Source organism: Hevea brasiliensis, chromosome 9 (assembly GCF_030052815.1).
Source record: "Hevea brasiliensis isolate MT/VB/25A 57/8 chromosome 9, ASM3005281v1, whole genome shotgun sequence".
Taxonomy (NCBI): domain Eukaryota; kingdom Viridiplantae; phylum Streptophyta; class Magnoliopsida; order Malpighiales; family Euphorbiaceae; genus Hevea; species Hevea brasiliensis.
The window spans coordinates 95,322,862-95,383,809 of record NC_079501.1 but is presented as its reverse complement, the minus strand read 5'-3'; the positions used below and the strand labels follow the sequence as shown (position 1 = coordinate 95,383,809).

At 34.0% G+C, this 60,948-nt stretch overlaps 2 protein-coding genes across 8 annotated transcripts; one reads left to right on the top strand and one right to left on the bottom strand.

Moving 5' to 3' along the window:
* Positions 1-4,972: 4,972 nt before the first annotated feature.
* On the top strand, positions 4,973-10,166 carry LOC110643224 (uncharacterized). Of its 6 annotated transcripts, XM_058154018.1 has the most exons (12): positions 4,973-5,200; positions 5,812-5,989; positions 6,181-6,197; positions 6,275-6,566; positions 6,656-6,739; positions 6,837-7,166; positions 7,485-7,623; positions 7,752-7,914; positions 8,544-8,672; positions 9,047-9,241; positions 9,478-9,600; positions 9,806-10,166. In XM_058154018.1, exons 2-12 carry the CDS (start codon positions 5,950-5,952, stop codon positions 9,914-9,916), a joined length of 1,623 nt encoding a protein of 540 aa, XP_058010001.1. In that variant the 5' UTR covers positions 4,973-5,200; positions 5,812-5,949; the 3' UTR covers positions 9,917-10,166. The 6 variants fall into 6 exon arrangements, with proteins under 6 accessions (XP_058010001.1, XP_021651252.2, XP_021651242.2 ...); XM_021795560.2 differs by lacking the exon at positions 5,812-5,989 and having other exon boundaries at positions 4,976-5,200; positions 6,278-6,566; XM_021795550.2 differs by lacking the exon at positions 5,812-5,989 and having other exon boundaries at positions 4,976-5,200.
* A 96-nt stretch (positions 10,167-10,262) lies between these two features.
* On the bottom strand, positions 10,263-14,904 carry LOC110643251 (probable WRKY transcription factor 3). 2 transcript variants are annotated; one of them, XM_021795578.2, is made up of 5 exons: positions 14,290-14,904; positions 11,766-12,466; positions 11,526-11,684; positions 10,722-10,873; positions 10,263-10,519 (listed from the first exon to the last, which is right to left on the bottom strand). In XM_021795578.2, the coding sequence occupies exons 1-5, from the start codon at positions 14,752-14,754 to the stop codon at positions 10,419-10,421; spliced, it is 1,578 nt and encodes a 525-aa protein (XP_021651270.2). In that variant the 5' UTR covers positions 14,755-14,904; the 3' UTR covers positions 10,263-10,418. The 2 variants fall into 2 exon arrangements, with proteins under 2 accessions (XP_021651270.2, XP_021651262.2); XM_021795570.2 differs by having other exon boundaries at positions 10,263-10,873.
* Positions 14,905-60,948: the final 46,044 nt, after the last annotated feature.

The following is a 60,948-nucleotide window of genomic DNA, read 5'->3' as shown; positions in this document are numbered from 1 at the left end:
ATTGATTCATCAAAATCTATGTAATTGATTATATGAATGGATGACAGGCTCTAGCGAAATAGGACAAACTACGACTTCCATGAAGATTGACCAAGTTTTGAGGCTGCTTCGTAATCCTAAATGAAATCAACACTGCCCAGAGTTATTTAAATACAAAGTACGGATCCCAATAAATTGAATTTATACAAAATATAGAAGAGATTTTAGCCAGATTCAGAATCGAATTGATTTAGTTTGAAATGAAAATTAATCAAATATAAATTGGATTGAATTGAATGGTTTGATTTCAAATTAATTTTTTTAAATAAAAAATTTATATTGAATTAAATTAAAGTAAAAATAATTAAAATCAAATCATAAAAATTATTGTTAAAAAATATTTTTTAAAACATATTGATTAGAGTGTATTAAAAAATAAATTAAAATTAAATTTAATAAATTTTATTTACAAAAAGTTAAAATAGTAAATTTTTTAAATTATTTTTTAAATTTTGTCACAATTGGATTTTGCTTAGTGATTGAGGAAACTATTTTTATAAAAATGTATTAATAATTAACTAAATTAACTTTTATTTTATTTAATTATTTATTGTAAAAATATTTATTATTGATCCCTTAAATATAATAAATAAGTTTTTTTTTTAAATTTAAATGTAATAAATAAAAATAAATAGAGAAAATATTATATTTAGAAAAGTGGTTTTTTACAAGGGCAATTATAACCGCATACCAAACAGAACATAACGAATGGCAATGCATATGAGCCTGCGACGTGCATGTGGCACTTTACGCTTTCCAATTGGCAATAAATTGAATTTAATGCATTGTCATTTGGCATGGCAACTAAAACTTGGAAAACTTTCCATCGATTTGGGTGATGAGTTTGACCCTTACATCAATTAACACACGCCTCCCTATATATATATATATATATATAGTCTCTACACTCTTTGTCATCTACTAATTAATGTTCATTTTGCCCAAGACTATGTCCAAACACAAGCAATTTAACTATCCAATTGGTGTTTATTTTGTAATTAAGATTTTTATATGATAATTAAAAAATAATTAAATTATAATAAAATACTTTTTAATTTGAAGATGATATTTTTTTATCTCATTTAATTAAGGAAGATAAATCTAGAGTGATTGTATAATGTTTTTTTCCTCAATTAGATTGAGACGGAAAAGTAAAAAAAGTTATTTTTTTTAAATATTATTTTTAAATGTTATTGAGAAAATAATTTTAGAATTTAATAATTTTAAAGTTTTCCTGATGTACTAATAATTATTTAAAATAATTAAATTAAAAATTAATAATTATTTTAATTTCATTTATCATTTATCAGCTTTGAGATTAATTTATTAATTTCTCAACTTTAATTTATATTATAAAAATATTTAATTTTTAATTTAATACCACTCAAAGTTCTTTTGAGCAAATTCTCTTTGATACTACGATCAAAAGCTCATTAAAAAATGCCTAAGTGGAGAGATTGCTCTCTTCATGTGCCAAAGAGATAATTATTTTTTTTTATTGTGTTTAATCCACCTGACATATTTAGATTAATTTTTAATTGGAGTACCTAATGAAATATGGTCAGAGAGACTTTAAATAATATTAAATTGAAATTTGAGTATTTTTATTATATAAATTAAAATTAAAAAATTATAATAAAATAAGATTTAAAATTGAAAAATGATAGGTGAAATTAACCCATTAATAACTTGGAACTTTTCTATACGCATCAACTTGTAACTTTCTCAATGGTTCCAATCTATAGACATCAATCAATCAATCAATCCATAAAAGTTGAACTTTGTAATTATAAAGGACCAAAATGGGTGTTATAAGCACTCATTGCATACCTAATTCTGTTTACTCAATGAGTTTCATATTCAAGAAATTTTCTTTGCCTTGAGGGGGTTTGGTGAGATGATGAAGATAGATTAAACTTGACCTAGCCAAAAAGAAAGTGCCTTTATGGCCCCAACCACTTCCACACGCTTTCTCCCACCAATTCATCCTTTTATTACCACCATAAATAATAATAAACATAATTCTTGGACGCTTAATCACAAGCAAAATCCTTCTAATCATCGTTTTTAATATATATTTATATTTAGGTTTTGCTTGGGATCGAAATCCAACAGCTGCCTCCCATCTTTAGCACCTTTCATGTAAGTAGATGAAGCATAATAATCTTTCTTGTTGTTCTGGTTATATTATTTTATGCACATATGCAGCTTTATAAAGAGAGATTATTCAGTTACTCAATGCATATATATTTTCGCGAGAACTCACTTTATGTGAGTGAGAAAATATTAAATTTATGTGATTTCGTAATACCCTAGAATTAGGGATGATAAAAGTTTATGAACTTGATCCAACCGGCTTTGAACCTCATTAATTTTCTCCAATCTTGATTTGTACGGAATAGAGATGAGAAAATCTTCTTCCTGCTTTGAATCCCTGTAACCTTTCTTATATAGTAATATATTGTTATTTTTTATTAAAAAGTAATTTACTTCTCTATACTAACATATTTAAATATTATAATTTTAATAAAAAAATGAATATATTTAATTTATTATATATTAACAAATTAAAAAGAAAAAAATAAAAAATTAAAAAGAAATTTACTTTATCCCACTTTTTCGATGGAAAAGTCTATGCCTCAACTCTGAACTTTTATGAAATGAAGACGGAGGGAGTGATCTACGTTAGGAGTGAGCATTCGGTTCGAACCGAACTGAATTAAATTATAAAAATCGAATTTTAAATTTTAGAAATCGAACCGAAGTTAAATGAGTGAAAAATCGAATCAAACTGAACTGTTCTATTTTGATTCGGTTCGGTTTAAATTGATCGGTATTGATTTTTGAATATTTTTTTAATTTAGACTTAATTTTTAAGTTATTTGATCTAATTTTGGCTTTGATTTAAACCTAATAATCATTTATCAATAAAATTAAACAATTAATATATATAAAATTAAATATAATTCATAAATTTTTCATAAAAATAAATCAATTTAATAATCAATTTAGTTCGATTTAGTTTGATTTGAATATATAACTTACTATTCGGTTTAGTTCGGTTTAACTGATTTTTTTTCTCTTTAAAATCAAATCAAATCGAAATAATCGATATTTTTATAATGTAAAATCAAACCAAACTGATTGAATTTTAAAACTGAACTAATTGAATCAAATTAACTTGATTCAATTCAATTTATCAATTTAAACTAAATTCTGCTATCTCTAATCTCCGCCCCGCCATGTTTCTTTGTAGAAATTTTCAATCATTGACCCATTCATAGAAAATGGGTTATGCATAAACCTGGTGGGGAAAACTTTGGAATGAAGCATATGGAAATATATATATATATATATATATATATATATATATATATATATATATTTTAATGTTTTCTTTTTGTCCAATTGTCCTTCTAAAACATAAGGTTAATTATTTAATTAATTATTAATTACTAATTAATTGCTTTGTTTCATATGTCATTTTCACATATGCGCACGAACACTCATATAGAACTAAGAAATCTTACTTTGCCACTCTGACATGATAAAGACCTTTTATTTATATTTATATTTATATAAGTATAAATTATTTTATAAATTATAAATAATAAATCTCATATTTATTGAAGGAAATCTACCCTACCCCCTTTACCATCTTCTTAATTATTCCTAACTTATTAGAAATAATTAACAATATTATTAATATATGTAAGTGCAATAAATATAATATTTTTTTAATTAATTTATAATAAATTATCTCTTAGTATTTTATAAAAAACAAAAAAGGAAAAATATATAATAATACAAATGTATTTATATATTATGATTATATTTATTCTCTCTTTTAAGGTTGATATATATTTTTAACATAGTAAAAAAAAAATACTTTGATTATAATGCAAATTTTAGAAAAATATAATAATTTATTTATATAAAAAAAAGCAGAAAATTGAAAATCAAAGTTAAACCGCTAAAGGTCGGTTTTGGATCGGAGTCAATGCTTTTAATTCGTATAATTAATAGTCTTAAATTAGATTATAAATTTGATTTTGATACAATTTTAATTTAATCTAATTTAAATTAAGTTAATTGAATAATTGAATTTAAAAAAAAATTGAATTAAATAAAACTGAAATTGCTTAATTTAATTCTAGTCTAATTAAATAGGCCTAAATTATATAGGCAGAGCTTTAATATAGAGATATTTAATAGTAATATATATAAACTTTAATTATAATGTAAAATTTATAATCTTTAATTTTAATTTGAGTAACATAAAATTTTTTACTGCATTCATTAATTAGTTTCTAAATTATTGTTGCTAGCGTGTTACGTATTACGTTAAAAATTATATTTTTTTTTCTATTAATTTAATATTTATAAAAAAAATTAATGTTATCCTCTATCTACTTACAGCTTTGATGATTCAAATTGTATAAATTGATATTTTAGTAATTCATAATTTATTTATCTAAAATTAACAATTTAAAATATAAAAATTAATTATTAAAATAATAAAAAATATTATATTACTTAAATTAAAGATTAAGAGATTTTATATTATAAATTAAAATTTAAATATTTTTATTATTATGTACTCTGAGTTGAGATATTATATGTATAATTTACCCGTTCAAACTCCTGAAACGGTAATCCGATTTCAATATTGAATTAATCTGAGCTGATTCCAGTCTGACTCGCCCGAACCAGACCGTGGCCGGTCTAACCGGAGCAGCCGGACGTGCTCCGTCATTCAGCGACATTGCCCGCGAAATCTGGAGCAACAGACAAAGCGTGAAACAAAAAAAAAAAAAAACGAGGCAGAGGAGCAAAATTTGAAATAAAAAAAAACAGAGTCTAGAAATTAGGAGTGAAAATAGGATCCTAAGGAAGCGAAAACCTCAATTTGGTATACTGAATTGTCTTGTATGACATCATTTTTCTCTCTGCCATTTCTTTCTTTTCTTTTGTCTCTGTTTCTCTTTCTTCTTCTTCTTCTTCTTCTTCTTATTATTATTTCCTCTGTTTGTGGGATTTACAGCTTCTGCTGGTGGGCTGTTGTCTCACAGATAGAGAGAAAGGAATGGGGGAAATCCAAATTTACTGACTTGGGTTTAATTCTTTTTGCTGGGATTTCCCCCAACTTCCTTCTTCTCAGGTTCTTTCCTCTTCTTCTTCTTGTTTTCTTTTTCTTTTTCATGCTTTTGTTCTTTTCTTGTTTTTGCTTTTTTCCTTTCCTTTCTTTTCATGCCTCCGTTTCATGCATTGCCATAGTTCATTTCAATCAATGTTCTGTTATTACTTGTTTGTATCTGTAAAAGTTTCTTTTTTTGTTTCATGCTGTAGAAAATTTGCATTTTGGGTTTTTTCACATTACATTTCTTGATTTTTTTTTTGTTCTAGTTGATGACGATTCTGTCTGATAATCAAATGGGTCCTATATGGTGTTTTTTTTTTCCTCCCCTCAAATGTGTCGACAGTTAAACACATCACATTTTAACTAGGAGGAACTTGTGCCCTCTGATAGGGACTTAATATTTTTCATGTTCATCATTTGTTTAATACTTTTTCATGTTTATCATTTGTCTTTTTTTCTATCTTACATGATGTGGACTCATAGCAATCTTTTCTCCCCATTTATACCCTGATGATTCACTTGTTCTTTCTTCAATACAAAATCATTTGATCCTCTCTTATGCTTTTAGAGAGAGATTACATATTTTATAGCAAACCCAAATTGATTCATGATTTTGTTACCTTCCTGCTTAGACTTAGGCCTTAAATTGTTGATGCTGTTGTCAAATTGGAATCATCCTGGGCAAACGTTCAGCTCTATGATAATATGCTTATGAGAACTTGAAACCATTGGAAAAATATTGAAATTGGTGTGTGAACTTGGAGAAGAAAATGAAATGGTATTTTCTGCAGATGTTCTCATCACCTGAAGGCATGCAAACATGACTTTCTTCTTTTACAACTGTTTCAATTTGTGGTTGTTCTTGTTATTCTTTATATATTGTTCTGCCTTGAATATTTATGGTTAACTACTATAACTTTTGTGTTAAGAGGCTTGCTCTATTATGGAATTCTACTCAATCATCCGCTTTGATAGTTTTTTTTTTCTCCTGTATTCGGCAGGAAGGAAAATATTGCAGGTTCCTGTTCTCTCCTCAATCTTGTGTTCTTGGTGCCTTCTCTTTGAAAAAACCATTTACTAGTTTGGTGTTTATAGAAGGTTGTAGTCACAATGGGTGGATGCGTCTCAACAGCCAATAGAAGAACAAGATCATATAGGAAACACCTCCGCAAATCTGCCAAACGCCGTAGAAAGATTTCCACTTCTATTCCTGATGCACCTATCAAACGGTTTAGTGATTCTACAATAGGAGATTATACCCTTAGCGAGTATGTTCATCTTGATTTTGAGAAGGGTGCTGCAACTACCTGCAGAAGATCTGAAGCTTCTAACAAGACTTTCCATCATACACAGCTACAATGGAACCATAGCCAAATTGATGCAAAAGGTATGTTCTTTCCCTCTTTTTGACACTTTGGTGCAATACTAACTCCTTGAAAAATCATATCTCATTGCATAAGAATTCAATCATTTCAGGAATATGCCAAGAGGAAGTATGGTTTGATTCTGTCAGTATTATGGACTCAGATTCAGATGATGACTTCAGTAGTGTGCATGGAGGTAATACACTTGCATCTCATCACAACCAAGTGAAATTGAAATTCTGACTCTTCCATTGGTAGCCAACACTTTCTTTTTTTCTTCTTTGGTCTGCCAGATGGTTTTTCTTGTGTTGGTAGTACAATTGGGCAAAAACCAAGCACTCAATTGCTTCAGTATGGAACTGCATCACGCATCTTAGATACTGGAAGCAAGTATGAGGGGTTCTATGAAAGTTACCTGAAAATAGATGGAGGGGTTCCTAAAGGTGATGACATTGCTACGAAGACAAAGAAAGTTGTTGATGATCCTTATGGAAGTTTCAAAGGTCTTAAAGAGCTCACTTGTGACTCTGGAGAGAAAGTTCAAGAAAATAGAAGGAAATCAACAGTTATTATGGTTTCTTTAAAGAGGAAATCCTGTGATGGAGACGAAAAGACCCAATTCTGTGAGTATTCACAGTAATTGTTTTTAGTATGCTTAGAATTTAATTAGTTGAAAACGCTGCTTTTCAACTTTTGCAATATGGTTTATTTCTTACTAATAGTAGAAGTGCCACTACCACACATGAAACACAAAGCAATGCTAAGTACGTGATCATGAATTCTATTTTCCAAAGCCAAGTTTTGTTAATAGAACAGTTCATTCACTGATTTCTGTAAGTTGTGAATTGAATATAAACTGGTGAAAAATAAAATTGCCGTCTTGTTTGTAAATAATTTGAATATAAGTGCTGTTCTTTACTAATCATGACTCGATGCTTAAGCTGGTGCAGCTGGGAGATTGTTATATCGCCCGAGAGCAGGATTTCAAATTCCAAGTTCAAAAGGGGAGAAGCCTACTCCAGGATGTTGGGCTGAGGTTTCACCTTCGGTTTTTAAACTTCGGGGCGAGAATTATTTCAGGCATGTTATCACTCACCGTAGTCACAAGTCATTTCTGCATACTTAGTATGGGAATGTATTCTTTAGGTTTTTTGGTTTCCTTTCTATTTTTCTCATGGAGTTTGAACATCAAAAAACTAATAATGCAGAGATAAGCAGAAGTCCCCTGCTCCAAATTTCAGCCCCTATATACCAATGGGTGCTGATTTATTTGCATGCCCACGAAAGATAAATCATATTGCTCAACACCTTGAGCTTCCTTATGTGCAACCACATGAGAATGTGCCATCACTTCTAATTGTTAACATACAGGTTATCTCTCCCTTTCTTTCCTTAATATTCTAACATTCCCTTGAGTTTTTCTCCTCAGAGTTTGTCATTGGATAGAGAAAGCAGTTGTGTTCTTATCCAAATAGAAAGTGTGTTATACTGTTATGATGTGGTTTTGTATTTGGGATATAATTTTATTTTGGGCCGAATCCAAAAAGCTGATTGTAACTTTTTTTTTTTTCTCCATTTTCTCGTGTGGTGTTTATGAATGTAAACTTTACAGTTGAACAACATAAATCTCATGTTCTGTTTTTCTTCTTTTCTCTGATTGTGTGTGTGCCTTAAAGTTGTGCACCTGTCCTAACAGAGTCTTTAGCAGTTTCACTCAGTTCCACCTAAAACAAAAGCCATGCTTACCATTTATAAAAAGAGAAAGAAAATTGCATTTGCACTTGAGTGAATTTCTTGTTTTGTTTCTGGGAACTGTTTTACCAGAACTGTGATTTGGAGCAGAGTGAATTGTAGAACAGGTAACCTGATTTTTTTAAAAAACTAATGTTCACAGTGAAATAAAAGTGATGAAATTTGAAAGCTTTGATATTTGCATCCTATAAATTTTTAGGTCCTCAGTGGTGGATTTTATGTATTGATTCTGGGTGTTTCCATTGCAGCTTCCCACTTATCCTGTTGCCATGTTCCAAGGTGATTGTGATGGGGAAGGCATGAGCCTTGTATTATATTTTAAACTATCTGAGAATTTTGACAAGGAGACCTCTCCTCACTTTCAAGACTCCATCAAGGTATTTCCTGAACAACTATTCATACAACCTTTGTTCTGTGATCTTCAGTTACACAAAATGCATAATCTAGGCCATCTTTTAAAAAGAGGGGTCCTATAAAAAAATAACTAATTCTTTCACTGCTTTGGTGAAGAAAGCCGTAAATCCTAATTGCCTGAGATCCACTTGCTCATTTTACAGAATTTAGTTTTACTGAAAAGGTTGCGACTTGCTGGCACAAGTATTAAGCTCGAAGTTCTTTCTGAAAGAAGCAAAATGCATAGATCACTTGCTTGTTTCTTTGCTTTATTGTGATTGCAAAATGCAAAGAATATAATTTCTTTTTTCAATTTTTATATTATTTAGCTGATTACCAATGTTGCTTTCCACCTCAGAGACTGGTTGAGGATGATATGGAGAAGGTTAGAGGATTTGCAAAGGAGTCAACAGTTCCTTTCAGAGAAAGGCTAAAAATTCTGGTAGGGTTGGTTAATCCAGAGGATTTGCAGTTGAGTTCTACAGAAAGGAAGCTTATACAAGCTTATAATGATAAGCCAGTACTTTCGCGCCCTCAGCACGAATTCTATAGGGTAAAGAATAGTTTTTCTCAGTTCACATGTCACATTCCAGTGCTTAATTTTCATATTCATTCATTGAATAAATACAAGAATCAAGACAATGAAAAGGGATAGAGTTAACAGGTTGAACTAGATTGCCATTAGCCAGTGAATCCCTTTGAGTCTTGCAACATTTTTACTGTCTATTTTTCAACTCGAAGCCTTCTTCGCATTACTTATGTGGAGAATTTTATTTTCGTAACCTGCAGGGACCTAATTATTTGGAGATTGACCTAGATATACACCGTTTCAGCTACATATCTCGGAAAGGACTCGAAGCATTCCGAGAGCGTATGAAGGATGGGATAGCTAATGTGGGCTTAACTATTCAGGTATTGATCAACTAATGCTAACATAACTGATATAGAACAGCACTTTGTTCATCACTTGAATTAACAGAATTATACTCTTTCCTCTACTTTCTGCATGCAAGTTTTTCTGTTTTTCCTGGTTTATTGAATCAAACAGCTTCATTTACTAATTTTTCAAGCTAAGTGTCAGCAGCTGAACTGTTTTTTTCCATGACAATGATGACAGGCACAAAAGCCAGAGGAACTGCCAGAGCAAGCTCTGTGCTGTGTGCGTTTGAATAAGATTGATTTAGTTAATCATGGCCAAATACCTACCATTGTAACTAGGGATGACTGATTTTAATAGAGAAGCCCTCTGCAGCAGATAGTTCTGGCATACAAATCAATCAAGATTGAGGAGATGCATTTTGTAGAAACCAGACCATCATCACCAGTACTGATGGCAAAAATAGAAGAAAATTCTTTTTTTTTTTTTTAATTTTTTTGAATATAAAAGTGGATTCTTAATTTTATCCACGAAGAACTGTATTATTTTTCTTTATCATCATGATAATGAAGGTTGCAAGAACAGAGGATTGGAGATCAAATATGTAAGAGATAAATCTGGTTGTTTAAGCAGGCTTTTAAAACAAAACAATGGTTACATTGTTTTTTAACCACACAAAGCAAATGTCGACAGATGATAAGACTAGAAAAATATCTGCAATAAATTCAAATAAAACAATTGTGAACAACTATGCGCAACCTTACTTCCAGATAATGTACAAAAGAATGCACAGAACAGGATTTCAATAAAAATTACCTGCTAACTTGTTTACATACAACAATATGTCTTCTAACTAACTCAATCCATGAAAGTTATCCCCCGATTGACTTCTCTTTATCTTCTTTTCTTGTGAATATGGTAGTTGGTGCCATGGACCTTGATCAAACCAATGGCCTTGAAAAGCATGAAAAATAGATTTCAGCAAAGATATCTTACAGCGCCCATATTCTCCTGCTTTTTCATGAGGGAAATTATGTTATCTGCTCTTCTTTTAAACAAAGTCGTGCTATAGGTTGTTGATTATTGGTGCCAAGGTCTCTCCTGTTATCTAAGGCAAGCTTCTCTACATTATTTTGTTTCAGCTCCGATGACTTACTATTGGCTGTGCTGTGGCTACTCCCTTTAGTAGCAGGAACATCATGATTATGTTTGCCTTCATAAGTTGTTATAACTGCTCTTGGGTCTGTTGCAGCTCTCTCAATATGTTTACGGACTTTGCAGCCTGCGGTTGTGCATTTATAGTAGCTCCTGTAGATCATAGAAGGAAAACACATCTTAAATGTTAACATAAAAAATCTAAAGACAAGCAAAGCACAAATATTTGGACATAGAAACAGGGGATTGCACAAATAGATAAGCATTTTCCATACGACATGCAATAGCAACCTAGGTTATAAAGACAAACTAGGCATTGCAAGACAGGCATAAATATTTTCCATTAACATAATTGCAATAGCAACCAAAGTGTTCAAAATGGTACCAGCAGCATAAAGATGTCATCTTTCTCAAGGAAGACACGGCTTCATGACAGAAAACTGGTTATACTGGAGAAAGCCTCCAAAACAGGGATAGTAAATATCAAATAATTGTAAACGCAAGAAGTGCTAAATATTTAACCAGAAAAATAGATAGGAAACGCTAATAATGATGAAATGACAGAATGACATGCAAATATCAATGTCTTCTAAAAGCCAGAGAGAGAGAAAGCGAGAGGCATGCAACTTCTGTAGATCACAATGCATAAAAATATAAATGCTGCAAATGCCTATCAATTTCAATTATGTAGACTACCACAAGGAATTCTGACCCATACCAAATGATCATTGGAACCAAGGAATAGCGTTTATCCAATTTGTCATTACAGTAACAAGCCACAATCAAACAGGCTAAGGAAAGTCACCTTGGATAAGGATTGCCTTTGACAACTTTCTGCCCATACTTGCGCCATCTATAGCCATCATCCAAAAGATCAACTTCACTGGTAGTCTGCACAATGATTCTAGATTCTGTGACAGTCCTATGTGAAGAAGCTGGATCTGTTACCTTGACTTCTGTATTTCTTCACAACAAAGATTTTTTAGAAATGAAAAATAAACTAACACAAATATGACCATAGAAACATTTAGTCATACCAAAGTACCTTCTCTTGGGATCAGGTTCATCTTCATCATTTCCATCTACACCATTTTCAGCATCACCATCTTCCTCGCTGTCGCTTGCCCCAGATAAAAGTTCATGTGTGGCCTGGCTTGATTCCTGATCTTTTCTATCTTTTAATTTGTTCACATTTCCACTTTGAAATTGAGAAGCTAGTTCAAAATTATTCTGATTATTTGAATTTCCATTCAAGCTTCCAGCACCCTTTGCACGTTTATTGGGTTGGGGAGCTTGATGGTTGTGCTGCCCCTTGTAGATAATTTCAGTTACTTGACCATCAAGAGATCGCTCAACCTTTTTCTTGACAGGACAATTGGGATGTGTACATTTATAATAACTTCGTGGAAATTCACTGCCTTTCACCTGTTTCTGCCCATATTTTCGCCAATTGTAGCCATCATCAGTAGGTTTATCAACAACAAGTGAAGAAGCTTGGGATCTTTGATCAGAATGAGAGAAGTCTGAAGATTCATTAATGGAAGCACTAGGATCTGGGATTGAGGATAGCATCTTCTGGTCAGTAGTTGAATTAGTTGTGACAGATGAAAACTGTGTTGAAGATGTTTCCGGTGCTGATGGTAAAGAAGATGAATAGTGTGCTTGAATGTGCATATTAGAATGGGCTTGTGCAGCCTGGGCAGTAACCTGAGCTAGAGCCTGCTGGTGAGTCATTCCAATGTGTCCCTACAAACCTCATAAACCATTATAATAAGTAACTTATAATAGCATAGCCTTTCAACTATGTACAGAGACATTAAAATGCTAACAGCCTCAGACCTAACACATCTGTATGAGCTTAACCTTCATCTGATTCAAATACTAAGTGCAATATAAGAAGTATTTCTCAAGATGCTTATCTTGCTACTCTTTCATACTTTCATGACTCTACTATATTTGGACATTCAGTTCAAATTTTTATGCAGGGAAAAGGCAAACATTTGCCTTTATAAAACAAAATGGTGCTTGAGCATCAGTAGGATAGGCTGTTAAAGTAAAGAAATATGACCGTGCCAACGTTGAGAAAGACACAGCATTGCAATATTAAACTATAAATGAAACAAAAGAGGAGCTACAGGGTACAACACTTCCTACATAATGACAAACAAAAGATCTGAAACAAGAATAATGAGGAAAACAGTTATGCTCCACTGAAGTATAGGCACCTGATAGCTGATAACAAAATCATGTTGAGAGGAGTGAGGTAACAATCATCAAGGGGGGCAAAAAGGATGACTCGATTATGCATCACAGTCTAGATCATGTAACTAAGATTGCTAAAAGACAGTACTGCACCTTCGGTAGCATCGAAACGTAAAAATAACAACTATGATCCAAAATCAGTTATTCACATCTTTGCATAAACCAGGCATAGGGAAGATGGTGGTTTTCAGAATTATGCTAACAATAATATATTTTTTCTAATTCATTATCCAAGCTCAAATACATCAGCCCTTAACATCCTGGTTAAAAATGAAATTCTATAAATCAAGGCCCATTGCAAGACTGATGCCACTGGGATATGAAGATTGCCAAACTAAAATTATCAAGTGCTCCCATCTTATCACACTGATGAAGCCCTCAATAAACAAAAATGGTCCATAAATACTGGAGATTCGAATTTCTTTCTTTGAATAAACGAAAATTCTTAATAGGAATTGTCAAATCTTTTGCAAAAAGACAAGTAGCCATGGACTTCAATTATTGGTTCTGCGATTTGCAATCCATCATCTAGCGAGGTGACAGTTTCTCACCATTCCTGAAATCCCGACCACTTATCCATTTTCCAAGTCTAGGATAAACTAACACTAACTGATATCATTCCACAATTAATATTCGATTTTCAAACAATGATATATTTTTTGAATTCAATCAAGACACGCCTGATAATAATCCATGGGATAGTCCTCTCAAAGGTGAATATTAGATGAAAAGACTCAAACTCAACTCCATACCATCATAGTACGTATCATGTTGAAATTTTATAATTTTTTTGCTTAGCTCTCCATTTGTTTTGAGGAAAATAAATTATATATGGAAAATGTTTTCCATAAAAAAAAATTTTAAGAAATATTTTTCATTATTTGATTCCAATGTTGTATTTGTACATGTTTATGTCATGTGTTCTCACATAATATAAAAATTTAGAAAATAGAAAATAACTCCCAATAAAGAAAAAGTCATTTTCCTTTAGAATCACTTATTTTTTCTTTTACTTAGAATTTTTCTGAGTATGCAGAAAATATTTTCTCTCAAACAAACAGACCCTTGAACCCAAATCCAAATTCTCAAATCATTTCAAATGCAAACCTATTCAAAAGAAACTTATGATTTCTGAAAGATACATCACAGTGAAAAAAGAAAAGAAAGAGAATTAAATTGACAATCTATTTCTAACACCATGCAATGTTCAGCAAATAAAAATAAAGAATTTCGTAAAATAAACTAAAAATGAAAAGCTTCTCATAAATAACTCCGCGCAAACATTTCAATGCTCAAGAATGAACTACCTGAGGAGATAAGAGCCCGAAAGCTGGTGAATCAAGAAGAGCCATCGGACTCAGCCCCGGGGGCACAGTGAACATCGGCGACGGCGGAGAGATGGACAAACTAGTCGGCCTGCTGACGTCAGCAACGGAGGTTTTACTTTTATCCTCCGGAGGAAGAGGAGGAAAGGGAGGTTTGTTGTTGCTATTGGCAGCGGGAGAGACCATGGCGCCGGCGAGAAGCTGGGAGAAAGATTTAAAATCATCGGAATCGGAGAAGAAACTAGAGACGAGAGTCATAGGGCCCGGGCTGAAGCCCACACCGAGGCCAGACGTGAAGAGCGTTTCATTGAAGGAGCGAGGCGGAAGAGAGATGGTGGTAGGGCGGGCAGAAGAAGCAGCAAAGGAATTGGACGATGACGTAGGAGGAGGAGGAGGAGGAGAAGAAGAAACCGGCGGCGAGGGGTGGCGGGAACCATTATCAGCCATCAGACGAAGAAACTCGTTACAGTTATAAGTGAGCGATTAGCATGAAAAAGCTTTCCTTCTTTTCTTTTCTTCCTCTGTTCTCTTTGCCTTTTTGCTTTGGCGGATCTGAAATTCAGCAAAAAGTCCACGCTGCAGGTACCTGGTTTAAAACCAATTTTTCTTTTTGGCCTTTATCGTATCCAAAAATGTAAAATGACCATTCTGGGCACAGGGAGCAGTCACACGCTTCTGGAAGTGGGAAACTTTCGCTACCGAATTTAAATTTAATTATTATTTTATATTTTAATTAATGATTTATATTTTAAAATTTAATAATTTTATAAAATATTTAAATTTTTTTATTTAAAATATAATATATAACAATTTATAAATATTATTATAAAAAAATATATTTTATATTTAATTAATTATTTATATAAAAATATTTAAACAAAAGATACTTAATATAAAAAATTTAAATTTAACTTAATTTTTTTAAAAAAATAAAAAAATATTATGTAATTTTATATTTTAACATATAAGACATCATGGTTTAAATTTTGTTAAATTGATATTCTATATTTTTCTTCGTTAATAAATATAATTTAATCCGTTAATTATTATTAAATAATATTGATATGGTGAATGAATACATATATTTAATATAGTAAGTATAAGTATCACATTTATAATGTGTTATCATATTTAATAATAACTAATGATTTAGATTATATTTATTAACGAAAAAAAAATAAAGTATCAAATTAATAAAAATTAAATTATTATCCTTTATATATTAAAATGTGAAATCACAATATATTTTTTTATATTATATCAAATTGATAAAAATTAAATTATTATATATAAGTGTGAAATCACAATATATTTTTTTTATATTATAAGATTTATTTGACATTACTATTCAAAATACTATTAAAAAAATTATTTTTTTAAAATATATTAATTAGAAAGAATTAAAAATAATTTAAAATTAAATTTAATAAATTTTAATTATAAAAATATTAAAATAATAAAATAATTTTTTACAAATCTAAAATAATATTTTTATTAACAAAATAATTTTAAACCTTCAAAAGTAATACAAACCAGTCATTTAATTTTAATCCTTTTTAATAGAATTCAATCTCTGACTATACACTCCATTGCCATCCTTGCTTGATCTATGTGAAATCTTTCTTTTTTAATAAGATTCAAATTGGAATCAAACCGTCAAATTAAATTGCATATGTAAGGTTTAGAAATGATACAAATCCATAAGCCAGTGATCAGTTGGGCGGTTAAACCAACCTCCAGTTGAGTGCAGAGACGGGCGGCTGAGAAATGGGTAAAAGGGTCATTTAGGAAAAGCAAAAGGAGGAGAGGGAAGCACGTTTTGCCAAAATGGTGGAGAGTTGGCGTTGATGGTTGTACTTTTGTTTGTATTCAGTAACACAGATCATTCCCTGCGGCAAAGGCAAAGTGGCACTCCATGATTGATCCAATCAATCTTTCTCTATCAACTCATTTTAATTTAATACCGTTTCATTTTGCTTAATATTAAAATAATTTAATTTACAATATCTCAAACTTTTAAATTTTAAATATACATTAATAAAAAAATAAAGAAAAAAATTATAATTTATTTATTATTATTATAAAAATTATTGTTGAAAAGTTGATAAAAGATAGATAATTATTATATATAAATTTTATAAATATTTTTATAAAAAATTATTAAATTTTTATTTTTTTATAAAATTATTTAAAATTTAATTTTATTTCATAAAAAATTATTATATTAAAAAATTAAAAATTTTAAATTAATTATTGACTTATCAATTATTTTATAAATAAAATTATGTAATTAGTGATTATTGAGAAGAAATGAAAAAGAAAAAATAGTTTGATGGTAAATAAATAATTGAATGTATTTTATATATTTTATTTAAAAAAATTAATAAAATAAGATAAATTTATTTATAAAATAATTAATAATTTAATAAATTAATTTAGAAAATTTTAATTACTGTAATTTTTATAAAATTAAATTAAAAAAATTTAATATATCTTAATAAATTAATTTAATTTAAAAATAAATTTAATATATTTTAATTAAATTAATTTTAAAATTATATTTTTATTAAAATTATTATTTAATCTATCTATTTTAAAAAAACTAACAACCTAATTCTTCTATTTTTAAAAAATATATCCGGTAATTTTTTTATTTATTTTGTCACTACATTCAATTTAAATTAAATTTTTTATTATTTTACAGAAATTAAATAGAATTTAAATTAACAATTAAAATGATTAAATTTTATATATTAAATTAAATAGTTAAAATAATAAATTTTATATATTAAATTTAAAATAGTTAATTTTATTAAAATAAATAATTAAATAGTAAACTTTCTTATTTTATAATAATAATTAAAATGAAATTATATATATATATTTTTTAATTTGAACATCAATTTCAAGGGAGAGTGGGGAGATAATGCGGCGGCTGGCTAACAGTCGTGATCAAGGAGTGCGCACAACGACAAAGGTTAAAACACAAGTCACGAGTGACGCTGGACCGCTTTTTTCTAAATTTTGTCCAATCTCTTAGCTACACAAGAATACAATCTCAACTCTTGCAACTTGCATCATCAATTAGGACAAATGTAAAGATTAAACCCAATTCAATTTTGACATCTTCTTCTTCTCTTTTTTTAATTGAAAAAAAAATTATTAAATTTGTTAATTACTCTATCGTTCAATTTGAAAAAATCAATTATATATTATCATCTTTTGTTTAAATTATTTGACAGCAATCACTCAAGGACCAATATGGGATCACAAAGACCCTGATTTTGATTTGTTTTATATTTATGTTATTTTGTGTATTTATCGGATAAGATTATGAGATTAATTTTTTTTATAAAAAGATATTTTAAATGAAGCTATTATAAAATTGTCATGATTATCAATTCCTGACTATAATACACATAGGTCATATGCTTAAACTTGAATAAATATGTAATTGGAAATGTCTTTAATTATCAAATATTCTAATGATTTTTCTAATATCATATATGTTAGACTCAGTGCCTTGTATTTATAGTGTGTTGAATCTAGACAAGAAATATCATATATGTTAAATGTTACGTGTTAATAATTGGTAATTAGAAAAATAAGAGTAATCTTAGGTTTTATTTGTTTTACCAAAAATAATTTAAAAAAAAATATTTTTTATAAAAATACTTTTTATTATTTGATTATAATGTTAAATTAATAATATATGTTTATTTCATGTATATATAAGTATGTTCACATTTTAATAAAATTATTAAAATTTAGAAAATAAAAAACAACTTTCACTTCTAAAAAATGAAAGTCATTTTTCTAACAAATTACTTAATTTTTTCTTTGAACTGAAAAATATCTTCTATTTATCAGTTTTCTTGAACGTCTCAAACACTTGAAAATATAAAAAATATTTTTTTATAAAATAAATAAAGTATTAAATAATAAATTTATATATAATTTGAAATTATATTAAAAAGGGTAAATTATTCTTTCACCATTTTTGCTAGCGGTTAGCTTTTCCCTTTTCTCAAGTCGACAACGCTACCACCTCAGGAGACCACCGGCGACACTAACACAACTAGCAAAGGCGAACACCACCAGTTCAATTCCACCCCAACTCCATTCCCTTCCAAAAACCTTTAGAATCAGAACCCACATGAGTCTTTCCATAAATTTGGATCCTCTGTCATCCACTCGATATAAAGGTCTACATTTGCATTGGTTGGAATCTTGCAGCCGCTGAACTCAGTCTTCTCCATGGCTGCGTGTGGCAATGAAGTGGGCCGAAGAATGTATTCGTAAAGTTTCCTTGACCACAACGTTAAGATATGGCATTTTCTCTGCGTGTTAGCATAATTACAGTAATTAGTATGATTATAGGAGATTTGTGTAGCATAATTACAGTAATTAGAATGATTATAGGAGATTTATAGCATAATTATAGCAATTATTATTCTTGTCTAAATTAGCTCATATTCTCATGTATAAATAGATGTAATATCTCTGTAAATAATACACAGACAAAAATACATAATCCTTTCCTTCATTACTTGTATTCTTTCTTCTAATATGGTATCAGAGCCGTAAAGCTTTTATTTCTAGTTTTTGGGGTCTCTCTTCTCTCTCTACAACCTGTTCTTGTTCATTCTTTCATTCCTGTTATTATACCATTTTTTTTTCCTCATCTTGTTATCAATAGAGAAATCTGATATTTCAAAACCTATTGCAATTGCTCTTGCAACTGCTCGATCCTCACATCAGAAATCTGGCAATCAACTCTGTAAGAATTGTAATCAAATTGGTCATGCTTTTGCATATTGTCCTACTATAGAATGCAGATATTGTCATGATTACAGTCATATTCTTGCACATTGTCCCACATGCCCTCCAAGACCATAAGGAAGGCATTCTAAATTCAAGAATGTCTCAAAGCTTGGATCTTCCTCTGTCACTGCTGTTGCAGCTATTGAGGGTTCTACTGCCATCACCATGAGTGATCTTGAGGCACTATTCAAACAGGTTATCTCTTCTAATTCTCCTGCTACCATGTCTGCCACTCCGGGTAATTCTTATTGGCTTTTTGACTCTGCATGTTGTAATCATATGACCACTAATCTTAAATTCTTGTCTTCTGCAAAACCTGTATCTTCCTTACCACCAATCCATACTGCAAATGGTACTAAAATGAACATTACACATACTGGTCATGTGCCTACCTCAAATCTTCATCTCCCTGACACCTATTATATCCCTAATTTGGCACTCAATCTTATTTTTGTTAGTCAGTTGTGTGAAAAAGGATTAAATGTTATTTTTTCTCTCCATGGTGTCCAGGTACAGGATCCACAAACGGGACAGATTCTTGGGGGGGGTCGTAGAGTGGGTCGATTATTTGAGCTTGCATCTTTACATCTTCCTCAGAGATTTGTGTCTGTAGCTACAATCCCTAATTCCTCCATTCACCAATGGCATCTTCGTCTTGGTCATGCTTTTGCTAGTAAAATTCAGCCTTTAATTTCTCGTGGATTATTAGGATCTACTAAGTTTGAGTCATTTAATTGTTTAAATTGTCAGCTTGCAAAACAACCTGCATTATCTTTTTCTCATAATAATACTACTTCAGACACTCCTTTTGGTTTAATTTATTTTGACATTTGGGTCCTTCTCCTATTTCTTCAATGAATGGTTTTTGTTATTTTGTGATATTTATTGATGATTATTCTCGGTTTACTTGGATATATTTTTTTAAACATCAATCTGAGTTATCACAAATTTACATCACATTTGCAAAAATGATTAAAACTCAGTTCTCTTGTGACATTAAAATTCTCCGAACAGATAATGCTATGGAATATCGGGATTCTTCTTTACTTCAGTTTCTTAGTCAACAAGGCACCGTTGTTCAACGTTCTTGTCCTCACACCTCTCAATAGAATGGGCGAGCCGAATGCAAGCATCGCCATATTCTTTATTTTGTACGTACTCTTCTTCTTTCTGCCTCATGTCCAGAAAAATTTTGGGGAGAAGCAGCTCTTCATGCTGTTTATATTATTAACCGTCTTCCTACCTTAGTTCTTCATAATTTATCTCCTTTTGAAAAGTTGATTGGACAACCTCCTGACTATTCCATACTTAAACCTTTTGAATGTGTTTCTTTTGTTCTTTTACAACCTCATGAACATACCAAATTAGAACCCCATGCTCGTTTATGTTGTTTTCTTGGTTATGGCATTGAACACAAAGGGTATTGTTGTTGGGATCCTATTTCTAATAAGTTACGCATCTCTCGTCATGTTACTTTTTGGGACAATACTATGTTCTCTTCTCTTTCCAAATTTCATCACTCTGTCAATACTAACTCTTTATTTTTCACTGACTCCTCCAAAGAGCTGTTTCCAAGTTCTGATCCAGGTGATTGTGATGTGCTCAATATTAGCCCAACTACACCTGCCCCTGTTGAATCTGCACCAGTTGTTGATCTAGTACTTGCGCTTGCATCTCCTCCTAGCACTACTCTTCGTCGTTCCACCCGTGTAAGAGAAACTCCTCATTATCTTTCTGATTTTCACTGTTACTCTACTATTGCAACCCTTCATGAGCCTCGTTCTTATCATGAGGCAAGTACTGAACCTCTTTGGCAGCAAGCTATGACTGACAAACTTCAGGCTTTAGAGAAAACTCTTACTTGGGATTTAGTTGATCTTCCACCAAACAAGACCCCTATTGGTTGCAAATGGATTTACAAAATCAAGACCCATTCTGATGGAACTATTGAATGCTACAAAGCTCGCTTAGTAGCTAAAGGGTACACTCAAGAGTATGGTATCGACTATGAAGAAACTTTTGCTCCAGTGGCCCGATTAACATCTATTCGCAGTCTCTTAGCTATTGCTGCAGTTCGTAAATGGAAACTTTTTCAGATGGATGTCAAAAATGCTTTTCTTCATGGTGATTTAACAGAAGAGGTTTATATGCATCCTCCTCCTGGTTATCATTCTCCTCATAAGGTTTGCAAACTTCGACGAGCCTTATATGGATTAAAACAAGCTCCCAGGGCCTGGTTTGCCAAATTTAGTTCCACTCTTGCTCAACTTGGTTTTCTCTCTAGTCCACATGATTCTGCATTATTTACTCACTGAACTGACAGTGGTATTGTTATTCTGTTGCTTTATGTTGATGATATGATAATAACAGGAGATGATTCATCTGGTATTTTAGAGTTACAACATTATCTCAATCAGCATTTTGAAATGAAAGACCTGGGTTCTCTCAGTTATTTTTTGGGTCTTGAAGTTTCTCAAAATTCTGATGGCTATTATCTATCTCAAGCCAAGTATGCATCCGACTTACTTTCTCGGCAGCATCATCGATAGCAAAACAAAGATCAACCCCATTGGAGCTCAATTGCAAACTTACACCTCTTGATGGCACTCCTCTTGATGATCCTACTTTATATAGACAGCTTGTCGGGAGTCTTGTTTATCTCACAGTTACTCGACCTGATATTTCATATGTCGTTCATCCGTAAGCCGCTTTATGTCCGCTTCCTCGCTCAACTCATTTCTCTCGCAGATTTAATCCTTCGTTATATCAAAGGCACTCTTTTTCATGGTTTGCACTTTTCCGCTACCTCCTCCCTAGTATTATCTGGCTACTCTGATGCTGATTGGGCTGGTGATCTGACAGATCGTCACTCTACAAATGGTTATTATTTCTTATTGGGTAATTCTCTTATCTCTGGGCGTAGCAAAAAGCAAACTGTTGTTGCACGTTCTAGCATAGAATCTGAATATCGTGCTCTTGCTGATGCTACATCTGAATTACTTTGGTTACGGTGGTTATTAACTGATTTGGGTGTCACTCATTCTTCTGCCACAATGCTTCATTGCGATAATAGAAGTGCCATACAGATTTCTCATAATCATGTATTTCATGAGCGTACCAAACACATCGAAATTGATTGTCATTTTGTACGTCATCATGTTGCTCATGGCACCATATGTTTGATTCCTGTCTCCTCTGTCAGCCAAACCGCTGATATATTCACCAAAACGCATCCTCCCGCTCGCTTTCAGGATCTCTTAAGCAAACTCAAGGTGGTAGTTGACACATGTGCTACCACCTTGAGTTTGAGGGGGAGTGTTAGCATAATTACAATAATTAGCATGATTATAGGAGATTTGTGTAGCATAATTACAGCAATTAGCAAGATTATAGGAGATTTATAGCATAATTATAGCAATTATTATTCTTGTCTAAATTAGCTCATATTCTCATGTATAAATAGATGTAATATCTCTGTAAATAATACACAGACAAAAATACACAATCCTTTCCTTCATTACTTGTATTCTTTCTTCTAACAGTCTTTAGTGATTAGCCCATTTATGCCCATACTATCAAAAATTACTCTATCAAGAGAAGCTCATCGAAACACTCTTATACTAGTGTCAATAACAGCAACAAACACCTTAGACCCATTTTGTATAATGTAAAATATACTTTCTATTTCTCTCTTTTTTGTATAATGTAAAAATATGGTATAAATTATTGAATTTTAAAAATTAACAAAATAAATGTGTCAATTTTAATATAATTAAGAGAGCGTTGTGTACCGCGGAAGCATATAAAATGTAAAGAAATAAAATAAATACACAAAATACCAATATTTACGTGATTCACCCTCTTAGTATACGGCTACATCCACGGACATACCATCTTTCACTATCAACAATAATAAATCATTATTACAAGCTCAAAGCTATGCTACTAATAAATCCAATTACACTCAGGAGAACCCATACTACATAACTGCTTATAGTAAATATATTAGTTAGTCCCTCTCAGTCTCCTCTAGATATAATCCAATATATTTACTATTACAACACTACATCACAAAGGGTGCCTTCAACTATATGGGTAAGAGCCCTCTCACCAATGGAAAGAATCCATTCCAAAGCCTGGGCAAGTGTCCTTATTGATGAGCAAAGCTAAATCCTCAGCAATTAGCAAAACCTCTTTCTACAATGGAGACAGTCTCACTCTATGAGCTGAAAGCCAAATAATCTTTTTCATCATTCTCCTATTTATAGTGTTAATTCCCTCAATTTTAATTTGATTAGGAATCCCACTCAATTTAGGAATAACACTAAAATAAGAGTTTTAGAAATATTCCTCAATCCTATTGAGGAATATTTCTCTTACTCATATGGAATATTTCTCTTCAATCCTATGATATAAATGCATACTATTATTTTAATATTATAATTAAATAATAAAAATATTTTTATAAAAAAATTATTTGAGAAAATAATTTTTATAAAAATATTTTTCATATAAAAATTATTTTCTATGAAAGAAATGGAGTCTAATCAAGAGATCTTTTAAAAAATTAATAATTTTTTTTCTTATTGTCATTGATAGATTAATAATTTAATAATAAAAAGTTGTTATAGATATTATATTATATTATATTAAATTAATGAATAACTATTAAATATAAATAAAGAATTTTTTTCCATCTCCAAAGGAAGATTTGCATTACAAAGCCTCAAGGCCATCAGAGTACAAAATCGAAGCTATTATATGTATGGGGTTGAAACAAGCCAATATAAAGCTGAGCTAGACAATCAGTTACCTTATTGATAATTCTTTTAAATAGGGATGAATGATGTATTGAATGAATGTTTTATTGATGTATTATATTGGGCCCTAATAAATTTTTTTTGGCCCTAAATGTGACCCACCTACCATCCCTTGCTACTTTCGCGATCACCTACCTTTCCACTGCTGCAATGAGCCTTCTTCCTCCCTTGCTGATGTGTTACTGTTGTGGGTTTAATAGTTTCCTTTCTTCTTCCTTCATGGTTCTCAGTTAATTTTATACATGTCTTTCATTTGTTGAATTTGTGTTGTAGAATTTTGAAGGATGTTCATTGAAATTGTAGACTTTGTTTATGTATTTCTTGATTGAAATTTTGCAATTTATTGAAAAATTGTTAGACTCCAAGTCAAATTAAATTATAAAATTAAATAAAATAGGAAGTTTATAGTAGAATTTTAATTACAAAATTTAATAATTAGAGTTTCAAAAAAGACTAGGTTTTAGTTGCCTATATATATATATGATTAGTTGATTAGCCATTATATTGTAGAGAGCTAACGAAGTGAAGAGGTGCAACAAATTTCATGAGTTTTGTTTGAGTGACTTATAAGGATCAGAAAAATAATTAGTGATTGTATAATTATTTTTCCTTTATAATAGATTTGTTGATGGAGTAGGTTTACGCTAAACCACGTAAAATTTTGTGTGAATGTGATTTTCACAACAATTGGTGTCAGAGCTGTGGTTTGATATGTTAAAGATGGTGAGCACAGAATTTAAGGTGGAGTTGTTTGGTGGAAAAAATAATTTTAGTTTGTGATAAAGTACCGCAAAGGATGTCCTTGTATAACATAGATTAATTAAAGCATTGAATGAGAAGCAACTGGTGACCATGAAAAATGATGATTAGGAGGAGTTTCAATAAAGGACAGTGAATATGATTAGATTGACGTTAGCTCCTGATGTGAAGTATAATGTTTTGGAGGAGATTTTGCCAGTTGTTTTATGGAAAAAATTGAAGAGTTTGTACTTGTTAAAATCGCTTACAAATTATTTATACTTGAAGAAGGAGTTGTACCAACTCAAAATGGATGAAGGTACTGATGTTAGGGATCATCTTAATATTTTTAATAAATTAATTACATAATTGGCTAGTATTGGTGTGAAGGTAGGTGATTGAAGATAAATCCCTCTTGCTTCTAACTTCTTTCTCACAATCTTATAAAAGCTTAGTGACAGCTCTAATAGTTGGGAAGGAGACTTTGAAGGTAGAGGATGTCATAACTTACCCCTTCGTAAGGCAAAACATAATCCTATAGTTAACCCATTAAATACACTACAAGGGATTTTAAACCCTTTTCCTTTTAATTTAAAATGGCAGGTCATATTTCTTAATTATTAAAATCCTCAAATTGGAATTTATCTCAAAATCAAAATTATTGATTAATTTAAAATCTCTGCAATTTTTGTAAAAATTTCGGTAGAGTGCCGTCTATAATTTGGAGAAACAGTTCTTCCAAAAACCTGTAAAAGCACTCCCAATATATTTATCTCAAACCCAAACTCCAATATAGTTCAAATCAACTCAATTTCAACAACACAATTCAAACTCAATTCAATATCATTCCAAGCAATTTATAAAAACAAACCTCAACATAACTGAGCATTTCATAAATTGAAATAAGGGGTTTATATTACAACATTTTTTTTTACAAATCAAAATAATTTACAAATTTTATTATACAACTGCTCAAGACCAATTACAGTACATACATACAGTTCATATACATTAAAATAAAAATTTTACAAGGGGTATAATCTATATACTCGGCAAAATCCAAAAGTGCAGTCACTTCTAGCCGCAAGCAGCCTACTCTGTTGCTTTATCTGTATCCCTACCTGCGATAGCAATGAAAAGCCATCGCTGAGCCATTGTCTCAGTGGTGCACAATATTAAGAGAATGATAATTTAAACAATAAATAAATCACAAGTAAACCACTTGATGTGTGGATACATAAAATCATGCTTAATTTTAAAAGACATAAAATTTCTTAAAGAAATTAAATTTCATTTCATAATTCACTAAATAATAATTTTAACAAGTCACACACAGCTTAACCATGATACCAATGTCCAATTCGTCCCAATAGTCAACGGCTAATAAGGAATAACATAGCTAGCTAGCAAAATATATGATTACTCATCCTATTCGTCCTCAACTGGCACACACCTCAACACTTCAGTCAGAGAGGGAATTCAAAATCAATTCGTCCCACTAGATAAGCTAGTGAGGAATTCAATCCAATATTCATGATTGCTGTGGTTTCAAACCATTTTGCAACTTTTCCAAGCATTAAGTATCCATCAAATTGCATTCAAACTAATTTCCCAAGATTTAAACTAATAGCATACAAATTGTGTCATTCAAAATTGTTTTGGATATAAAGAAGGTCATAAATTTATTTCACATTTCAATCCAATCAAAATTTCAAGTGAAAATCAAAAGGAAGTAACTGTTGTGCACAAACTTTTTATGAGTCACCTCTTAGCCTTGACTCACTTTCTCTTTGTCCTTCCCAGTGTCTTTTTCTACTGAAACACACAATTTAAAGTGTTTCAGTACTCATTTAAATTATTTCTAATAAGAAATTTAAACAATTAAATTTTTGCAGACTTATTCTACCCACTACGATTTATAAATTCGGGTTCTTTACATTTTTATTTATGGAGGTACTATTCATTGCACTATTCAAGTCAAAATGTTGACTTTTTCACCTTTAATAGGTATGTTAGTCCTAAATGCACTCATATACCATATTTTGAGTGTCAAATTTGTTGGCATTGATTGCCACTCTAAATTCAAAGTTTCCTAGGAGAATTTGTAAATTTTCAGTTTTAGGTCACTCATTTTTACTGTTCCATTGGACTTTTTATAGTGGGAATTTGGCTAAATATCCATCATCAAAGTTGTTCTTTATTGTGTATAGTTTAATTTCTTTTTGAAATCACTCCATTTGAAGTTTTGTAGCTCCAGTTATGGCCATTTAACCATAACTGGTCGGATTAGTTACAACCCAGAAATTCTGGGCAATTTAGGGTTCTGGCAGATTTAAGGACCTAATTTTGGGTGGCAAATTGACTTGGTTCTAGTCAGAATTTGGGTTTGGTTTCTTCATAAAAGTTGTTTTACTATGTCATAGCTTTCTAATGCCACAAAAATCAAGTCATTTGGACCTTTCGACACCAAGTTATGACCCTTTGAATAAGTACTGTTTATATGGTCAATTTTGTACAGGGGCAGGGTGCCTAATCCGGATTTAATCTAATTTTACACTAGCTTATGGTCATTTTCAAGGCATGGTTTTTACATAAAAATTGTAGCTTTGGGTCTTAGTTTTCATCTCTAATTGGCCTCACACTAATTGGAGCAATAGAATTTGAATTTTGGTCCTTTAAGTGGACCATGGTCAGGCTGTCCAGATTAGGCAGCACCACATTCACCATTTCAACCCAATTCTAACCATTCAAACACACTCCATTTCATACCAATTGACCATTTTAGACCTCAATTAGGTCAATTGACAACAATTCCCCAAATCCCTAATTTTTTCTCGAATTTCTAATTGCCATTAACCCTAATTTTACTAGTTAGCACAATTAATTAAATCAAAGTGTACCATTCATATATACATACTCAATTGAACTTAAATACATAATTAATTGAAATGAAATACATCATTTCAACCCAAATTTCATGGCTGCCGAAATTCTCTATGCTTCCTTAACTTAGCATTTTTCAATTTTCTTTACATAGATCAATAAATTCCTACTCAATTTAATGTTCAAAGATGAATTTAAAAGAGATAATTAGGAAAATCTTCACTAACCTTAGGTGTAGCTTTTCCTCTCTTCAATTCTTCACCTATTCCTTGAATCTTTCTTCTCCAATCTTTTTATCAAAACTCAATTACAATATTTTAACTAAGAGATTTAGGGGATTTATGGTTTAATTTGGGGTTTAAAAAGCTTGATAATGAGCTTTCATGGAGGAAGAATGAAGAAAAGAGAGAGATGAGAGAGAGTGGACGGGTGGGAGAGAAGATGAAGACCAAATTTTGTTTCTTAAATTTTAATTGGTCATTTTATCAAACAATTATCCCATAATTTTCAAATTTTAAAAATTAAAATTTATTGCATCATGCTTGTGTAAGGATGATGTCATAAAACTTTTTATATTTGAATTTCTTTTCTTTTTGTTTTCTTTTCTTCTCACCACTTCTTCAATTTAAATCTATTTTTCAAAATATTAATTTCTTATATTTTATTGGACATTTATGCCATGAGTCACCTCTAAGGGTGAATTGACTAAATTGCCCCTTACCGGTCTGATCTGTTTTACCAGTAGCACTAGATTGCTCCCGGAACCCTGGTTTAATTTTTCGATCTGGTTTTTTATTCTTTTTTGGGGTTTTCATAATACCCTTAACTTCGCAATAATTCCTAGGCTTGCGGTGTCACAATGTCTCATACGAAATTAGGGTTTTGATGACTTCACAGTCACTTCCCGGTTAGGTCACCCATCGCTGTGGCCTTGGCTCATTCAACCCTTATACTTTGTTTTTCTCATTTCAAATTTTCCTTCATATAATTTCTATTAATTTTTATTTATAACTTTTCTAGGAGACTTAAATATAGTTCTAAGCCTCTTGACTGTCCGGACCGACACTGGTCACCGGAACAGTGAAATGTATAGAACTAATGAACATAGGGGTGTTACAATTCTCCCCCCCTTAAAATAAATTTCGTCTCGAAATTTTACCTGATATTAGTCTCTGAACAGCTGTGGGTGTTGTCTCTTCATGTCTTCTTCGCGCTCCCAAGTAGCCTCCTCGCCTGAATGATGGTTCCACAGCACCTTAACCAGTGGTATTTGCTTATTCCTCAGCTGCTTCACCTCATATGCCAGAATCTCTATGGGTTCTTCCTCATATGAGAGGTCTGGATTTATCTCAATCTCTTCAATAGATAGAATATGAGATGGGTCGGATCTATACCTCTTCAATATGGACACATGGAAGATATTATGTATCTTTTTTAGCTCTGGAGGTTATGCCAATCGATATGCCAGAGGAACCACTATTTCTAGAACCTTATACGGCCTAATAAAACGAGGACTTAGTTTTCCCTTTCTACCAAATCTTATAATTTTCTTCTAAGGGAAAACCTTGAAGAATACCTTATCACCCATTGGATATTCAATATCTCTTCTTTTTAAATCAACATAGGACTTCTGGCGATCTGATGCAGCCTTGAGTCTATCTCTAATAAGCTTAATCTTCTCTTCTGTCTGCTGAACAATTTTTAGGCCAATTAGTTTCCTTTCACCCATTTCATCCCAACATAGAGGAGTTCGGCAATTCGTGCCATATAGAGCTGTATATGGAGGCATCCTTATGCTTGACTAGTAGCTGTTGTTGTAAGCAAACTCAATCAAAGGCAAGTGTGTATCCCAACTACCTTTAAATTCAATCACACAAGCCCGTAGCATATCCTCCCAGATCGGAATTACCCTCTCAGAATAGCCATCTGTCTGTAGGTGGAATACCGTACTGAAGTTCAATCTAGTTCCTAGGGCTTTCTGCAAACTACCCCAGAATCTAGAAGTGAACCTTGGATCTCTATCTGACACAATTGACACCGGCACCCTATGTAATCTCACAATCTCATCAATGTATAGTTTAGCCATTCTGTTCCTCACTGGCAGAAAGTGAGTAGACTTGGTCAATCTGTCCACTATGACCCACACTGCATCAATATTCTTTTGGGTTCTTGGAAGTCCCATCACAAAATCCATCGTTATTCTTTTCCATTTCCACTCAGGTACTGGCAATGGATGTAACAGACCAGCTGGCACTTGATGCTCTGCCTTGACTTGCTAACAAGTTAGACATTTAGATACGTACTCAGCTATGTCCTTCTTCATACCATTCCACCAATAATGTTCTTTTACCCCTTTGTACATCTTAGTTCCACCAGGGTGCATAGCAAAAGGAGACTCATGTGCTTCCTTCATAATGATTTGTCTCAATTTCACATCATTAGGAACGCACATTCTACCCTGGTGTAGCAGTAAGCCATCATTATTCACAGAAAAGTCTAGTTTCTTGCCTTCTTGAGCTTTCTCCACCAATTTCACATACTTTTTAGCATTCTGTGTAGCCATCTTTATCTGATCAATCAACACTGGCTGTACATGCCATGCAGCTACCATTTGTCCCTCATCATAAATTTCCAAACTAGCATGCAGTGCTTTCAACTCATGTACCATAGACAAAGGAGAAATTCTCAAACTAGCCATGGTTTTACGGCTCAAAGCATCAGCGACCATATTTGCCTTCCCTGGTATATAGTCTATCAGATAATCGTAGTCTTTTATCAGCTCTAACCACCTCCTCTATCTCAAATTCAGCTCTTTCTGTGTGTCTAAATACTTCAAGCTCTAGTGATCTGTGTAGATGTAACACTTCTCCCTATACAAATAATGTCTCTAGATCTTCAGAGCAAATATAATAGTTGCAAGCTCCAAGTCATGTGTAGGGTAGTTTCTCTCATGAGGTTTCAGCTGACGAGATGCATAAGTAATGACGTTTCGGTCCAGCATTAGCACACAACCTAACCCATTATGAGATGCATCGCTATAAACAGTGTATTCTTTACCCGGGGTAGGTAAAGTCAGGACTGGAGCTTCAGTCAAACATCTCCTCAATTCATCAAAACTCTGCTGACATTTATCAGTCCACTAAAATTTCACATCTTTTCGAAGCAGCTTGGTCAGTGGAGATGCCAACATAGAAAATCCCTTAATAAAGCATCGATAGTATCACGCTAAACCTAGAAAACTATGAACTTCTGTAACATTTCTGGGTGACTTCCAATTAAGAATGGCTTCTATCTTGCTGGGATCGACCTTAATACCCTCTGCTGATACTATGTGCCCTAGGAAAGAAATCTCTTTCAGCCAAAATTCATATTTTGACAATTTGGCATACATCTATTTCTCTCTTAAGGTCTGCAGTACAATCCTCAGGTGCCTATCATGCTCTTCTGAATTCCTCGAATATACCAAGATGTCATCAATAAACACAACCACAAATTGGTCGAGGTATGGTATGAAGATAGTGTTTATCAGATCCATAAATGCAGCTGGAGCATTGGTTAACCCAAATGGCATAACCAGAAACTCATAATGGCCATATCGAGTTCTAACAGCAATTTTTGGAATACTCTGCTCTTGTACCCTCAACTGGTAATAGCCCGATCTCAAATCAATTTTGGAGAACACAACTGCACCCTTCAACTGATCAAACAAATTGTCTATATGGGGCAGTGGGTATCTGTTCTTTATTGTCACCTTATTCAACTGCTGGTAATCAATACACAGACGGAGAGTGCCATCTTTCTTCTTAACAAATAGCACTGGAGCTCCCCAAGGTTACACACTAGGGAGAATGAAGCCCTTATCAAGCAACTCTTGCAACTGCACCTTCAACTCCTTCAGTTTAGCAGGTGCCATTCTGTACGATGTAATGGAGATTGGGTCCACACCAGGCATAACATCAATTTCAAACTACACCTCTCTTTTCAGAGGTAATCCTGGCAACTCTTTAGGAAAGACATCCGGAAAGTTACATACTGTAGGAATGTCCCTCAATGCTGGACTCCCTACTTGGGTGTCTACCACATGGGCCAAATATGCTGCACAACCTTTTGGATCATTTTTCTGGCAAGTACAACAGAAATAAGGTTTGATGGTAGTAACTGCCTCTCCTCATGTATTACCATATCACCGTACTGACGGAGACCAAAAGTGACTATCTTCAGTCTACAATCAATCATTGCATGATGCCTAGCTAACCAATCCATGCCCAAGATAATATCATAATCTCTGAAGGGGATTTCTATCAAGTCAAATAAAAAGCTGTGTCCTTGGATCACCAAAGGACAATCCCTATACATTCTATTAACCCTAAGTGTAAGACCCCTATTTTCATAACCTGGTAAATTACACTGTTCCGGTGACCGGTGTCGGTTTGGACAATTAAAAGGATTAGAACTATGTTTAAGAAACCTGGAAAAGTCCTGAATAGAAATAAATAGTGAGTACCAAATAGTGAAGTATAAATAAGAAAAACAAAGCATAAAACCCTAAGTGTAAGACCCCTATTTTCATAACCTGGTAAATTACACTGTTCCGGTGACCGGTGTCGGTTCGGACAATTAAAAGGATTAGAACTATGTTTAAGAAACCTGAAAAAGTCCTGAATAGAAATAAATAGTGAGTACCAAATAGTGAAGTATAAATAAGAAAAACAAAGCATAAAAAGTTAAATGAGCTGATGGTCACAGCGATGGGTGACCTTCCCGGGAAGTGACTGCGAAGTCAGTCCTAACCCTACTTTTGAATGGAAAATTGTGACACCATGGTCCTAACGACTATTACGAACCTAGTGGAAAAGAGAAAATCATAGAGAAGAGTTGATAAGTAGGTCAAATAATTAGGTCAGAACTCCGAAAGAAATACTAGATTATTTACAAACCGGATCAAATTGATGAGGGGCTGTAACACCCCTATTTGTATAGCCTGGTATATTTCACTGTTCCGGTGACCGGTGTCGGTCCGGACAATTAAGGAGATTAGAACCATACTTAAGACAACTAGAGAAGCCATAAATATAAATAATTAGTAATTGCCAATTAGTTAAGTATAAATAAGAAAAACAGAACATAAGAAGTTAAACGAGCCGAGAGTCACAGCGATGGGTGACCTCCTCGGAAACGACTGCGAAGTCGTTTAAACTCAAATTTCGAACTGTAAAATGTGACGCCGCAGTCCTTAGGACCCTCATGAACACAGTGGAAAAGAGAAAATCACGAAAAAGAACTATTAAGTCAGTCAAATAATTAGGTCAGGGAGCCGGAAGAAATATGGAATTATTTGCAAACCGGGATGAACCGGCGAGGGGCAATTTGGTCAATTGACCCCGAGAGCTGACTCCTGACCTAACTGTCAAATAAAATCAGAGAAAAGAAAATTTCGGAATCGAAAATTAAATTAAAGAACTAATAGAAAAAAAAAAGAGAAAATGAAAAAGTAAAAAGGTGATGACATCATGCATGACATCATGCATGATGCCATAAGTGTATAATTACTAAATTAATTAATTAGATTTTTTTTTGTGGTCTTCCATAAGTTAAATTGGATAAAAGAAAAGAAAAAAAAACATTATTTGGTCATCTTCCATCTCCCTTACTGCCACACTCTCTCCTTCATTTCACCATTACTAATTCTCCATTAAAGCTTGCACTCAAGCTTTAATTCCTCCACTCAACCTTAACAACTTCCCTAAAAACCTTACTAGAGCTTGCTATTGCAACTTAAGAAGAGGATTACAAGAAGAAAGAAGAGCAAAAGATAGAGATTTGAGGATCCAAGCAAAGGTTAGTCTCTTAACTATCAATTAGTTGATTAAATGCATAATTAGTTGTTGAAATGAGCTTAGAAACTAATGAAATGAAATAAAAATATGGGGGGAGGACCAAACTGAAATTCTGCCAGGTTGAAGGGGAGCATGATTTTGTATGGTTTGATGGATTTAAATGTGTTGGTAAACTTGCATGAGAATGGTAGTAAGATGGAAATGCATAAATGTGAATAAATGCAACATTTTAGTGTGATTAGGGTTTGGAGGCCTAGGGTTTTGAGACAAAATTTGGAGAAATGAGTAAATGGCATGTTTGACCTATTGTGAAGTGAAAAATGGTCAATTGTAACCAAATGAGTTGTGTTTGAATTGTTGGAATTGAAGCCAAATTCGGAGGGTGTATCAGCATGACCAAGTCAACTTTGAAAGACCAAAACTGGAATTTTACAAGTCCAATTGATATGGCACCAATTGGGGATGAAAATAGACATAAAATGACACAATTTTCATTTAGGAACCATGCCCAAAAAGTGACCAAAACCTAGTGAACAAATTGACCAAAGTTGGATAAGTGCAGTCTGCCACTGTACAAACTGACCAAATGAACAGTGTTTGTTCATTTGGTCATAACTCGAGTGAGACAGATCAAATTGACCTGAAATTTTACCAGTGGTTAGATGAGATATAGACCTAAAACTTTCATGAAGAACATAAGTCCAAATTCTGCCAGCAACTAAGCCATTTGGCCACCCCAAGTTGGTGACCCAAATCTGCCAGCACCAAAATTGCCCAGAAAATCTGGGTTGTTTTCCATCCGGCAGCCCTGGTTCAAATGGCCATAACTTGAGCTACAAAACTCTAATTAGGGTGATCCAAAAATGAGAATAAACTTAAGACAATAAGGAAAATTTTCTATGAAGAAAGGTTTGCCAAATTCCAACAGTAGATTGACCAATGGAACAGTGCAACTAGGAGCACCAAAACTGAAAATTTGACAATTTGGCCAAAAGGACTTGAGCTTTGAGAAAATGACCAAAACCAACAAATTTAATGACCAAAATGTGGTATATGGGTGAAGTTGGAGTTCCCATACCTATTAAGCCTTAAAAAGTCAACACTTTGACTTGAATAGTGTAATGAATAGTAACCTGAAACACAAAAACTCCGAGAACGTCGAAATTAGCACATTAAAGCTAGGTAAAAATGAAGTGAAATTTATTTTTGGATTTATGCTAAGTTATGGTACTGAAACACTGTGAAATTGTGTGTTTCAGCTGAAAAAGACTTGAAAGCTCTGAGAGACTGAGTCAAGGCCTAGAGGCGACTCACGTCAGGTTTGTGCACAATAAACCTTATTTGAGCCTTTTGTCATTGAAAATTTGATTTTGTGTGATTTATTAAAATTTGAAGTAAATTATGAATTGTGTTGCCATCTTATGAATGAAATTATGACTTTGAAAATTTATTGGATTTTTCATGAATTATTTGAATAAATTGTTTTGAATTGATTTTGTGTTCACACTTAGCATGACAGTGTCACATTATTCCTCCTCCATTTATGGGGTTGAGATCGATTATTTTTCTCCCTCTCTGGTTTATCAGTTGAGGTTGTAGATCGGATGAGTACTCATTAGCTAGCTAGCCACCTCCCTCATTGATTTCGGTTAATGGGGTTGAGATTACTTTGTTGTGGTGTACAACACGGCATTGATCGAAAATTTTGTGTCATGGCTTAAGTTGTGTATGATTTTGGCAACACTGTGTTTAATAAATTATTTGACTAAATGGAGTTGTTATGAGCTTTGATATTTGTGAAATGTGATTGAGAAGTATTCAAATTGTGTTTCATCAATGAATGATTTATGTATCACATTTTAAATTTTTATTGTGCACCACTGAGTATTTTTATACTCAGCGATAGCTTATTTTGCTGTCGCAGATAAGAGCAAGGAGAAAGCAGCAGAGTGAGCTGCTATTGAGTTGGGAACTACACCGGTCTTTTGTACGGGTATTATTTTATACCCAGTTAATTTTGATGTAAATATAGAAATGTTGTATGTATCAATGTAAATTGAGCAGTTATAAATAAATTGTAATAATATTATTTTGGATTTCCTTTTGTAAGATTAATATTTGTACATGTGAATTTTATGTTTTATGCCTTGTGAATGAAGTATTAAATATTTTGAGATGATGAATTTTGATTTGGATTGTGGAATTACTTTGAAGTGATTTGAATTGAGTTGAATTGTGATTTATTGGAGGTTGGGAGTTGAGAAAATTATTGGAAGTGTTTTTTTTTCAGGTATTTGAAGAACTGTTTTCTTTAATTACAAACGGAACTCTGTCAAAATTTTTACAAAATTTGCGGCAAAATTAAAATGAAAATTTTTTTTACTAATATTTAAACTTTGAATAAATGATTTTTAATTCCTACCAAAATGCTCACCACTTCCAAAATGTAAGAAAATTGTTTTAAAATCCCTTGTAGGGTACTTAATGAGTTATCGGTAGGTGAAGTTCGGTAGTTCATTAAGTATTCTACGGGATCATGTTATGCCTTACAGAGGGGTAAGGTGTGACAGGGGCAAATTGGTCAATTCACCCCTAGAGATGACTCCTGACCTAACTGTCCAATAAAATCGGAGAAATGAAAATTTCAGAATATAGAATTAAATTAAAGAAGAATGGCAAAATTAAAGGAAAAAGAAAAAGAAAAGAAAAGGATTTATGACCTCATCGTTGTGACATCATACATGATGTCAAAAATACAATTAAATTAATTTAATTTTGACTAAGTCAAAATACAAGATAAATACATAAAAATTGAAAAAGAAAATGTGTATTCTTTCTCCCATAAGTGCCGTCCCTTCGTCCTCTCTCTTTTCTCTCTTTTCTCACCCAAATCCTCCATTAACACTCACTTTGAGCTTGAGTACATCCCCAATTCAGCCACTAATCCCTTAGTTTTTCAAACTAAAACTTGGTTTTGAGTCTTGAAAAGAAGCTTGATCAAGAAAAGAAGGAAGAAAAGTGGAAGAATTGAGAGTTGGAACTTCAATGTAAAGGTTAGTAATTTAAACTTGTAAATTGTAGTTAAATTTTGCTTATGTATGTGAATTAAACTTAGAATGAAAGTGAAATCCAAACAAAAACAATTATGGGGGACTAATTGTGAAATTCGGCCAGCCTTTGGGGGAGTTGAAATTGGTTGAGTTTGATGAAATTAAAGGGGTCTAGAAGTGTAACTAAGTGTATAGATGTTGATTATGTACTTTAATTTCATTAATTGAATGAATTGTGTAAATTAGGGTTCTTGAATTTTTGAAATTGGGAGAAAAATTGTAGAAAATGGTCAATTGATGAAAATGACATTAATTAAGGTTAGAAATGGTCAATTGAGACCATTTGTGATGTGTTTGATTTGGTAGAAACAAAATACAATTCGGATTAGTGAAGGGTCCCAATCTGGCAATTTGCCTAGGTCACTTTCAGGGACGAAAACTGAAATTCTGCTAACCCAATTGGTATGAGGCCAATTGAGAATGAAATTAGACATATAAAGACACAATTTTCATTTAGAAACCATGCCCAGAAAGTGACTCTAAGTTAGTGAACAATTAGGTCAAATTCAGAATTGGCACACTGCCACTGTACAAAAATGACCAAATAAACAATATTTGTTCATTTGGCCATAACTTGGGCTAAACAGGTCCAAATGACCTGATTTTTGTGGCATTGGAAAGGTATGACATAGCACTACAACTTTCATGAAGAACATCAACCCAAATACTGCCCATAACCAAGTGAAATTGTCACCCAAAATTAGTTGTCCAAAACTACCAGAACCAATTAGGTGCCCAGAAATTCTAGGTAACACCAATCCGGCCAGCCTTAGTTAAATGGCCATATCTTCGGCTACAAAACTCCAAATGGAGTGATTTAAAAAGAGAATTAAAGATAAGACAATAAGGAACAACTTTGATGAAGAACACTTAGTCAAATTTCTACAATAACTAGACCAATGGAACAGTGAAAAACAGGGCACCAAAACTGAAAAATTGAGTTTTATATTAGGAGACCTAGAAATTGAAATGGCAACCTAAACTAATAAATTAGGCACCCAAAATGTGGTATGTTGGTGTAATTGAAATTCACATACTTATTAAGTATAAGAAAGTCAATAATTTGACCGGAATAGTACCATGAATAGTAATCCTGAAATGCAAAATTTAGAAAATGCCAATTTAGGCCTATGTAGAGATACAATTAAATAAGAATGAAATAAATTATTGGATTTATTATGAGATAAGATAATGAAACACTATAAATTGCGTGTTTAAGCTAAAAAAGACCTAAAAAAGGATAAGGCAAACTGAGTCAAGGCCTAGAGGCGACTTACATCAGGTTTGTACACAAAAATTTTTAAATTATAGTTTTCACAATGAAAATTGATTTGTTATATATTGTGAATGTGTTTTGTTCATTATGAATTTCGTGAATGTTGTATTGCCTATTTTACAATGAAAATTTGGAATGAAAATTATTTATTGATTTGTATGAAATATTTGAACAATATGGTTTTGAATTTGGTTTTGGCCTTGAGAATTTTATTTAAGAATTTGTGTGTTACCTACTTTAGAAATGGAGATTTGAAATGAAGCTTGTTTGATTGTTGTATCAATTATAATTGAACATTATAGTTTTAAATTGTTTTTGATTCACACTTGGCATGACAGTCTCTTACTATATTTCTCCTCCACTTGTGGTGTAACACCCTCCCTATAGCAACTCCGTACATTCTACTGTCCCGGTGACCAGTGTCGGTCCAGACAGCTAGAACGTCTGGAAAAATATTTAAACTAAAGTGAGGAACCATAATTAACTCAAATATTAATAAGAAAAATTTAGGAAAAATTTTAGAAATAAAATACAACCAAGTTAAATGAGCCGGTGCCCAAGCGATGGGTAACCTAGTAGGAAGTTGCGGTTCTCGCAACTAGGAGCCCTAGACCTGAGGGAAAATTCATAAAATAATTTTTGGGACTCCAGAGAAGGGTCATTGAGGTTCTTATGGAATTACAATGCCAAGAAAATATTTAGAAAAATTTTTCAATCGGTACAGACAATTTTGGTCTGTTAAGCCAAACGGAGGGCATTTTGGTCATTTCGCCTTCAGAGGTGATTTTTGGCCGACTTGTCCAGTTAAGTAAATAATTATTATGACACAAAATGTGAATAAACATTACTAAAAATTAAATTGAAAATGAGTAGAGAAGAAAAAAAAAGAAAATGAGAATAAATGTCAATTTTGACATCATATGATGTCATTTAAAGGAATTCCCACCAATCACATTAAAGCATCACTTAAGTAAGTGATAAAAGAAGATAAATAACACCAAAAAAAGGAAAAAACAATCTGTTTCTTCACCAAATTAAAGACCAGCTGTCTCCCTCTTCTCCCATAGCCAAACCTCCATGAAAGCTCCACCAAAGCTTTATAACTCACCAAATCTCACCCCAAAACCCTAAACACCCTTCACAAAAATTAACCCCCACATCAAGAGCAAAGTTTTGATTATTATAAAGTGAAGAAATTCTAAGGTTTATACAAGCCAATAAAGAGATCAAAGAGGTTAGTGCATGTTAATTACTTAATCTTGTTTATTTCTTAAAACTTAGTTTGAATATGAACAAATAATTAAGAAATTGAGATAAATCATGTGTGAAATTGAGAATGGAATTTTGGCCAGCTTTATGGGAGTGGTAGTTGATGGTTTTGATGGATTTAAAATGGCTTAGAAATGGTGTTGATGTGTAGACAAAAATTTGAAATGGATTAGTATGCCTAATTGACATGTGTTGTGTGAACCTTGAATTTGAGCTAGGGTTTGGACACAAAAACTTGGATCTTGTTCATGTGTTGGTGAATAAAAGTTTAAATGGTCAATTAGTGACCATTTGGTTATTGGTAAACAAGAAATGAAGTGTGTTTAGTGATGGGATTTAGGTTTAGTGTGGCTGCCCTAGGTGACCTGCAGAATTGAACATGAGTCCAGCAGGTTTGGGCAGCCATAACTTGAATTGTAGAGGTTCAATTGATGTTTGGCCAATTGGACATGAAACTAGACACATAATGTCACAACTTTGGTGAAGAAACCATGCCCATAAGACCAAACCAAGTGGACCAAAAGCTTGCCCCAATCCGGGTGACCTGCAATCTGTTTCTGCAGAATGACCAAATGAATAGTGATTGTTCATTTGGCCATAACTCAGTGTAGAATGGTCCAATTGACCTGAAATTTTACCAGCAACAAGCTAAGATATAGACCAACAACTTTTATGAAGAAACCTACCCCAAATTATGACCAGAACCTATCCAACAAGGGAGTTGCATTTACTGTTCACTGCACTGTAGATATGGTCAGTCCAGAAAAATTCCAATCCGGCCAGTTGTGGTTTTTGGACCATAAATTGAGCTACAAAACTCCAAATGGAGTGATTCAAAAAAGGAAATTCAACTAGACAAAATAAGGAACAACTTTCATGTTGATCATTTTGCCAAATTCCCACTGCAAAACTGTCTAATGGAACAGTAAAAATAAGGTATGAAAACTGAAAATTCTGCTCAATTAACTTTAAGCTTAGAAATGTTATTGGCAACCAATACCAACAAATTTTGAATGCAAAATATGGTATGTTGGGAGTATTAAAACCAATGTACCTATTGTCTATGCAAAAGTAAACATTTTGGTTGACTAATGAAGTGAATAGTAACACCAAAACTTGAAATTCAAAAATTATAAAACTCAAAAGTGTAAAATGCCCTAGTATACCTAACAAGATTGGTTTGGATAGCTTGGCATACCAATAGGGTTCAGTTAGCAGTACTGCACATGGTATTTTGCCATTATGTGATTTCATGGCTTTTAGCCATTCTGACATTATGTTGATACTTGGCCTTGTGCCTAATGTTATTACAGCTTATTAGCTGTTCTGTTGCACACCGGGAGACATATATGTGACCGATGGTGTGACGGCCCGAGGTACTTGATACCCAGTGCCAGTTTACCCGTTTATCCAGTCCAGTCGTCTAGTATAGGTTACTTGGGCAACCAAAAATGAAAGTGGATAAATTTAATGAAATAATGAATAAAACAAGTACAAAATAAGTAAGACTACAAATACTCATCGAAAATTTATTTGCAATGAGACATCAATACATTCACTGCATATTTATTTTATGTTATTTCTTTTTATTTTATTATTGGCACCACTAAGCATTATTGCTTAGCGCGTTGCTTTTGCCACGCGTAGGTTCTGGAGATACTGACCGAGAGCCCAGTAGACCACAGACTAGGTGAGACCTCCTGCAGCTCTGCATAGGGTCCGTGTCACCTCACCGACGTCAGTGCATTGGTAGGACACTAGGTTTTATTTTGGTATTTTGTAACCAACTTTTATTTTCTCTTGTGTAATTAAGACTTATGTAATGTATTTTGATGTTAATGTAAATAGTGAAAATTGTGTTTATGAATGGAAAATTGAGTATTTATTTATTGCTTATATATGAATACCATGAGAAATGGACATGTTGTTGAAAAATATTGAGATTTTGATGATTATTGGAGTTTGAGAATGATTGGAAATGATTATCGGAAGTGTTTTTCACAGGGTCCGAAGAACTGTTTTCTCCATTTTTAGCCGGTACTCTGCCGGATTTTCTATAAAATTTTCGGAACCTCAAATAAATTATAATTTTAATAAATGACTTAAATGAATTATATTTCACAAATTATATTCAAAACTATGATAAAAATAAATTAAGGAAGAATAAAAATGATTGAGATAAAATAGAGTATTCCGGTATACTGTGTGATATATCTTACTCGGATATACTGTAGACAGGTAAGGGGTGTCACATGTGGGGTTGAGTTTGATATTTGATTATATTCTTCCCTCTCTGGCTTGTAAGTCTGAGGTGAGTTTGGATGAGTACTCATTAGCTAGCTTGTAGGTCTGAGGTGATTATATTCCTCCCTCTCTGACTTGTCAGTTTGATATTTGATATTTGATTATATTCCTCCTTCCATCGCGTAGGTATTGGAGACCAGTTTCCAGCAGCCGCAGCAACAGCAGTAGTAGTGCTCATACAGAGGCCGATCGGATTTGCCAGTGTCTATTAGTCACCTCGACAGTTGTAATTTTATTGGTAGGGCTTATGTAAGTCTAGATTTTGTCTTTTTGTTCATTGTACATAAACACATGATGTATATCATTTTGGATTGTAATTAAAGTTTGAGATTGTAAGTAAACTTGTAAATTATTATCTATGAATTTCTATATAAATGCAATAGATGATACCTTTTGAGATCTCATAAATAATTATGAATGATATGATACAATAAGATATGATATGGAAATGTGTGAAATGAATATGAATATGTTAACAGGTAATTAGCGGAACCCGCTAGATGCTAACAAAACAGGGGAGACTCTGTCCAGGTCTCCACAGAAACAAGTTATAAAAAAAAAAAAAGCTACACATGGATTACCTGTTTTTAAATGATATTAAAAATTCACAATGGATATGATAAGACAAGATAGGGTGCTCCGGCACCAAATGTGGCACTTCTTGCTTGGCTATACAGTAGATGGGTAAGGGGCGCTACATGACCAACTTGTCATACTGTGTAACGCCTTTACCTTAGATAGTTCATACATTCTACTATTCTAGTGATCAATGTCTATCTGGATAGCCAGAATGTCTGAAATTATATTTAAACTAGAGTGAGGAGTCATAAATAATTCAAATAATGGTAAGAAAAATTAAGAAAAATTTTTAGCAATCAAATACAATGAAGTTAAATGAGCCGGTGCCCTAGTGATGGGTGACCCTAATGGGAAGTTATGGTGAAGATAGTTAGCAATCCTAAACCCTAGGGGAATTTTGTGAAATAATTTTTGGGACTCCAAGGAGGAGTGATTGAGGGTTCGATGACAATAAATTGCTAAGAAAAGCCAAGGAAAATTGAAACAATTGGTACAGACAATTTTAGCTCATTAAGTTAAACGAAGGGCATTTTGGTCATTTCGCTATCGGAGATGATTTTTGACCAACTTGTCCAATTAAGTAAATAAATTACATGACATAAAATGTGAATAAATATTACTTAATATTTAATTAGAAATGAGTAAAAGTAATGAGAAAAGAAATTGAAATTAAATTAGATTTATGACCTAAGCATGATGCAATTAAAAAGCAACACCCAATCATAATTTGACAAATTAAATATGTCACACCTTACCCCTCTGTAAGGCATAACATGATCTCGTAGTATACCTAATGAATTACTGACTCCGTCTACCGATAATCTATTAAATACACTACAAGGGATTTTAAAACAATTTTCTTACTTTTTGAAAGTGGTGAGCATTTCTAGCAGGTATTAAAAACATTTAATTGAAATTTAAAAGTTATGTAAAATTTTTATCCATTTTTATTTTTTCGCAAATTTTGAAAAAAATTTCTGCAGAGTGTCGGCTGTATTTGAGAAAAACCAAAAATTTTACCTGTGGAAAACACTTCCAAATATATCATTTCAACCAATCTCAACCACCATTATAACTCAAGTCAACACAATTTTTCTCAAACTCCATAATTTAAATCAATTTTCACAGTTCATAATTCTCAATTCAATTATTCTAAAAAATAATAATAATTCATCTCATTTGCATTTCATTGAAGAAAAGTTTATTTACATTTATCAGTCTAAATTTACATCAGAAAATCCAAAATAATATTATTACAGAATCTGTACAACTGCTCATGACCACTTTACAAATGTACATACAGTCAATTATATCAAAATAAATATATACTATCAAGGTATAAAATTATGCCTGACAAAAGGTCCAGAAGTAGCTCTGAAATCCTCAGCAGCTCACTTCACTACTCTACTAGTCTCTCTATCTACTACAGCAATAAACAGCCATCACTGAATACTATGACTCAGTGGTGCACAACATACTAAAATAAAATTTTATGCATAAATCAAATCACATTTATTCAAATATGGTACTAAAAATGAAAAATAAATACAAAACACAATTTATAATTTTAGTCAAAACTGTCTCATTTCAGAAGTACCAAAACAAATTTTATAAAAACACACAGTTATATCATGCCATCAGTACAATGTTCATCTCAATAGCCAAAGGCTTATGGGGAATCTCAAGGCTAGCTAGCTCAAACTATGGGTACCCATTCAATTTCTTCCTCTACTTGCACACACCTCAATACTTCAGTCAGAGAGGGAATTCAAAATTCAAAACTAATTCCTCCCACTAGGCATGCTAGTGAGGTATTCAGATATATGGTCATGACACTATAGTTTGAAAACTATGTTAACATTTTATTAAACATTTATTAACAATTCAAACACATACAATTAAATTTCCAACAATTTAAGTCAAAAGCATAATATTCATTTCATTGACAAATTTGCAATAAAAATAAATCACAATTTATTCATCAAAACAAATTGTCAAGAGAATTTACAGAAAAATTTTATGTTGTGCACAAAACTTGTGCGAGTCGCCTTTAGGCCTTGACTCGATGTCTCGGGTTCTTTCCTGGTATTATTTTCAACTAAAACACATAATTTTATAGTGTTTCAGTATCATAACGTATAATAAATTCAATCATAAATTCACAATTACTTATGTCTAGCTCTAATATGCTTAATTTAACATTCTTTGAATTTTGCATTTCAAGGTTACTATTCACTATACTATTCAAGTCAATTTATTGACTTTCTTATGCTTAATAGGTATGGGAATTTCAATTTCACCCACATACCAAATTTTGTTTGCTTAATTTATTGATTTTGGTTGCCCCTTCAATTTTTAGGTCTCCTAGGCACAATTTCAAAATTTCAGTTTTTATGCCCTATTTTGCACTGTTCCATTGGCCTAGTTACTGTGAGAATTTGGCTAAGTGTCCTTCATAAAAGTTGTTCCTTATTGTCTTATCTTTAATTCTCTTTTTAAATCACTCCATTTGGAGTTTTGTAGCCCAAGATATAGCCATTTGAACATGGCTGGCCAGATTAGTTTAACCCAGATTTTTTGGGCACCTAATTGGTTCTAGCAGTTTTAGATCTCTAATTTTGGGTGGAAAAATGACTTAGTTATGGGCAAAATTTGGGTTGATGTTCTTCATGAAAGTAGTAGTGTTATGTCATACCTTTCTAATGCCACAAAATTAGGTCATTTGTACCTGTATAGCCCAAGTTATGGCCAAATGAACAAACACTGTTCATTTGGTCATTTTGGTACAGTGGCAGTGCACTCCACCCGGGTTTGACCTAATTGTTCACTATGTCAATGTCATTTTCTGGCCATGGTTCCTGAATGGAAAATGGGCCATTATGTGTCTATTTTCATTCACAATTGGCCTCACACTAATTGAGTTGGTAAATTTTCAGTTTTAGTCCCTGAAAAAGACCTAGGTCAAGCTGCCAGAATAGTAACCCTAGCCAATCCGAATTGCACTTGGTTTCTACCAATTCAAACATACCACAAATGGTCCCATTTGACCATTTCTCACTTCAATTAGGGTCATTTGCACCAATTGACCATTTCCCTCAATTTTCAAGAGGTTAATTGTACAAGTATGCAATCTAATGCAATTAAAGTTTATAATTAACCTCTATACACTCAATTCAACTGAACTAATACTTCATTTCCATGAAAATCATGAAATTTCAATACCTCTTAATGCTGGCTGAATTTCCCATCTAGTCCCCCATAATTGTTTTCTTTTAATTTTAAGTTAATTTCTAGGTTAAATGAACTAAAAGCACAAGTATTAAACTAGAATTTCAAATTAAACTACTAACCTCAACTTTGATTTTCCTATCACAAATTTTCTTCACTTTTCCTTCTTGGTTTCTTCTTCAATCTCCTTCCTAAGTTGAGATAACAAGTTTTTATGAAGTAATTAGGGGAAAAAATTAGGGTTAAGTGAGGGATTTCAAGCTTGAGTTCAAGCTTTCATGGAGGTTTGCACATGGAGGAGATATCGGAGATGGGGCGGCCGAAGTGAGTGGGGAAGAAAGAGTGAAATTTCTTTTAATTTGTTTGTATTTTATGTCGTATTAAATGTTTTTGACTTGGTAAAAAATGTAGAGAAATTAAAATTTCATTTATGATGTCACATATATGAGGTAAGGTGATGTAATAAAGTAGTTTTCCTCACTTTTTCTTTTTCTTTATTTTTCCTTATTTTTTTAATTTAATTCTCAATTCCGAAATTTTCGTTTCTCTGATTTTATTGGATAGTTAGGTCAGGAGTCCTCTCTAAGGGTGAATTGACTAATTCGCCCCTCACCGGTTTGATCCGGTTTACAAGTAATTCGATATTTCTTTCGGATCCCTAACCTAATTATTTAACTTGCTTAACAACTCTTTTCTGTGATTTTCTCTTTTCCACTATGTTCGCAGTAGTCCTTAGGACCGCGACGTCACATTTTTCAGTTCAAAATTCGGGTTAAGACTGACCTCGCAGTCACTTCCCGGGAAGGTCACCCATCGCTGTGACTCTTGGCTCATTTAACATTTTATGTTCTGTTTTTCTTATTTATACTTAACTATCTAGCAATCACTACTTATTTGCATTCAAGACTTATCTAGGTGTCTTAGATGTGGTTCTAATTCCCTTAATTGTCCGGACCGACACTGATAACCGGAATAGTGAAATATACCAGGCTATGCATATAGAGGTGTAACAATTCTCCCCCCCTTAAAATAAATTTCGTCTCAAAATTTTTACCTGGCATCAATCTCTGAACAGCTGTGGGTACTGTCTCCTCATATCCTCCTCACATTCCCATGTAGCCTCCTGGCCTGAGTGATGGTTCCACAGCACCTTTACCAATGGTATTTGCTTGTTCCGTAGCTGCTTCACCTCATAAGCCAAAATCTCCTTGGGTTCTTCTTCATATGTGAGGTCTGGATTTACTTCAATTTCTTCCACTGGTAACATATGAGATGGGTCAGATCCGTACCTCCTCAACATAGACACATGGAAGACGTTATGTATTTTCTCCAACTTTGGAGGTAATGCTAAAATGATATGCCAAAGGACCCACTCTTTCCAGAACCTCATATGGCCCGATGAATCGAGGACTCAGTTTCCCCTTTCTGCCAAATCTCATAATTTTCTTCCAAGGGGAAACCTTGAGGAATACTTTCTCACCCACTGTATATTCAATATCCCTTCTCTTCAGATCAATATAGGACTTCTGATGGACTGATGCAACTTTGAGTCGATCTCTGATCAATCTGATTTTCTCCTCAGTCTGCTGAACAATTTCGGGCCCAATCATCTTTCTTTCACCCACTTCATCCCAACACAGGGGAGTTCTGCACTTCCTGCCATACAAAGCTTCATATGGAGGCATCCCAATGCTTGATTGGTAGCTGTTGTTATAAGCAAACTCAATCAGAGGCAAGTGTGTGTCCCAACTGCTCTCAAACTCAATCACACAAGCCCGCAACATATCCTCCAATATCTGTATTACCCTCTCAGACTGGCCATTTGTCTGTGGGTGGAATGCCGTGCTAAAGTTCAATCTAGTTCCTAGGGCTCTCCAAAGACTACCCCAGAATCTAGAAGTGAACCTAGGATCTTTGTCAGATACAATCGATACTAGCACTCCATGTAACCTTACAACCTCATCTATGTATGATTGCATCAAATTATATAGACATTTAAGGTTAACATGCATTGCATTTTATTAGCATTTAGCATCCTTTTATGTTTATTTTTATATGTTTTTATTATTATTTTAGAAAACATGTTAATCCAACTCAATTCATTGATTTTTATATTTTATCAAGTGTTTTTATGTGGTTCTAGAATCAAAGATGAGTTTGGAAGAGATCTGGAGGTCAAAATGTGAAGAATACCGAGCCAGAAGCAGTACACGGGCTGTGTAACCTGCCCCGTGTAACTTCCTGCATCCCGTGTAACTCTCTGGATTGAAGAAAACATAAAAAATGAAGTGGCAGAAATTTATACGGGGCGTGTATCACTACACAGCCCGTGCAAAGTCCCCTGACAGCAACTCTGATGCAACTTTTTTTCGCTCCAACTCGACCCTGATGGACTCCTAATGCTTCTAGGACTCTGGAATTAGGGTTTTTACACCAGATATAAATAGAACAAGTCAGGAATTGAGAGAGAGGAGAGAATTTACATCCAAGAATAGAATTTACATTCAAGGGGAGCCGATTTACATTCAAGGATGCACATCAACTTCAAGGGAGGTAAGGGAGAAAACAAGATCTGCAAGATTTCTCTAAGACATTTTCAGCTAAAGTTCTAAAAGTCCAAGGCTGCAACTCTCTTTCTGGGTTCTTTCACTCTATTTTCTTCTCATGTCTTCTCTTTATCTTTTTATAAACTTGATTGTAAAACTCACCATGGGTGAGCAGGTTCTATACTCTAGGGTTAGGGAGCAGCACTCAATTTCATTATGGATCTGGTTTGATTTTATTTAATACATTGGGTAATTCTTTGATTCAATCTCTTGTGATCTTAATGCATGCTATGTGTTGGTACCTACTTAGTATTGATTACAGATATTAATTGAAGGACTGAAAGGTGAAGATTAATATTAGAAAATCGAGATTTTGAACCTAGGAAATTTGACCTAGAGATAGGCTGATGACCTTTGTGGAGTTCCAAAATTAATCAAAGATCTTAATGGGTTTTAATTAATTTAATCACTACGAAAGTAGGGTTTATGTTAATTAAAATACACCTTGAGTTCCTTGAGAGAGGACTTAAGATAACTTAGGATTAATTTCCATCAAAGTAATAATCTCCCATTTATTAAATGAATCAGATTGATTCTATAATTGATTGAAGTGTGAACCCCTAGCTCTAGAATGCCTTTGTCCATTAGTATTTTATTTTAGTTAATTATTTAGATTTTATTTCTTTCAATTTAGATATAATCATTATTTATCTACAATTCGATCATCTAGATAATTAAAATCACTATAGTTTAGTACTTAACACGGTCCTCATGGGAACGATACTCTACTCATCACTTTACTACTTGTTAGCGATCCGTGCACTTACGGTGGTTGTAAAACCAGCGAAACAAGTTTTGGCACCGTTGCCGGGGACCAGTGCTTGATATTGAATGATTAGTGATTTGATTACTCTAGACATTCTTATTTCTTTCATAGTTTATTTCTTGTCTAATTTTATTTTTACTTGTTTTTCTTGTGAGGTACATTGAGATGTTTCATCAATAATTCTTCACAAGTTTTATTCAACAACACAATGAACCATTTTACAATGCTTGGAGAAGATTCAATGAATTGGTAGAACAGTTTGCCAATTATAGTCTTTCAAATTATGAAATCACTCTCAATTTCTACAATGGTTTGGATGAAGTGACAAGAAATTGGGTAGATTATGGAGCTTGGGCTACCGGTGATCACATTCTTCAAAGAAACCATGAGGATACCATTCACTTGTTAAATAACATGGCAGATTTTGATTACCATTGGCATTGGGATCCTTCACTGCAGGGTTAGAGTCATCAATATCCCCCATACATTTATCAACCTAACATTCCACACCAACCATTTGAGCTACAATTAGAGAAGAGTGTGGGACTTGAAGAGGCGATAGCTCCATTGGAAAATTTTGAAAACCTAATGGTGAACAATGAGCTACCACTTTATGAAGAGAAATTATATGAACAAAGTTGGGAGAATGAAGAAGCTTCATGGGAATTTAAACCTAGAGAAGAAGTTGAGCTTCAAGAACAAAATTCCTTTGAAGATGACTTACCAGTAGAATTCCCACAAGAACAGGAGTTACTTAAAGAATAAGTGAAACCTAGAGCTGAAGGAAACAACTCCTTTATACATGGGGGATCATTGGAAGAGTGCTTCCATGAAGACAAATTAGAGATAAAGGTGGTGGATGAAGAAATTGATGAAACTATCAATTTAAGATCATTAATGATGCTTACACATACACCACCAGAAGACCCTTTTCTATCATGGACACCTCCCACATCATCATATGTCTTCCATGAGCTAAAACAATCCTCTTCCCAAGCAGAAAACTCTAAACCATGTGTTGTTCGTGCTATGTGCAATCTTATTCCAAATCTTGCCAATCTTGAGGGTACCATAAATCAAGACCCATATGTGGTGTTACATGACAATTACTATGGGCGAAAATCGCTTTTTGATCAGCAATTCTAAAAGGGGTCAAGCTAATGACCTTAAATTAGCGCTTTTTGGGAGGCAACCCAAGTTTTAAATTTAATCTTTGTATTTTTTTTATTTATTTCTTTTGTTTATCACCCTCCCAAACTTAATTTCGATATTTGTTCACTTTGTAGGTTCAAGAAGCACTTGAAAGGAGCAATGGAGATCAAACTCACAAATTTTCAAGGGAAGGCACGCTTTAAGGGGGAGTATTCTATATCCATTAGTTTTTCCTTGTTATTATAATTATAATGTTGCTCTTGACCTGATTGTGCTATCTTGATGACATTGAGGACAATGTCAAATTTGAGTTTGGGGGTGCATTTCATGCATTGCATTTCATTCTACATCACCTTATTATGTCTATATTATATTTGTATGTCAAAAATCCAGAAAATTTTTACAAATTTTGAACTTTTTGAAAAGGCTTTTAACTTAGAATTATAACTAAAACCTTGATGAGCTAATGATTGGACTCTCTAGGAAAGAGGAATGAATGTAACTGGATGAGCAAAAAGGCTTCAATATGTTGTTTGTGAAAAGCTAAATCACCTAAGTGGAGTTAAACTAGTTAAACCCCTTCATAGCCATTAATCTGTCACATTGAACTTGCAAAATTAGGAGAAAATTTTTGAGATACAAGCAAACCTAAAAATGCCTCACCAACTGAAATATCCTTTGACAATTTTGACAATTTTGCATATAGCTATTTCTCCCTCAAAGTCTGCAGTATAATCCGCATATGTCTATCATGCTCCTCTGCACTCCTCGAATAGACTAATATGTCATCTATGAATATCACCACAAACTGGTCGAGGTATGGTCTGAAGATAGTGTTCATCAGATCCATAAATGCAGCTGGAGCATTAGTAAACCCGAATGGCATGAACAGGAACTCATAATGGCCATATCGAGTTTTAAAGGCAGTTTTTGGGATACTTTGCTCTTGCACTTTTAGCTAATAATAATCCGATCTCAGGTCAATTTTGGAGAACACAGTTGTACCCCTCAATTGATCAAACAAGTTATCAATGCGGGGTAATGGGTATCTATTCTTTATTATCACCTTATTCAACTGCCGGTAGTCAATCCATAAGCGAAGAGTGCCATCTTTCTTCTTAACAAATAACACTGGTGCTCCCCAAGCTGACACACTAGGGCGGACAAAGCCCTTGTCAAGCAGCTCTTGCAACTGCACTTTCAATTCTTTCAGTTTTGCTGGTGTCATTCTGTATGGTGTTATGGAGATTGGGTCCACACCAGGCATTACATCAATCTCAAACTGCACCTCTCTTTTAGGAGGTAATCCTGGCAACTCATCAGGGAATACATCCGAAAAGTTACATACTGTAGGAATGTCCCTTAATGCTGGACTCTCCACTTGGGTGTCTATCACATGTGCCAAGTATGCTTCACACCCTTTTCTGTTCATTTTTCTGGCTAGTGCAGTCGAAATGATGTTTGATGGCAATAACTACCTCTCCCCATGTATCACCACTTTATCATACTGAGGGAGACCAAAAGTGACTGTCTTTAGTCTACAGTCAATCATGGCATGATGCCTGGCTAACCAATCCATGCCCAAGATGATGTCATAATCTCTAAAGGGCATTTCAATCAAATCTGACAGAAAAACATGTCCTTGGATAACCAAAGGACAATCTCTATACATTCTGTTGACCCTTACCTCTTGTCCTAACGGACTAGTTACTAGCACTTCAAAACCCATTTTAACACACGAAACAGCAAGGGAACTAACGATGCTAGCACTGACATACGAATGAGTAGAGCCCAGATCAATTAATACAAATACATCTTGATCAGAGATAGAGAATGTACCGACCACAATGTCAGAAGTTTCAGCTTCTTCCCATTGTCTCATAGTGTAGACTCTAGCCAGAGTACTACCTTATTCTGACTGGTTTACTATACCCTGACTGCTTGAAGTGCTGCCCCGACCTCTGCCTCTACCTCTGCTAACTAGTTGTGAACCTCTGGTAGCAAAACTCTGAATAGACCCTTCTGCAGTAGTAGGAGCTGGCCCAAATCTACGGGCGCTGGTGCAGTCCTTGGCAAGATGGCCTGTGCCTCCACAGTTATAACAAGCTCCTGTAGCCTAATAGCATACACCACCATGGGTCTTGCCACATGTCTCACAAGGGCGAGGAGGGTGAGAATTCCTAGACGTCTGCTTACCAGACCAAGGGGGTCTCTGCCCAGAAAATCTACCTCTACCAGACCTTCCACCTCTGCCTGATCCCCCAAATTTCTTTCTTTTTCCAGTATTACCACTGAAACTTTGATCCACTGCCTTTCCACTTTTTTCTTTTTCTGATTTCTCTGTCTTCTCTGTTTTCTCTTTCACTGGTGCCCCTTCTGACTCAATTCTTTTTAACTCAAGTGCTTGAGAGATGAGCTCAGAGAAGTTATTATGTCTAAATCCAACCACTTGCATCCTCAGACTGGGTTTCAAGCCGGTTTCAAACCTCTTACATCTTTCTCTGCTGGTAGATAGGAGACTCCCTGCATAGTGGCTTAAGTGGGAGAACTCCCTTTCATACTCTACCACAGACCGATTCCCTTGCTTCAGACTTAAAAATACTTGTAGCTTTTGGTCCACATATGCATCTGGGACATATTTCTGTCTGAACTCTCTGATAAAGTCGTCCCAGGTCAATACTGGAGGTTCCACCAAGCTGTGGGGGATGGTCTTCCACCAATCATAAGCATCCCCTTACAGTAAAGACACTGAATACTCAAACTTCAATTCATCCAGGCAGTGCAGTTTCTTTAATACTCTGTCCATTCTCTCCAGCCACTGCTCTGCCTCTAGAGGGTCTACTGTACCCTTGAATTCTGTATTCCCATATTTCAATAGCTTGTCATATTGCCTGGCTGAAGCCTGAGGTTACACCACTGGTGTCTGGAGTGGAGCTTGAGTAGGCATACTTTCAGCCATCAGTTGGAACATCGCAGCCATCTGCTGGGCAAATTGTGCAGGAAACTGCGGCATTTGTGGGGCTGGTGCCACTGAACCATTGACATTTTGAAGAGCTGGGACTTCCTCTTGTGCCTTAGCCTCTACAGATTGCTCAACTGAGCGGTCCCCTTCTTCCATTTCAATTTGGGGTAGGATATCTCTTGAACAAATAACACATGGAGATTTCCCTCTGTTAGTTCATTTTCATAATGTAATACACTGTATGTAACAAATAAGGACATTGAGTAGTTGTACTTATCAAAGACATAGACAATTCACAAATAAAAACGTACGTTAAAAATTTGCTCTGATACCACTAAAACATGTCACACCTTACCCCTCTATAAGGCATAACATGATCCTGTAGTATACCTAATGAATTACCGACTCCATCTACCGATAACCCATTAAATACACTACAAGGGATTTTAAAACAATTTTCTTACTTTTTGAAAGTGGTGAGCATTTCAAGCAGGCATTAAAAACATTTAATTGAAGTTTAAAAGTTATGTAAAATTTTTGTCCATTTTTATTTTTCCGCAAATTTTGGAAAAATTTTGGCAGAGTGCCGGCTGTATTTGAGAAAAACCAAAAATTTTAACTGTGGAAAACACTTCCAAATATATCACTTCAACCAATCTCAACCACCATTACAACTCAAGTCAACACAATTTTCCCCAAACTCCACAATTTAAATCAATTTCCACAGTTCATAATTCTCAATTCAATTATTCTCAAAAATAATAATAATTCATCTCATTTGCATTTCATTGAAGAAAAGTTTATTTACATTTATCAGTCTAAATTTACATCAGAAAACCCAAAATAATATTATTACAGAATCTGTACAACTGATCATGACCACTTTACAAATATACAAACAGTCAATTACATCAAAATAAACATGTACTATTAGGGTATAAAATTATACCAGACAAAAGGTCCAGAAGTAGCTCTGAAATCCTTAGCAGCTCACTCCGCTGCTCTACTAGTCTCTCTATCTGCGACAGCAATAAACAGCCATCGCTGAGTACTATGACTTAGTGGTGCACAATATACTAAAATAAAATTTTATGCATAAATCAAATCACATTTATTCAAATATGGTACTGAAAATGAAAAACAAATACAAAAAACAATTTATAATTTTAGTCAAAACAGTCTCATTTCGGAAGTCCCAAAACAAATTTTATAAAAACACACAGTTATATCATGCCATCAGTACAATGTTCATCTTAATAGCCGGAAGCTTATGAGGAATCTTAAGGCTAGCTAGCTCAAACTATGGGTACCCATTTAATTTCTTCCTCTACTGGCACACACCTCAACACTTCAGCCAGAGAGGAAATTCAAAATTCAAAACTAATTCTTTTCACTAGGCATGCTAGTGAGGCATTGAGATATATGGTCATGACACTGTGGTTTCAAAACTATCTTAACATTTTACTAAATATTTATTGACAATTCAAACACATATAATTAAATTTCCAACAATTTAAGTCAAAAGCATAATATTCATCTCATTCACAAATTTGCAATAAAAATAAATCACAATTTATTCATCAAAACAAATTGTCAAGAGAATTTACAGAAAAATTTTATGTTGTGCACAAACCTTGTACGAGTCGCTTCTGGGCCTTGACTCGATGTCTCGGGTTCTTTGCCGGTATTCTTTTTAACTGAAACACACAATTTTACAGTGTTTTAGTATCATAACGTATAATAAATTCAATCATAAATTCACAATTACTTATGTCTAGCTCTAATATGCTTAATTTAACGTTCTTTGAATTTTGCATTTCGGGGTTACTATTCACTATACTATTCAAGTCAATTTGTTGACTTTCTTATGCTTAATAGGTATGAGAATTTCAATTTCACCCACATACCATATTTTGGTTGCTTAATTTGTTGATTTTGCTTGCCCCTTCAATTTTTAGGTCTCCTAGGCACAACTTCAAATTTTTAGTTTTTGTGCCCTGTCTTGCATTGTTCCATTGGCCTGGTTACTGTGAGAATTTGGCTAAGTATCCTTCATAAAAGTTGTTCCTTATTGTCTTATCTTTAATTCTCTTTTTGAATCACTCCCTTTGGAGTTTTTTAGCCCAAGATATGACCATTTGAATATGGCTGGCCGGATTGGTTTAACCCAGATTTTCTGGGCACCTAATTGGTTCTAGCAGTTTTGGATCTCTAATTTTGGGTGGCAAAATGACTTAGTTATGGGAAAAATTTGAGTTGATGTTCTTCATGAAAGTTGTAGTTCTATGTCATACCTTTCTAATGCTATAAAAATCAGGTCATTTGTACCTGTATAGCCCAAGTTATGGCCAAATGAACAAATACTGTTCGTTTGGTCATTTTGGTACAGTGGCAGTGCACTCTACCCGGGTTTGACCTAATTATTCACTATGTTAATGTCATTTTCTGGGAATGGTTCCTAAATGAAAAATGGGCCATTATGTGTCTATTTTGATTCCCAATTGGCCTCACACCAATTGGATTTGTAAATTTTCAGTTTGAGTCCCTGAAAGAGACCTAGGTCAAGCTGCCAGAATAGTAACCCTAACCAATCCGAATTGCACTTGGTTTCTACCAATTCAAACATGTCACAAATGGCCCCATTTGACCATTTCTCACTTCAATTAGGGTCATTTGCACCAACTGACCATTTCCCTCAATTTTCAAGAGGCTTAAGAACCCTAATTATACAATTATGCCATCTAATGTAATTAAAGTTTATAATTAACCTCTATGCACTCAATTCAACTTAACTAATACTTCAATTCCATCAAAATCATGAAATTTCAATACCCCTTAATGCTGGCTGAATTTCCCATCTAGTCCCCCATAATTGTTTTCTTTTAATTTTAAGTTAATTTCTAGGTTAAATGAACTAAAAGCACAAGTATTAAACTAGAATTTCAAATTAAACTACTAACCTCAACTTTGATTTTCCAATCACCGATTTTCTTCACTTTTCCTTCTTGGTTTCTTCTTCAATCTCCTTCTTAAATTGAGATAACAAGTTTTTATGAAGTAATTAGGGGAAAAATTAGGGTTAAGTGAGGGATTTCATGCTTGAGTTCAAGCTTTCATGGAGGTTTGCATATGGAGGAGCTATGGGAGATGGGGCGGCCGAAGTGAGTGGGGAAGAAAGAGTGAAATTTCTTTTAATTTGTTTATATTTTATGTCTTATTAAATGTTTTTGACTTGGTCAAAAATGTAGAAAAATTAAAATTTCATTTATGATGTCACATATATGAGGTAAGGTGATATAATAAAGTAGTTTTCCTCACTTTTTCTTTTTCTTTATTCTTCCTTTTTTTTTTAATTTAATTCCCGAGTCTGAAATTTTTGTTTCTCCGATTTTATTGGACAGTTAGGTCAGGAGTCCTCTCTAGGGGTGAATTTACTAATTTGCCCATCATCGGTCTGATCCGGTTTGCAAGTAATTTAACATTTCTTCTAGATCTCTGACCTAATTATTTGACCTGCTTAACAACTTTTTTCTATGATTTTCTCTTTTCCACTATGTTCGCAGTATTACTTAGGACAGCGGCGTCACATTTTTCGGTTCAAAATTTGGGTTAAGACTGACCTCGCAGTCACTTCCTGGGAAGATCACCCATCGCTGTGACTCTCGGCTCATTTAACCTTTTATGTTTTGTTTTTCTTATTTATACTTAATTATCTAGCAATCACTAATTATTTGCATTTTGGACTTATCTAGGTATCCTAGATGTGGTTCTAATTTCCTTAATTGTCAGGACTGACACCGGTCATCGGAACAGTAAAATATATCAGGCTATGCATATAGAGGTGTAACAAAATAAAGGGATAAAAATGAAATAAAAATGAGATAGAAATAAAAACCAAATAGCCATCTTCCTCATTTCCATCTCATGGCCGAAAATCTCTTATCTCTCTCTTCCATGAAAAATTTCTTCATCTCTCTTAATTTTCATTGATTTCCCTCCACAAAACCCTAGACCTTCTTCGTTAAAACTTGTCTACACCACTTGGGAAGGTGTTTGGCTGCCAAGAAAATCAAAGAAAGTGAAGGAAATTGAAGGGAGAAAATCTCTCCAAAGAGGTTAGTATAAATCACTCATCTCTCTCTCTCTTAATTCTTGCTTAGGAGCTTGATTAAAGTTAGAATTAGTGAGAAAATGAATGAAATTCATGTGTTTGAAAACCCCAATTTCGACAACCTTGTTTAGGTTAGGATTTTGATGAATTGATTGAATTGGAATGGGAATTGATGATACCTTAACATGAATTTATGAATTAGAACACTAATTAGTATGTTTGATGCAAGAATTGAAACTTTGAAAATTTGGGTTTAAGCAAAATTAGGGTTTTGCTCATGTGGTGGTTGATAAACATTTTAAAGGTCAATTAGTGACCATTTGGTGAGGTTTGACCATAAAATGAGACAAATTATGGCTTTGGATATTGAAATGTGTAGGCTGCCCCATGTGATGTATGCTGGACCATTAGAGTCTAGTGTGTTTGGAAAGCAATCATTGAATTTGTGTATCTCCAATTGGTGCAAGGTTAATTGAAGGTGAATGTAACACCCCGAAATTTTAATTTTTATGAGCATTTTGGTATTTTAATTTTATTTAAATTTTAGGAATTTTTTTGAGATTTTTCGATTTTCCGAAAATATAAACTTTGATGATTTTTAAAAATTAATTTAAAGACCACGTGGCAAAACTAAAAATATATTTGGAGTCTACGTATTTTTCTGAGTTTTCTGAAATTTTTTCGGAATTTTTGGACCTCGTTTTCGGTCCCGAGGCAGAGTAAAAATTCAAAATTTTGTATTTCGAATCGAACCGGACCGGATCGGACCGGTCGAATCGGACCGGCCCTTTTCCTTCTTCCTTTTTCTTTCCCCGCGCGCGCGTCCCTCTCACTTTTCTCTCTCGTTTCTCTCTCCTCCCCTCCTGGCCGCCGCCTCCCTGCGTCCTCCTCGCGGCTGGCCTCACTGTCCCACCACCAGAGCACTGCAACGGCCGGAAACGCGCGCGATCTCCCTCGCGGCGGCCCGACTTCCTCGGCCAAATCCGGCCGATCCGGCCACCAATTGGACCGGGTCTTGTGTCCAAAATCATCTACTCGGCGAGAGCTTTCCATAGACACCAAGAACGCCGAAATCCATCGAGCGGATTGTCCGATTTTTGCTCGGGAAGATTTTAGCCCATTTCGACTTTTGGGCTAGATTTCTCGAAAACCGTGAATCCCACGAGAAAACCGAGGCCACCAGCACGCTCCATTCGTTGAAAGCTTCGCAACGACATAAATTTTGAATTTTTTCGACACAGTTTTTCGGTGGGTCCCACGGAACTTCGCAGTATTTTTCCGAGCATTTAATGAGCTTAGAAAATTCTGAAAAATTTATGTACTAACCCCCATGTTATGGGCTTCGTGTAGGTATCCTCGATTTGAGGAAATTCGGCGATTGATCGTTCGCAAATTTCGCCGCATGCACTGTTCACGGAAAAGTCTCCGAATTGGACCGAGGTTTTGGCTAGCCCCCCATTGTCAGACGTCCCGAGCGCGTTCCCGAAGTCGGAATCGGCAAAGGTAAACCCGAACCTTGTTTTTTCGTAATTTTCTAGTGCTTAAATAGGATTAAAAATCCATAAAATATTCGTGATAGCTTAGAAAATTACGATTCTTTTTGCAATAGCCTTGTAATATTGCTAAGGACCGCGGGGCAAAGTTTTATAATTTTTAGAGCTTGTTTGGGCAGTTTTTGCAAAAATGATCAATAATAAGGACTAAATTGAAATTTTGCGTATTGTGATGGATGATTGATTTGATGGGCCCAGGAGGGGCTGTGTGATATGATTGAACTGTTGATATATGGATTGTGAATATAGAAGTGCGTTTTTAGCCCTTTTTCAGGTTGGGTAGATCCTAGGTATAGGGGAGACTCACGGATTTTAAACTACGACTTAGGACGTACTTGATATTTTTCTTTGTTTGTATTGAGTCAAATTTATTAAATAGATGTAATATAATTATCAGGTGAGCCGGGACAGCCTTCTTCCTCCGCCCAGCCACCACAGTAATTTGTCGTCAAGTTTGTGAGTAAAATATTAATTTTAATTGTAATTTCGATATTATTATATGTTCAGCATGCCCATGCATCACTTATATGCATATATTTATGTAGTTAAACTCCAGGCACGAATTATGTTGCATTCATAACTGTTAATGTGCCATGAATGTTGTTGTGGTAATTTGGAGCGCAGCGTGCGTTGGCGTGCGTGTGATGTGGTGTGGACTATGGATAGGACAGGCGATCCACGGCTTGAGTAATTCGGGACCCGATCCTTCGAGGGGTAGTCACGACTTGAGTAATTGGGACCCTCGATTTGGTTATTAAGTGGAAGTCCGAGCTTGAGTAATTCGGCACCAGTTGGATTTAAGAGAGTCAGATAGGGGATCAGCTCCCATATGTTATGATTGATACTACAGGGTGTGTGAGTGCTCCAAATTTCCTTTTTGATGTTATGATGTGAAAATGATGTGGATGTTGCATTTCACTCTACAGGGTGCATTAGTTTTAGATAGTTATAGAGATTATGGTTAAAATTGATATTTTACTCTCTGAGTCGAACGCTCACTCCTGTTCAAAAATTTTTACAGGCCGCAGGAGGATATTTTATTCTGGGTTAACCTGCTTTTATACTTCGCAGGTTGTTTATCGATATTTGTGTAATTTTATTTACTCTTAGAATTTTCGCATGTGTTAGCAGTAATTATTTGAATTTGGTCTGTAATATTATTATCATGTTGGACCTGTAAACTTAATATTTTAAGTCTGTTTTGATGGATTGGATGAGGGAGCTGAGCTCCCATTTATTATTATGTTGATGAGTATGTGGAGGGTGAGCTGAGCTCCCCAATGGATTGTTTATTGTGTTTACAGGTCGGGTGAGTCAAAAACTCCCCGTTGGTAAGTCCATTTTATGGCCGGACTCTGTCCGTTTGTTTTCTTGAAATTGGGCCCCAAATGGGCCTCAGCATTGGGTAAATGAACAGTTAGGCTTACTACGGGCCTCGGGGGCTTGAGGCTGGCCCAGGTCCTAGTGCCGGTCCGGCCCATAAGTTGGGTCGTGACAAATGTGGTATCAGAGCTTAGGCTCCAGATTCTTAGGGAATGTCTGTCTAAAGTATTGGGAAGAGTCTACTAGGAGTCACATGCGGAAAAATAGGGTTCATATTCGTCTTGCATTGTCATTTTTGCTTCTAGTTTCTGCTTCATATATTGTGTGTAAATATGAGTCTATAGAGCTGTGTAATGCACAGTTTTGAATTTTGTGGGCTAATGCTGCTGAATTTCAGGAAAATGTGTAGAAGGTGAGAGCGCCATCGCACTGTAACCAGATGTGCCTGACGAGGTGTCGCACAGATGAGGCGCCGCCAGGAGGCGGGTAGGAGGCCTAGAGCCGCCAAGTAGAAGAGCGGCTACCCACGCTCAGAACAGTCTTTCATGGCACAGGGTCCCATGGACCCCATGGCAGCTACTCTAGCTGGTCTGCAGAGAACCATCGACATGATGGCGCAGTATATGGTCCACCCTCCACAGCAGTAGTAGTCCACCGCACCAAGAGGGGAACCTTACAAACAGATCATAAATTTTAAGAAGTTGGTGCCTGGTACTTATGATGTGTCAGACGATGCATATCGGTTCGGATTCCCGCAGACAGCAGAATGTAATTACTGATTGGATCGATAGAAGATTGATAGAGTGTATGCAGCATGTCATGGGGCCTATGCCTAGACAATGGATGAATGACTACGTGTTACCCCGGATGGAGGGATTGACATGGGCTCAGTTTGTGGAACTTTTTATCAATCGGTTTGTGCCAGAAAGCTTCAGAGATCAGAAACAGTGGGCCTTTGAGGCCCTAAGACAGAATGGCAGGTCTGTAGATGAATATGCTACAGAATTTCTGGAATTGAGCAGATATGCCCCTACAGCAGTAGCTACAGAAACTATGAAGGTGAAGAGGTTCCTAAAGGGGCTTGACAGGAGGTATGCGAACCTGGCCATGATGTCGGATCAGTCTTTTGATGTGGTGGTTGATCGAGCCAGACAGATTGAGATTAGCTATGCTGTGGATGACAGTGGGAGAGCAAAGAAAAACAGAGCAGAGGGTTCCTCAGGTGTCCCTTCCATGGGTACTCCGGACAGTGGTGGCCAGGGTAATTACAGAGGAAAGGGTAGGAGCAAGAGAAGTGGTT

Excerpts from the sequence above, each read along its gene's own strand:
- LOC110643251 (XM_021795570.2), bottom strand. The coding sequence starts at position 14,754 with ATGGCTGATAATGGTTCCCGCCACCCCTCGCCGCCGGTTTCTTCTTCT. Across the intron at positions 12,467-14,289 it reads TCGGGCTCTTATCTCCTCAG|GGACACATTGGAATGACTCA; the intron begins GTAGTTCATTCT and ends TGAGGTTTGTAG. Across the intron at positions 11,685-11,765 it reads GAACCTGATCCCAAGAGAAG|AAATACAGAAGTCAAGGTAA; the intron begins GTACTTTGGTAT and ends TTTGTTGTGAAG.
- LOC110643224 (XM_058154018.1), top strand. The coding sequence starts at position 5,950 with ATGAAATGGTATTTTCTGCAGATGTTCTCATCACCTGAAG. Across the intron at positions 7,167-7,484 it reads AGACGAAAAGACCCAATTCT|CTGGTGCAGCTGGGAGATTG; the intron begins GTGAGTATTCAC and ends TCGATGCTTAAG. Across the intron at positions 7,915-8,543 it reads TTCTAATTGTTAACATACAG|CTTCCCACTTATCCTGTTGC; the intron begins GTTATCTCTCCC and ends TTTCCATTGCAG.